The sequence below is a fragment of the Empidonax traillii genome, unplaced genomic scaffold, assembly GCF_003031625.1.
Source record: "Empidonax traillii isolate 1590-97213 ecotype Southwest subspecies unplaced genomic scaffold, ASM303162v1 scaffold358:size917415, whole genome shotgun sequence".
NCBI classification, from domain to species: domain Eukaryota; kingdom Metazoa; phylum Chordata; class Aves; order Passeriformes; family Tyrannidae; genus Empidonax; species Empidonax traillii.
This window is the reverse complement of record NW_020955551.1, coordinates 761,190-833,278: the sequence shown is the minus strand read 5'-3', so window position 1 is coordinate 833,278 and position 72,089 is coordinate 761,190.

The following is a 72,089-nucleotide window of genomic DNA, read 5'->3' as shown; positions in this document are numbered from 1 at the left end:
GGATCCATGGATTTCTGCATAAGGATTGGATTTAGCCATAAGCTTTATCTAATGCTCATTCAAATCGTTGGCAAGAATCCTCTTGACTGCACTAGAACAAAGAGCAGTTTCTAATTGAACATCGTTAGCCCAGCCGGCACAGGATGAACAAAGGATGAAATCCTCATTGCCTGGAAAATAATTGGCCAACTGCTCATTGTCTCCAAATGGTGCCAGGGTTTAATCTCAGGAATGACATACGGATCCTGTGGATGAAGCAGAGGAGGTAAGCAAAGCATCCAGCTTTGCCTGCTTGACCTGCTGATGGTTTTGAGGAAAGACCTTCACTGTGCCCTGAAGTGCAAAAGGGAAACAACCATGTGGCACAGTATTGAGGGAAGACTAAATGAATGTGTCCTGTTATTCTGTACATTTGATCTCCTGCAAAGCTTCCAGCTCCCAAGGCAATGGCATTAGCTGGTCCATAGGAGTGTACAGGAGTGGTGGTGGCTCCTGCAGCCACCTCAGCAGAAAGAAGAGACTTCTAAACTCAATATGTAGCACTGAAGCCTTGTGTTTTTTTGGAGCCAAAAGACATTTACAAATGGTTATTTACAATTTGGGGTCCTATAGTTATATTGCCCCCTCAACTGCTGTCATCTCAAAGACTAAAACTGTCAGGTCCTTAACCTTGAGCGTCACCCTGTCGTGGCTGGAGCCTGACACTGCTTGAACACCACCAGTCAATACAGAGACTGTCACAGAGTTCCCTGCCATCCCAACTGCAGGTTGTGGGATGGGGAAACCAGGACCCATCCCACTGGCAGCACAACACGACATCCAGTTTGTGACTTCCCACTCCTCAGTGGCAGCCAACGCTCGCTTCTCTCAGCGTGGCACTGCTTTCAAAGGTGCACAGATCCCTGGACAAACCTGGAATCAACCCTCGCACAAGCCACTTCATCTTTCTCCATTTCTCAGCACCAGCTGTAAAATGCAAACACTCATATTTGACTGATTTACTGATTTGGTGTGTGAGTCCCCCTGGCTCAACCTTTTGCTAATCCTTCACAGCCTGCACAGCACAATGTCGCTCTGATCGTGGCAGAAGTCTCCAGGCATTGCTGCACTCCAGACAAATGCCTTTTCTCTTTATTCTTCCTTCTTAATTTGTCCTTATTTAAGTAATCAGAAGCACACTTACATTTCCAGCATTCGTGCTGAGTTTTTCAACATCTGCTGCTATCCCTGCTAGATTTCCCCTGTACTGCCATGCATTACATCAGGAATGGTGAGGCACATCACGAAAATCCCTCTGAGCTTTTTGAGTTCCCCCATCCCAGTTTTACTTCTCAGTTCCTCGGTCATCAGGGAACACACACAGGTCAGGACCAATGCACTGTGACCTCAGAGCTTAAAAGGGACTTTAAAAATTCCACTTTGAAAAGAAACACAAGGATTAAGGCTCTATGTGTATGGCCTGTGTCCAACCCCAAACGTTCCCAAGCAAGAGACTTTTGGTTGAAGGCCTCCAGGTCTCAACGCACAGAAACAATGTGATGTGCAATTGGAAACTGTGAATTTCCAGACACTGGAACAAAGGTGAAATTACACTGCCTGAATGCAATTACAGAGCTGGGCATTGAAAAATATTTAGGAACCTGAACATTCAAAAAACAAGGGACTGATTGAGGCGCTTAGGCAGGTTAAAAGCCTTGCTCCCACTGCAATACATGAAGGTTTAAAGCACTGAGCTGGGGTCCTGATTGCCAGTGAGTACTTCTCCATATGGCCCATGGAAATCCAGGTGACAAAGATTTCCAGTAAGAGACTGATGACTCTGTGAGACACTCTGAAATAAGATTTAAGTAAAGTACTACTTAAGGAAATACTATTTATGAAATTATTATTTAAGATACTCAGCTGGTGACCCAGCTCATCAACATCTTGAAAGAAGAAATCTCCTGATACATAATTCTAATGTTTTTATTTTCTAGTTGCTAGTTTGGGCCAGTAAGTACTTCCACACCATAACCAAACCCATCTGGGCAATATAGTAAGCCCGGATCCAAAGGTGTTCTTCAATCCCTGCTCAATTTGACCACTTGGTGGTGCAGAATAATAAGATATATTTCTGTAAATGCCAGTGAAGAGCAAACCAGGGATCCTGAACCGTCTCCTTCAGCCCATCTCCAGACATGCACAGGACTGTGCATGAGTCCAAGGCAGCTTTTTGTGCGTGGCAGCTGCTGACACCACCAGCCAGTGCCCAGCCAAATCCTTCGCAGCAGCCACGCAGGTCTGTGACAAGGAAATGGATGGTGTGGGTATGGAAATAGGCAGAATTTTCTGGAATGCACCAAAGTGCTACATTTCCAAGGAAGGAAAGAAATTAACGTTGTTGCTAAAGGCTTGTGCTTTCATTTACCACTGTAAATACTGGAAATACTTGAGGGCAAGACTTAAGGTGAGCTGCTCCCCTTGAGCTGCAGAGAAAGAAGCCCAGAAGGGGAGAGGAGGATTTCCCTGCAGATGGCAGAGCCTCAGGAATAATCACAGTCCATGCACATTAGAGTAACTTTCACTCTCCTATGCTATTCAGCCCTAATTGCTGCTAAGATCAAGAGGCTGATAAATGGCTGAAAATTACCTTTGCTCCCTACTTCAAGTGAGCTCACCTAGATCTGCAGTGAGTGGTACTAATAGAGGCCCTCAGCCACTGCACTGTGATGTCAATCCTGTGCAGACCTACTGTTTGGAAAGGGTAAGTATAGCTCTTTTCAGCTTAACAGGAACTTTAATATTCCTGTTTAGAACAACTCTGATGCAGACATCTACGTATTTGAGATCTCTAATACAATGGTACTGAGCCTGAGATACAAAATGCAACATAAGCCGCTGCTCTCTTCTGGATGATTTCCTTATTTTCTTCTGAGATTAGAAAATAAAAGTGATGTTTATAACTGAAATAAGTAGAAGGTAGTAATTTTAATGCAACTATCCTATTTGAAAAGTGAACAAAATATGAACAGTTGATTTTTAAATATCTTCATATATCATAAATAAGTGTACCCTCATTACTTCGACATTATGGAGACATTTGGAAACCATTACATGGTGAATGATAAAGAGCACTTCAGAATACTGAGCAGATATGAAACTGTTTATATCTGGTTTTACTTATTTGTAGACTAGCCCTAAAATGGGGCAAAAAATGTTGTTATGTATGCATAACATCTTGATGTTGCTGATTCCTGCAGAGGACTGACTGAAACTTTCTCTTTAACATTTCGCTGGGAAGCCTTAAATGCACTGGGAAGCTGCTATAAAACACTTCTGTCCTGCCAAACCCTCCCAGGTTGGTGATGGGGTACACTTGCTGTCTTTGCTGAAGTTTCTGGGCCATAAGCCCATTGCTAGAAAGCAGAAACGAGTTTCCTGCAAGGGAAATGGCCCTTGTATTTAGAATACATTTATTGTATTTATTATTATCTGTCCCATGGCTGCGTGCGAGTAACAACTTTCTTCATGATAGTGAGATTGCTCTGCTGTGATAACAAATGTTCCTTATTTAATGGCAAGTGCCATGTAAGGACACGGAAATTGCCTTCCAAACGTGAGCTGAGCGATGCACAGGGAAATGACAAGCCTTTTAAAATGACAGGGGACGCTCAAGAAAACAGGTCACTAAGTCCAGCAAGACCTTGGGCTCTCCATGACCTGGTAGAAAACAAACATTACCCAGGATGGGTGTGCTGTACAAATCCCAGGAGGAGTGGAAGGACCCTGCGCCAGTGTTGACTTCACAGTGGAGCTGTTTGGAGAAGGGATGGGATGGCTGGGGTGAACTGATGGTAGCAGGCATGTAATGAAAGGTCCAGAGGTACATGGTCCATGGTTGTTCTGGATTTGCTCTGCTCTCCTGTTTCCCATTCTACCTCATGCTACCAGAGTTTGGGACGGACCTTGTGCTGTCAAAGATTTACTTCTGGCAGGGAGTGTGGAAAAACTAGCACTGAAGGCTGCCTCTTGCCTCTGATGTGACAGCAAGCTGCTCTTTGACACTCTCAGGTGATAAAGAATGATGTGTGTGGCACTGAGATAATGGTAAATTTTAGACGCAGACTAACACGGTACGTTGGTGTCAAAATTAATAATAGACCATGTAGGTTTTCCTTTGGGCTTTGACTGATCCCAGCACTCTCCAGAGCTGCTCTCTTAGGTCCAGTTTGTGAAGTGCTCCTCTGGGGAGGATGGAGATCACAAACCAGCAGAAGCTCTTGTATCCCCTCCACGTGTGTGGGAAGAACAAATCCTGTTTCATTCCTAGTTCTGGGCCATGTGTCCACCGGGCACTGGGTGTAAGAATCACTGCTTTGCAGCCCTTACCTCTGGGTGGTCAGTGGGCTCTGACCCTGGCAGGTCTTGAAATAATGGTGTAAAATTAACCCTGCCCAGCTGCAGGAGTGCTCCCTCTCCCTCTTGGTGAGCCCTAGGGACTCTCTGTTTTCACAGGTAGGGTGGAGGGTTTCTGTTGCTATGACAACAGGTTTTTTTCCTTTTAGTCTAATTGGATTGTTGTTTTTGTTTTTGTTTTAGTTTAGAAAAACTGAAACAATTAGGATAGAGACAGAAGTTAAACTTTCCTGCTATCCCACGAGGAAGCCCAGGCAGGATGCAGAGGCAGGTAGCATAGGAGGCAGGTGTGGGCAAAGGCAGGCAGCTGGTATCCCCAACCCCAAGGATTTACACATCTTTCCTTAAGACAACTGTACGCTTCATAAAACAAACCCAGACATACAAACTAACTCAAATAATTCACCTTGCTTTCTCACACTACCTTTTCAAGCCTGACTAAAAGGGCACACAGACTTGAACTCTTATGGAGGGCTGAGGTTTACTCCTTGCAGACCTAGTTTGCTTTTCAGCTGACAGGATTTTCTAGATTTTTTTTTTTTTTTTTTTTTAATAGGAATGTCAAAAAGCTGAGTCAGCCATCCCACAGCTATTAAGATCCTAAAACTTCTTCCTGCCTATGGATTGCTTACCCCTACTCTATGTAGTCAGATGAAGATGAGTTGTTTGTTCTGGCAGAGGGACAGACAGTCTGTTTTTCCCTACATGTATACAACTAATTTCGAGTCACTGGTGTTCTAGCTGGTGATAAAAGAGCTATCTTAAGCTTTTCACAGAACACAGTGACACTGTTAAATCAGCACAGCATTTTCATTAGCAGAAAGATGAGAGCTATACAGCTTAATGAGAAAAAGGGGCCAAACACCTTTAGTACTTGTAGGTTTAAACCTCCAGTTTCAAAGGAAATAGGTGTTTTTCTGTAACTTACACATTTTCACCTTACTACTGGCTCAAGGCTATTCAGTGTCAGCAATAGCCTGCACTGATGGAGTAAAGAAGAAAAATTGTTTTCATGCCTTATTGCTTATCTGGTTAGACCTGTTCCTGCAACTGCATAACAGGCAGCTGTGGGATCACAGCCTGTGGACTTGGGGACCTGAATGTGTAGGCTCTGATAACTTTCTCCAGGAGCTTTAAGGCTCACCCTTGGGTGCACATTCCTTTTCTAGAACCCTACTCCTTGAAAGCAGAGGCAGGTGCTGTGTCTGTTCTGTCCTTACAGATAGGGTGGACCGTGGGATAGAGGTTCTTCTGTGGCTTGCACATCCCCTTGCACATCCATGTCCCTTATCTTGGCTTTCCCTAAGGCAGCAGTCACAGAATCATTTAGGCTGAAAAAGGCCTCTGAGAGTCCAAGCTTTGACTGATCACCACCTTGTCAACTAGACCATGGCACTACGTACCACGTCCAGTCCTTCTTTTAACATCTCCAGGGGTGGTGTCCTTGGCCTTCTCCGGGAGCATTTTCTTAGTTTTGGGACAGAATTGAGCACAGAGCCCTTTCCTGAACTTCCCATTCTGGTTGTTAAGGGATATTTTGATCAGCAGTGACAATGTGTCCTTTGGCAGGACACTTCCAGTTGCTGCTGATCCTAAGGCTAAATGCCTTCGAAATGCCTAAAACTTCCTGGTAACTTCCAGACTAAGTTTATATAGCACACATTTGATGCCCATTTATTCAGGGGCCAAGATGGTCTTTCAACTCAAATAGATTTTCTCTCTGCTGAGTTTTAAATCTTTACCGTGCTTGTCAAGACCACTCTTCCAACACCTGAGACACCAAAGGAGGAGAAATATATTTACTAACTGACACTCCAGCGAAAGTGGTTGCAGCACTTTGGAATTCATCGTTTGCAGATGCTGTGACCCCACAGTGGTGTTTCTGGGATTGCTTTACAATGCCAAATGGCCTTAGGCTGCACGCTACATGGTGGCATCCTATCACAGTGCCATCCCAGAGGAACTGCTGTGCAGCTGACAAAATTCAGAAGAGATGCAGATAACAGAGTCCTTACATTAATTCAGACGTCCTTGCATGTGGGACTCCTTCCTATGCTTATTCTCCTGATACTGGGCTGTGTGAGTGAAAATTGCACACAGAGGAACTTGAGAGCTGCTTAAATTACAGCTGACCCTGCTCTAACCTACGGCTTCCTCTGAACCGAGGAATTCGGTCTGGCGTGTCCTCAGAGACAAAATCTCAGGGGATCTCAGCTTGATAGGTAGGCTGAGTTAAATGTGATTATCCATGCTGCTTGTGCCAAGCTGAGCTGCTCTCAACCAGCCACTCCTGTTCACATACCCAAACACTGCTCTGGGTGTTTTTCATGCAGTATGCGATAACTTAAAAATCACATGAGCTGGCAGGAAGGCAAGGGGTACTTAGAAAAAGGAATAGATGACCATGCTCTCTTTAAAAAACCCCAAACATAAATAAATGATGGCTTATGTTAAAGAAACCCAACTCTGTATTTCCAGAAAGTGCAGCTGAATATCTGTGTGCCAGGGGCTGTCTGTAATGAGCAGAGTACCTTCTGCATCGTGAGTGGGGTTTGACTAAGACCAGTGACTCCAGAGAGATGACAGAAGTAGTGCTAAGCTTAGTTTAACACAATCTGCAGAAGCAGCTCTGCACAGTTGCTATAACACTATGTTAAACTAGGCTAAACTCTGAACACTGCTATAGTCACTGCTTTTGGAACCACTCTGGAGTCAGTCTGTCGGAATGTTCCTCTCCTTTACAAAATGCATAATCTCATTTAAAATCATCTAGTTTCCTGAAAGCTACTCAGTGTGGGGAAAAAAGTCTGACAGCGTTCCCTCTTGCCTGCTGATGTAGTAAACTTACTGATTGCTTATCTGAATCACAATTTTGTATTTAATTTTGAAACCATATTGATGAACACCTTCTTGGTTTATGCTGTCTTCTCAAATATGGCCATTTATTTGTATTACTTCTTAAGAAAGCTCAGTTTTTGAATGTGTATTTTGAAACAAACATTATTATTTTTAAAAATCTTCAACCTGACTTACAGGGGAAACCTTTTTTTCCTCCCTAACACCCCCAAAAAATTCCCATTTTATCATTTCACCTGATAGGATACTGGTGAACTTGGGGGTTTGAAAATATCCTGGAAAGGATTCCTCACCTGTCTAAAACATCTGGCTGAGCCTGATGGTGACAATTTCCCTCTGAGGGTTTTACACTCAAGTGAAATATTCCAGGTGTGTTTGAAATTGCATTTCTTAAGGAATTTAGAAAAAGTGGTTTCCTTGCTTGGGGAGCTGATTTCTTCTGCCTGTACTAAGGAGTGAAAGCCAGTGGAGATTACTTTGACATAATCTCAATGTGTGTTCTGCTGAAGGAAAAGTGCTTGTCTTGGTGTCTTTGGCAGAAGTCCTGCACAGAAAATTGAAGTTCATCTTCCCAGATCCTCTCTGCAGCTCTGCTTGTCTGCTTGGATAAAGTCTTCTTCCACCCCCTGTACTGACTGTTTTGCTGCTATTTTAACAGCTTCAGACCTGTACCATAAGCATCCATCTCAAAGGATAAGCAAAGTGACCCTTTCAGTCTCTTGCCTAATTCACACTGACTGCTCTGCCATTAGTTACCTAATGATTTGTGAAATATTTTGTGATATACCTTGTGGTCTTCAGCTGAACAGTCCTTGTAAGTGTCCAATATTAGCAGTAATGGTGATACATAGCAAGTCACCACGGCATTTCCTCATGCATTTCTTTCAGTGGTTAAAAACTTCTGCTGTATGGTGAAACTTTAAGTTTTTGGCAGCATCAGTGCCAGCACACAAGCGGATCTTCCTCTTGCAGGCTTTCCTCCTGCCAGCAGTTCCCGTTCACACCAGCAATCTCATCAGCTGCACACAGGCTAAATTTTGCAGCATAACACAGTGTACCCTGAGATCTTGATTATTTTTTCCTTCTTTTTTTTATTTTTTTCCTTCCTTTTTTTTTTTCTTTTTTTTTTCCTCCGCCCCATCATCTATTTGGAGCACATTTGAGCTTCTGCTCATGGTTACAGAGAAACCAGAGAGTGAAAGATGCCTTTGCGCACGTAGCTTTTACCCCAGCACAGCCCTGGTTGCTGATCAGGGCTCACCCCTGTGCCCAAGAACCAGTGAATGTTCCTACATGCATTTGCCTAACCACAACCAGGGATGTAATTGGGATTATTCATGTCATGACAACCAGGAGGATTGGAGCTCTGCTGCACATGAGACCGTGTACACAAAGCCAACACAAAGCTCCCACTGATTTTGGAAAAGCCTGGATATAAGATGATATCCTGACTACTGAGAGCTGGAATGAAAGGGATGTAGAGAATCCATCAGAAAGCCACAAGCACTGCCTTGCAGCTTTCGAATATCTCTGTAAGCACCAAAATCGAGGAGCTTGGTGCAGGTGATTCTGGAGAGAAGCTGAGTTTGGAATAATGCTCCTTTAAAAGACAAGAGAGATGGATGTGTTTAAATTTTTATTTCTTAAATCATTAAAAGCTACTAATAGTCACAGTTTAAGACATACTGCATGCAGTTATTCTATACAACTCAACATTATATCTCAAGTGTAATACGGACCCTCTCTTGACAGCTGTGATATACAGACAAACATTAATAAATTTTTTATTGAGGTATATAATAAATGCAATTTCATTAGGGTTTTGACGATCATACCATAAGCAACACTGCTAGAGTACAACTTCTTGTTGAACTCTTACTCTGCAAACAGGAGTGTCAGGTGTCTAACCCATCTACCTGGAGAAACTGTGCATCTAGAATGTATTTAATGTTAACTTGGAAGATTCTGAAATACTTTCTGCGCTAGGGATAGGTTCTACGTGGGTGGCCCTTGGCATGTTTCTTGGACTTTAACAGATGCAGTTCCAGGTGTAATAAGTTACAGGTTTTAAGTCAATGTCAGAAAAAGATGGAAAGACAAAAATAGCAGAGGCTCAGCAGTCAGATTGGCAGGCAGGGTGGCCTTCTGAAGGGGGCAAGGGGAAGGCAGGAGAGACAGCTCCTACATCTAATTAATTCCACTGGTGGGATCTCCAGCAAGTGACTGGTTTCGCTGGTCAGCAGCACTGCTGCCAGTACATGGAGAAAAGCCACATAGACCTTGTTCTAGGATGCAAAGTTCAGTATTTATCACTACATACATGCTTTATATTTAGCTTAGGACATCAACAAAGAGATTAACACTACATTCTATTACAATGAAAACTTGCAAACTGGCTTTTTTTTTTTCCTCATTAAGAGTTTTGAATATCATATTAACATAACAAACTACTGTCTTTACCATTTCAGTACATTAATAACTACAGAGCTAATCCTTTTCCTAACCAGATCATTTGTTGAAGTTTACTCATCATCTTGAAACTATGGGATGAATACATATGTAAACACATTCAGCTATAAATTCCCATTTATGGAAAAAAACTGGTGCATTTTAGAAGTTCAAATGCTCTCTTTTCTCTGTGTGTTCAGCACTCATGAACTGTATGAAAGTGGCTTTCAGAAGGGGCTTTTAAAATACATTAAAACCTAAAAGTACCTCCGAGATTCTCTAAAAACTTGTGAATCAAATTAACTCTTTCTCCAAGGCACACAGAAGAGGGCCTGAAGCTCTGAATGGTAACATTTGCATTTGCAACTAATTAGATAAATAAGGACATTCCTGTTCTGGCACAGTAGAGCTTTACTCTGTATGAGCAGAGCTGCTCTGTGCTCTGGAGATGCAGTTTTGCTGAAGACCATCCTAAGGAAGTAGGAAGCACCTCAGAACTGTGCTTTCACAGTCCAGCATCTGAAAAAAAAAACCAAAAACACTCAGAAAACTGTATTGAGAGAAAGCATCACTCTGCAGGAACTACCACTCTAGGAAGAAGGGCTGTGTGTGTGTGTGTGTGTGTTTGTATAAAACCTGTGACAAATGAGCTCATAACTTACGGCATTACTGGAGGAAGCACAGGCCTTGGTGACTGGGAGCACATCTAAATACTGAGCTAATACAACGTAAGAATGAGCACAGGATGTTAAAAATTAGTTGCTCTTAATGAGGGAATGAATCACCCTTAGAAGCAACGAAAAGATAAAGCCAATAGCAAACACTGCAGCTCTCGGCCAAACATAATTTAGCTCTGAAGTTTAGACAATACTGATGGTAACCAGAACTTAATTCAACCAAATCAAAATGACCAAAGCATCAAATAATATCGTTTAATGATTTGATCAAAACAGTAATACTTTATGTAGATGACAACCGGTGACTCTGCAAGCTGTTTTAAAGATTATTGCTGCTGTAAACTGTAGTCAACAGTTGATAATAGTAGTATTGATTTTTTTTTTCATCCCCCTTTCCAAGTTATGGCTTCTACCACAGCTAAGCAATAGCACTATGAGGGGAAAAAATTAAAAAAAAAATAAATCAATGATTCCCTGGTAGTTAGCAACACATTTTCTGTAAGACTTTGAGCAGGATGTACTAGGATAGGCTTATAATAAATATAGAACTGTGGCAGATTTTCATAGAATTAGATATCAGCTCTTCGTTTTTCCATCTTGATTTTTTTTTTTTAACATGTCTCAAAGAGATCAACTGCTTCTCTTGATCTATAAATTCTATACTGAAAAATAATATAGCATGCCCTAAATAGCATGAGCAAACAGCAGAAGGCTACCTTTGACTCCTGGAGTTTGGTTTGATTTTGCTACGCTCTCTGCAGCCTATACACTAGAAATAATTCCTGCTGTATTCCTACTTTCCCCCAAAGTAGCCCTTTGCTGTGCTGGTGCAGCTCCAGTTCAGTGGCCTTTGTGCAGAGCAGTGCTCATTTAATGCCAGGGTTGCACCAAAGCTGTGAGGAGCTGCCCCTTTGGTTTTTAAATCTGACTCTGATGTGTTCCAGGTGATTTTGGTGAAAAGGCAAAGAAAAAAAAAAAAAAAGAAAAAAGAGGAAACAAAGGACTTGTACAAACAAAGGTTAAGTGGAAAACCCTAATTCCAGGAAGTTTTCCTTCAAATAGGAGCAGATGGTGGACCCATCTGGCCAGGCAGAAATGTGCCAGGCTGGGCATACTGAGAACAAGTCCATGCTCCAAGATCCACCTCCAGCCATGAGCATCTTGATACTAGGCTGGTTAATCCAGTAATTAATTAGGAGGGATGAGTTTCAAGAGTGAGGCTTGAAAGGAGAATTGGGAAGGGAAGAAGGTGGTGGACACACCGGTTGCAGCACAGTTGGGACAATTTCTGTATGTGCTTTGTGCCATGAGCAGAAGCATCTTTGGTCTTTTTACTCATATGCCTTTCATGGGATCTTCATATAAAAAAAAAAAAAAAGAAACAGAAAACACCTGAAAATATTCTGAAAAGCTCTTACTTTGGACAGAGAAAACTTCTAATCGGCAAAACTGCAAATAAAGTCACTACATCTGAAGATTAAAACTTGTGTTCTTGCCAGGTTTTGCCCTCATCTGTCAAATGACTAGGCTAAAGTAAACTTGAAATAGATTTTCATTTATTTTTCATCTTCACTGTAATCCAAAGACTGCCCTGTTAAAAGCCTTTCGTAAATCATTTGGTCAGTTTTTCTCAACAAAACAGTCTTTAAGTAATGCCGTATATCAGCCTCTTTTTTGACGTTTTCATTTTTTCATCTTGACATCTTCTCTTAAAAATAATACAGTGTTTGTCCTGTTATCTTTTTTCAGACTGGAGGGGGGTGAAAGAGGGGAAGAAGGCATCAACTCTCTCCCCATCACAGCAATTGGAGTATGCAAATCAAAGATGAACCCGTCAGCCTGTGGCTTTCCTTTCAATCTTACTGCCCAATGTTAAGAGGGCAAATGTGGCAAGAAACTCGGGTTGCTACATCAGAACTGGATGCTGGAAATCACACAGCCTTTTCCCTAAGGTGCACAGTCTCTATCAAATTCCTTCCTAAATGCAACAGGGATTTAACTCTAATCTGACTGACATGAAGAAGTGCCTCTGCTACAATCCACTGCATCATCCATGTTTGGGCTTTACAGGCCAAGAAAAAGTCAATGAGATGATTCTATAGATGAAACAAGTGAAAAAATACACTTCAATACTAAAGCAGATAAACTCATTTTTCTTGCTAGTCCTGTGAGTAAAAGCCAGCTGGTTCGTAGAGATGTGTGCAGTTCTTTCTTTAATTAGAGTAGCAACTTTTTCTTTTTCCTAGTTATCCACACACTTTCCTGAGATACAGCGTGGTTTAATAGTCAGTTATAATTGACTGTTAGAGAGGAATTAGGTGATTTATCAGAAGTAAAAATTCAGTGCTAAAGCAGTATCTCTGCAGAGAGATGTAAAGCTGCAGGGGTGGGTGCTGAGTGACTGCACAGATGCAGTTGCTGAGCCATTCTTCACCACAGCACTAAAGACAATGTCAGTGCAAGTGATGTGTCAACCAGCACTCAGCAGAGCCATGTATTCAGTTGCTGTAGACTAATACAATGCTTTTATCTTCAGTGAACACTGTCAATCAGTACAGCTGGTGATCCAGCCCCAATATACTTGTGGATGAACCTGATAAATCCTGTATAATTACACCGAACCTCAACTTTCTCCTTTTTCCTTGTTTCATCCGTGTGGCAGGCAGCTTATTAACTGTGGTATAGTTCTAGTCTTACATCTGTTTGAGTCTGCTGTGCTCTGTTCTGTGATCCCAAGGGCTGGTTTAAGAGTTCAGCTCTAATAGAGACAGATTCCTGAACCCTGTGGTAGCCAGGAATCAACCTCATGGTATTGTCCTGCAATTTGCATGTGCAGCGATATTAAGATTTTATTTAAGTTTTATCTGAGGACCTCATGGTGGCACGTTTGCTTGTAGCCAGCTTTGTGTTCTAAACGACTTCTCTTCCTGGTGCTGTTGTAGGGAATTAAGAGGGATGTGTTTTGAATGCACAAAAGCTTGCAAACATTTTTCCTCTATTTGAGAGTTTGTACCAAAGATGACACCTCGAAGAGGAAAAAACCCTCCCTGTTGGAACAAGCTGGTGGAAATATTTGGTTGGCTTGTGAGAGCAGGCACGAGGAAGCTCTGTCTCCCAGAGGACAAGAGTGAGGTAGTTTGGGTGCTCTGGTCCCTGAAGGAGGGAGCACCATTCCCTCCTTGACCTAGCCACTCTTTTTAAAGAAGTGATATGCAAAATTAGATAACGTCTGTATTGCAGAGAAAAAAGCTGGAGGACATAAGGGGCCAGGATTGCTTGGTAGATGTAGCGACAAGAGTAGCTGCATAGAAGATTACCTACCAAGGAAAATTTGGCAGAGTCCGGAGCGAGTCTCTTTGGTATCATAAGGAAACCCTTCTAACATAGCCATCATCACTGAACCAAAGAGATAGAAAATCTTCCACCAGACCTAGGTGGATGAAGGAAGAGGACCAAGTCCTCTTACACTGAAGGAGGACACTTGACTTCTCTTTGTGCAGTTGGATTTTTTTTTTTTTTTTTGCATGACCCATCAGAAATAAATGCAGTTATGGCATCTACGGGTAAGGACTGTCAGTGTGCAGAATAAACCATCTCATGATGTTTTCGTATTTAAACAGACAGGAAGGGAGGAAGTGTGGGTTCCCAAAAAAAGGTTTCACACAACGCCTTTTCTCTGTCAGTGAAGTGAAATATAACTGCCATGCTAAAAGGTTTTGCAGTAGCAATTTGCTTTGAATTGCAAGCATAAGATAAATGTGCTATACAGGTCTCAATTCCTGAGCTGTGAAGGTGGTAAAAAGGAGAATGTTCTCTGGTCCAGAACAAAAAGATATTTAGAAATATCTTGTTTCAAAGCTCCTGAAACATCTTAACACAAGGGAAGATACTCTGCACTCCCTGTCTTGTTTGCACAGTGTACTACCCACTACCTTTCCAGATGTAGCACCAAATTTTCTGCTGTCATTAGGACTGCTGACAGGTATCTCAACTCTAAAACAGGTCAGTGTTGCCAGACTTTTCTTTCTACAAAGAATTGTATGTCATCATGGCTTTTGTTTTATTTTTCAGTGTCCCTTTTCGTAATAGGATACCACCACACGAGTAGATAAATGTTTTTGCTATATAGCATCATCAGTGTCAAGGGGGATGAAGCCTTTGACCTCAGTGGAGGAACCTCAGCCCTTAAAATAGGAACCGTGTCACTGATATGATGATCTGGAAATAACTGATGGTTCAGAGTTGAGAATCAGAATCCTGAGAAAATGATGCTCATTTAAAAGGTAATAAAAAGTTGAAGCACATAGAAATATTTGAAATACTGCACGAGAAGGAATGATTTTTAAGAGTACTTCTGGTTTATATTATCCAGAGCATCCCAGTGGAATAGCTCTGTATTAATAATATCTCATCTATTATGTATATTGTAATATGCCTAACACAATTGCTGAAGTAATTTGGTGCTGCTAATTCTTTTCTTTCTTTTTATTCCCTTTTCTGACGAGGTAAAGAGATTAGGAGAGTAGTTAGAACAAAGTATACATTGCACTATAGACTTTCCACAGATTAGAATCATCAGTTATTACATTTCCTTGTTTTTCTATTTCAGCCTAAAAATCTATGCACTCCTTGAGCTCTTATTTTATTCTGCCTCCATTTTAATGCCCATTGACTGCACTGTATCATCTTATCATTGTATTACTTATTTTTGATTATTTAGTATTTCACTAGAATTCCATTCTAAAGTTACTTTAATACAGTCCTATTTTAAAGGTGCCAAATAAGGAAGTTGGGGAATGAATAATTAGCTGAATATTGAATTTTTAGCCTGAAAGTTCTGAATAATCAGGGTTAAAGAGTCCTGTCTGGCCCTATCTATAATACACTGACCAATACGAGATGTCTTTTGAGATGTCTTTTCTTCTGACAGATACTACATAAAGCTCGATCATTGTAAATTATTTTAAACCTTTTGTAAGTGCTTGAAAAGTCACTGGGAAAAATGCAGAGGATTTAGAAGTAAATCTGTGAGCCTTTAGCTGTTTCAGATTTCCCCCCCACTGTGCCTCCATAAGAGATTCCCTCTGTTAACTCATCACTAAAGCAATCGTGTACTACTTAACAGAGGTGCTATTTTCTACTTCATGTGTCTCCCTATGAATTGTGCAAGAGGCATTAGAGAATCCTGCCTTCCACTGAACACATAAAAAGGCATAGCAGAAAAAGCTTTGCAGATTTATTGCATTCTCTAACCATTGCCTTTCTGGGGGAAGGGAGAGAATTGGCAGCGGGTCCTGCTGTGGAGCAGAGTCTGCAAGGACAGAGGAAAATCTTTGCTCACCTCCAAAGACTTTGAATAGCTCTGTACAGCAGTCCTTATCATCATGTACATATTTTTCAGGCACTGCTTAGAGATAACATTGAAGAAATGTGCCACAAAGTCTGGTTCCTCTTTCTCTCCTCAGCCCTTACATCCACGATTTCCAGATCAAGGAAAGGACGGCAGGGACTGAAGTCCAGGGATGCTCCAGGAGGAGGCAGGACACGAGTACCTTTCCAGATAGCACTTCCCAATGCACCTCTCACCACCAGTCATAGGTTTCCTAAGGCATGGGAGCTATCCCCTTGGGAAGAGGTGTGACTTTCCACCTACGGTGGGCAAACTCATGTCCTCACTGGGGAGCCAATTTCCAGAGGAGTCCTGTGACACCAACAGCCATTCTGCAGCTGGGCAAGGAGTGGTCACAAAGAGGCAGATATGAACCCAAATCTTTTTTGTCACTTGCTTCTGGGTAGGTGGCATTAACCTCTTCTGCATTTTCTAGTGCTTGGTCCACGTACAGAATCTCTACGAACAACTGGTAAAGTCATATGTCTGTCATCCCCCAAACCCTGTGTGCCAGGAGGACCACACAAGTAGGGTTAGTACAGCAGCAAAATGCATCTTTCCAATAGTAAGGTTCTCTGTTATTTTCTCATGTGCAGACAGAAAGTCCCAAGCTCTCAACACAGATTTATTTTATCTTGCTTGGGGGGAAAGCCAAAATAAACAAAGAAACTTTAGGGGTATATAGGGTCTCATTGAGAAAGTTACTCATAAAATGTATTTCCATCTTCAATTGTCCTGGAGTCCAGAAAGACTCCCTCCAATTTCAAATAAAATTGAGTCTTAACAGTTGCTGAGCTGTGTATGTGATACACCAAGGGTTGTTTTTCCATATGCAGTTGTGGCTTTCTGGATATCTCAGTTGGGCCTGGCCCTCTGAAGAGCAGGTGTAATTGGGGGACTGCTCTGCTCAAATGCCATGCTCTGCTTCAAGATTGTTTTCATTTGGGGCAAATATTCAACCACTGACATTATTAGGCTGAGCAACATAAGGCCTAAGTACTAATCTGAGGTTTCTTAGTCAGTTCTTGACTTCTCAGACCTTCACTGTTTTGCCATCTGCTATAACTGAAAATTGCCTTCTGCAACCAAAGGGAAAATCTAATTTCTCAGCAAGCCATATGGGGTTATTAAGATCATTAAACCCTGGTATGCCATAATGCCTGGGCCAAAAGGACCACAGGGCACGTAAATATTGTGTGATTCATTTTATAGCTTCAGACTGCAAGTTAGGAATTATTTTGATGGCTATCTTATGATGAAAAGCGCTGGTCAAGTAGGTTACAGCAGATGTTGATTGGTGAGGTCAGTCCATGGCATGTTTGCTCAGAGCTGTGACGGATGAGATGTGGTTTTAATGGTGTTTGATAACAAAGGGTATATTTTTTGGATCAGCCTGACAAGTGATCAGGAACCAGCCAGTGTCTTTAGTTGTGCCAATGATGCTAAAGGCAGCCTTGAAAAATAAGAAACAGTAGAATACAATTTTCATTTTTCAGGAGGACTCAGACTTGGCTTCTCATGCAGGGTCTAAAGCTGATGATGTAAATTGTACTCTCCCTCCTTTCTTAAGAATGGGAAGGCTATTCCCCTGCAGATGCCTATTCTTGAACTCTATAAAACTGAGCTGCTGGAATTTTTCCTCTATTTTCTTTGTTTCTCTAGTTATGCTATTTTGTGAGATTTTTCCCTTGCAAACCCACTTCTATATATTTGATACTACCATGTGTGAGAATATTAAAGCTGATTTTTGGCTAATAAGGCTTCAGAAATGAATGCAGGAGCTGTGAAATTTACATGAAATTAAAGAAAGAATAGTTCAGTAAATGCAAATAAATGCAGAAATGAATATTTTAATTTGGATTCATGATTAACGCCAAAGGATTACCAGCAAACCATTACAATGTGATGACACAAAAACTCAATGGGAATAAAAATTCTATATGCACTAGTTAACTGATGGAAGGAAGCTATTTTTAGGAGGACAGCTCAGACTAATTTATTTGTTCTTTTAAAAAAAGTAGCTAGTGATTGTATTTCAAGTCTTGTCTATGATAATTCTGTCTCAGAATTTTTTTACTGGTATAGTATTGTATCAGTTTCTGCATTTTACAGTGGGACAACCATTGCTATGATCACTAGATTTATGCTCATTCTTTAAGTTATTAAATGAAAATAGGTATTGAAAATAGCATTACTGATTGCCACTTTTCTTTGTGAGTTAACTCTTGAGGAGTTAAGAGTAAATTGTTATAATTTTATACAAGAATTATATGTAAGAAAAAAAGGTGACATTTTTTTCCCTCCTTCAATTTTCCAGTGATCTCAATCTGAGTGCATTTATTTCTTCTGTACATCAGGGGTTTCTGTAGGTAATGGTTTCTGTTTTAAGACAATAAGAACCAAAGCATGTCTGAATAGGCTTTAGTTTCTGTAGCACTGGGGTCAAGACATCTTACTGTTTTGAAATCAAGATAAATTAAATGAGGTTTAAAAAAGTATTTCCTGTTCTAGTCATACTTTAACTGCTCAAATAGCTTTTGTATTTTGGTGTCCTTGGAAATCACAGTTAGAACAAGAGAGTGATACAATTTTCCGAAAAGCTGGGAGTCCAATCAGTCTTTATATATATTTTTTATTTTTCTTTGAGAAGCCATGACAAAGTGTGGTTGGTTTTTAATTTGCATGAGGAGTGTGTTTTTTGAAGTTTTTACTGTTTTCCTGGAACTAGTCTGAAGGTTGTGCACCCACAATGTGTGTAGGCTCCAGGTAGGCATAACTTTCCAGACCAAAAACGCTTGGTAAAGGGATGGGGATGAGTGGAGATGGGAGCTGAGGACCTTGTCATTAGGTCAGGATTCTCAGACATCCCATGGCTGTGTATGTGGCTGAGTGAACCTGCTGCCAGGATGGCATTGCATTTCCAGACCGACAAACCCCTTCCTGCTGTGTCCTGTGCCTTAGACATGAGCTTGTGCCTCCTCTTTTGCTGTAGCTACTCTTCTGCAGTTACATTCATTTGAGATGACTGTATGAAAAAAACATCACCCTGCACTAATTGCAGTGCCCATCTTAATACATCTCAAACAAGGGGAAAAATGAACGGAGGCCTCAATAATGAAGTGTTGCTGGCATGACATGCACGCGCTTAACAGAAACTATCATTGTGTCTGAATGCTAATTAAAGGCAGCACAAACCCAGCAAAATCCTAACTCATCTGAAACTAATGGGAATTTTATCTCCACCGTGTGCAAGTTTTGTTTCTGGTGTCTTTAAGCGCTGCTGGTGGTGCCGGTCTTTGATGTGGATCACAAGTGAGCCCATGAGGAATTATGCAATGGAAATAATTTGAAGCCATCCCTGACCTAATCTGGCTTGAAAAAGATCAAAAGCTCATAATGTACTTACTGTCATATAAGGCTGAGCATGTTTATATTTGCCTAACTTCAGTCTTGAGGGTGCCATGAACTACGGATGTGACTTCCCCATAATATCCTTTCCTTCTGCATTATCAGAGCAGTAAATGCATACATGGCTATTGTGGTAAATGTCTCAGATTATGAGAGTTAGTCCAATCCAAAATCAGTGCCATATGTAAGTTGTGTTTTATTGATTCCCCTTTTTCTTCTTGTTAGACTGATTCCTTCTACACAGGATGCTTCTACATAGTCTTTGCTTAATTTTTTATTTCAGCCTTAGTTGTGTATAGAATCAAAATTTATTTTTACCTCTGTGAATGATTCAAGGCAATATCAGGTTTTCCCAGTTTTTAAGTAGCTTTGCCTCAATATCTCTGGCAACAGCGCCAAACATCTTTTGGGGATGTCTTCAAGGGATGGTCTTTAGTGCAAAGCTGTACAAGAAACAAAACCAGTGTTTACTAATGTTATTATACACCATTTGTTACGTAGAAACACCTTTTGTCACTGATAAATGGAGAAAACTGAAGGAAAATATACCCTGGTTTTAACTAAAGTCAGCCCTGCAGAATTCAGTGCAAATATATGGGAAGATAATAAAAAATGTGGTGTCATCTTCCCAGAAAGGAAAGAATAAAAGGCAGAGAACGAGCTAAAAACTAAAAAGCACTGTTTGGGAAAGATACAGTTTCTTTCCTATTTTCAAAAATTAAGCCTAAACTTCAGCCTCCCTAAATCCGTGGCTGTCTTGGGGTCAAGGCTGGAGAAGTCTGAGAGCTACTTACTTCAGTAAGCCAGTGGTAAACTCTGCCTTAGGCTTCGCTGTGTCCCACAGGTAGGAAATGAAAGAGGGATACAAGGCAAGGAAAGCAGAAACTCTCCCCCTCATTTAATGGGAGGACTTGTTCTTCCAGAAAACTGCTGTGGAAAGTAAAAGGGATGAATTTAAGTATCATTCCCATCTCCTTGAGCTGTACAGAACTTAGAAGAAAGAGATATGTTTTTCTGTTTAAAATTACTCTTTTTTTCTGGTAGATAAATCAGTCACTGGCTGTGGTGAACAGCAGGTTTCTCATTAAATAATGTTCTAATTAATAATGTGCATCATTAGAATTAGAAAACCCACAACTTCTTAAAATTTCAGAGAGCTCTCAGCGCTGGCAGAGCTGTGACACTGGGTAGGACCTCCTTCAGTCCTCAAATCTTTGTTTTATTGATCTACAGGCAACCTGCTTTTGTAATGCCAGAAAGTAGTAAAAATTGACATTCAGTTCTTGAGAAAATTCAACTCTAAGCAAATAGATTAAGTCTAAGAGCCCTGTCTTTCAGGACAATAACCATACAGTGCTACTAATGAAAATGCGATTGAACGCCCTTTGCTTGGATAAGCTTCCCTAACAGGATTGTTTAGAGTGCAATGATTTTGTCTGACTAAGTGACTTCACTAAGAATCAGCTTAAAAAGTAGATTTCTAATGAAGATTAACAAAGGAATATTTTTCTAGGCTGTGTGCTTAAACTCGTGGAGCACACTGAGACCAACATTGAGGACCTGCTGGTGTGGATGAAGTGGATGAAGGCAGCCTCTGCTTTAAGTGGGGTATTACCAAGGGACTCTCACCTGAATCTGTTTTGCCAGTCATCACAGCTTTAAAATGGAAGGAGGGGCATCTGGCCTGTTTTTCCAGCTCCTCATCCCCGACGAGGTTAGTTATAATAATTATCTTCTATGCCTATGTAGTTACAATTCAGTGGTTGATCTTTAGGATGTGCAATATCAACTCAGCAGGTTGAGATCTCTTTAGATGATTAACTCTGTCAAGAAGAAAATCTCTTCTATGTATGCTTTTTCCTCCCTCTCTGTGGTCCTTAAACTCAAGAAAGGTTGTAGATTCACATCCACACTTAGCACCTACAGAGCTAACCCTGTCTTTCATATTTTTGTCCACTGGTTAGAGAGATCAGCTCAATTCTTTACAGGCAACAAGGGTCTTTCAAGGGAGTGTCCCCACAGTTCAGGTGTGATAAATGTTTTTTCTTTCCCCCTTCCTTCTCTGCTGAGCAAAGTTACACAGTGTATATAATAACACCCATACATTTAAGATTTTCTATCATCTTGTTATCAGTAGAAGTTATAAATCAGAGTATTCATCACTTTTAACTTTGCTCATGGTACTGTATATATCTGCTGAAGTGTCTCTGTGGATAAGATGGGCTATATGTAGCTAAAAGACCCAGAGAATTATGTTCACATCAGTGAACATAAAAGTATCATCGAGTTTTTCTGTAATAACACTTTTCAGCTGAATTGGCCATGCTGTGACCTCTGTTAAATTTATGGGAATGAGAGATTTGAGGCTACTCCCTGAACTTTCAAGTTCTTGAATGATTGTGAGAAGAAAAGAATCATTTAGGGATCCCTTCAGTATAAAGTGCTGCAATTCAGGATTTCCTCGAGTCTTAGTGCTGATATGAAGAGTTATGTCTAGACCTACATAACCCCTCAGTTATCTTTGACAAAAACCAAGACATGAGTCTCTCTAAACCACATCTGAACAGATAAGGATTCAGAAAATATGTTTAAATACAGTGAAGATTGGATTCTGGCAGGTCTTCTCTAAGACATCTCAGAGTAAGAGTTCAAAGAAATTAATAATAACTCAATCTTTTTTTCTCACAAAATTAGAGTCATATTTTAAAGGGATGTGTCTGTGTTTGGGGCCATCTAAGCTGTATACCTTTTCTGTCCCAGTCTCTCTCCTGGTTTTTGTGTAGCATTTCCACAGTGGATCAATGCAGACCAGTTTCACACAAACAACAGAAACATGCACAAAAAGTAAGATTCAATTTAATTTTGCAGAAATGGTTCCTTCTGTACTAAGCAGAAAAGTTATGGATGTACAAACTGGCCATAGTGTCTGGTATTACTGAGATGCACAGTTCAATCTGCTCACTGCTGTAAGGGCTTTTTTGGTAGCAATATAGACTCCACTGGTAAAAAAAAAAGTTGGGTGAACTTACCCCTATGCAGCCTGAAAAACCACATCATCATTTTCCAAGCTCTGATGGAGACGATGCCTTCTGTGTGTGTGTTTTACCACCCTTTTCCTGGCCTTTCTGATAAAAGAGCTTGGCTGTGCTGCAGGAGAAGGACTATTCCCTGGCATTTTCCTGTCTGACACTGAATATTGAGTCTGACTGAGTGTTCTTGGGGGGTAAGGCAAAGACAGTGCCAGAAAGCACCTGAAAAGGCTCATTTGGGGAAGTTCCCAGGGGAGGAATTAGGCAGGAAGGAGACAGTGAACTGGGACTGTCAGCACAGCTGGGGGTGTGGAGAAGAATTGTAGAAACACTCAAATCTGAGTTTCAAAGGGGAAGAGAAGAAGGGAAATTTCCTGGTGATCCAAAGGAACCTCTGTAGCTGTAACTTTGGGAAAGCCTGCTGTACTGAGAGCAAGGGAACAATAAAGGCTGTGCCATGTACAGACATAATGAGCAGGGAGGAGATTTGTTTGCAATTTCCACATTCCATCCAGAAAAACCGACCTTTCTTTATCTTTCTGCAGTCTGCTGTCCAGCAGCACGAACCCTGAAGATAAAAAGGGCTGTTGGTGGTTTGGAATGCTTTAAGTAAAAGGTGAAAACATCTCCATCACGCTCCTCTGAATACCTTTAGGTGTTGTCACAAGGACAGGCAAATTTAGGTGTGGGCTTGGAGAAGCAGCTCCATTGTGTACCATTGAGGGTTTCTTTTCCCAGAGTTATGTTACAGAATTTTATTTTAATTCCAGTCTGGGAAATTTGTACTTAAGACTTTCAGTCTGCAGCAATCTTGCCACAATCCTAAGGGTTATAGAGGCTATGAAACTGAAGCAACCAACTTAAACATTTGAAGCTTTACAGCCAATCTGGGGTTAAAAAGCTGAAATGTGCCATTTTATGCTCTTCTTTACCACAGCTAGCAAACCTAACAGCATCTTTTACTTTCAGACTTAGTGTACTTGAGAATATTCCGTGCAGTAGATGAGAATAGTTTTCCAGAAATAATTTAATTTCAAAAAGGGGGCCTTGTTACAGGTGGAGGTCACTGTGCAAGTTTTGTGTACATGTGTCTTTTAGAAGATTGCTGCAGACCATTTGGAAAACCATTCAGAGTTACCCAGTAAATAAATGAAATGCAAGAAATGAAAGCACTAGCTGAAATTTTTGTGTTAGTGGTGAACTGACACTAATTATGTTAAACTTTCACTAATAAAGGAGGTTTCTCTTGCAATGTGTAGGACTCTAAAAATATGTTGCCGAAACCACAGTTGTATAAAGGCTTGTGATTAAGAAGTTTGCCAAAGGTCAGAGAACAAGTCTGTGGCACTGTGACCTCAGCATAGATCATGTGGTATTAAGGCTTTAATTTTGTCAGTAAGCAAGGAAATGTTATGAGTAAAGATCTCACAGGCATTAGTTAATAAGAAAGAGAGAAAAAGATCTCAAACCTATTGTGACTTTGATAAAAACCAGTGGAAATGCTAATCATTAGGGTAGCTCCTAGTTATCATGTGTGTAATTTGAAAGAATAAAATAAGATCTCTAGTGGTCTGCACATTGACATGTTGGAATGGTTTTCACTGAGAACAAGGTGAAAGGTTCAAATGTCAGAAACTGGCAATGCTAACAGTTTACTGATCACTGCTATAGGTTTGGTGTATGCTAAATTTGGGAATATGGTTTGCTTTAAAGAAGGTGTCAATAGATATCTATCTATGTGTATGGATATAGATACATTTTGACAGCAAATTTAGCTTGGGGAAGCAAGTAAATTTGGTCAAATGGTGTGTGGCAATGAGATTTTTTTTTTTTTTAACTGCCAAGAGATCACTCAGGCTTTCCCCTGCCAGGTTGAAAGGGTTAAGAGCTAGTTTGAATACAGCAATAACCTGCCAGCCTTGCTGGAGATGATTGCTTTCTGGTTTTTTTTGTGTTAGCAGAGGAATGTTTAATCATCCCTCTCTGTTTTAAAGATAACGGTGCGGTTTTCCCTGGAGTGATTTTTAAAGTGGTTAATCAGAGGGACAAACCTGAAAAGGCAAAAAATACTTAATTAGTGCCTTTTCTTCTGACCAGCCAACAGTCCTGACCAGATGCCTTCACTTCAGAGCCATCCAAGTAATCAGCCTGGTAACGTCACTGCACCGAGCATCAGGCACCTGGCAAGTTGAGCACTGACTGCATCCCAGAAAATGTCTGCTAAGGAAGGCTACTTCTGAAAATTACTTTCAAAACCTGATAGCAAGCTTCTCACAGGGCTGGAAACAAACTGCTTTTTGTATATTGAACTGTAATCCAGCCCTTACAAGTATTAGGCACTATCAAAAATTCTGCAGGAAACCAGCATAACAAAGAGCCAGTTAAAGGCGGTTTTGTTTCAGTGAAGAGAGGGAAGAAAAAAAGTCAGTGTGGAGAATAAAAAGCGTGAGGGTTTTCTCTCCGTGATATGGTTTCATGCAGCATAGCTTTCCAGCTTCTATTCAAAGTCATACTGACATCCTGGTATGCTATTTCAGTCAGTAGATCAGGAATTGTATATAAACCCCCTGTCTTTATTGTTAATGAGATTTGTGTAAATAACTTGCTAGAAAACATATTGAAAACATATAATTCACTACTAAATATGAATGCAGATGGCAGGTAAGAGGAACTAAATTTACAAGCCTTCCTGCAGTGTGCTCTGCAATGGATAATTCAAATAATATATACGTATGATATTTTTGGCATATTAGCTGCTCTGTGCAGAGCTGGCACTGGATTTTGTAATAATAATGTGTGTGCAGGACACATTTGCTATCCTGAGCATGCTATTGGTTACACAGTACTGGCTGTGAGCCAGCTATACCTCAGATAAGCTAAGTTATGAGAAATTATCCCTATTTCTATTCAGAAAGCCACTGCTTTCCAGAAAAGCATGGATCTGGTGAGCATTGACTTTAGCAGATGAGTTCAACAGGCTTCTTGCCCTCACTGTGGTATCTGGTGGGGAAGGATTCAGCCTGCTCTCCCTGCATTGCCATTGGGTTTATCTTTAGTTCTGTCTATGTCTGGGCTTAAGCTCCTTCTTCAGCTACAACCAGCCTTTGTGCAGGAACCAGGGCTACATGGAAGGGATTTGGTGACTGGGTGAGGCAGAATGTTAGAGAAGTTGAAACTCAAATTTTATGCTCCCCAAAGGCTGACAGGTTTTGCATACCTGTCACTGTTTTGGCTTTTTTTGGAATCAAGAGCTCTCTGCAAAAATGAGATTTCAAGTGCCCACCAAATTCAGAGGATATAACATTTTAGTTTGTGCTCATTTCTAGGTGGATCCTGCTTTATAAAAATAAACTTGACGTGAATCTTTCCCTCCCACAGGAGCTAACGATGTTCCCTGCAGCACTCCCGAGCTTAAGTCATTCCTGTTTATTGGTCCAGCTTCAGGCAAAGGTTTTACCTCTCCCCCATGCAAACTTAGGGGTCTTTCTGATAAAGTAAATATTTTGCTTTACAAGCATTGAATCAGGAGCAAAGGTTTTAGGAAAATATCTGTTTGACTTCAGCTTAATCTGTGTGCTATGCTATAAATCTTTGCCTCTCATTACCAGCCCCTATTTTATGGATTGTTCCTCTTATATCAGTACTGCCAGGATGAGAGGAATAGTCACAGAAGAAAAAAAACCAAACCAAAACCCAACCCAAAGCTCTGATGAAACATATATAGTGGAATCATTACACTACAGCAGTTTCTGAGGAACTTTGCATTCTGTACAACACACCAAAATCTGCTTTACAGATTGCCTATGTAACACAAAATTTGTCTGTCCTCCTCTGTGAGTCCATCCAAGATCAAACCAAAGTGAGGATGGTGTAAATATTCCATGTGAGAAACAAGTAATCAGACAAAAGTCCAAACTGATAGCAGGACCTCCTCTTGATAGGGGTGTAGTTCAAAAAGCCCGTTGGACTCTGAAGCAGCAGCATCAGTCTGCTGATAGTGTTCACAGAAGGAGCTGGCCAAAATGAATGGGTTTTTTTTGGAGGGAACTGTCAGCTGGTGTGATGTGACTATATTGTAGCAAGATTCTGAGAGCTGTCCTGATTGCTTGGAAAAAGCAATATAATTTCAGGCCAACTAATTTAATCCCTTTGATGCCAGGAGATTTGCTGCTGCTAAGTCCAAACACAGAGATATCTCACCAGCACTTTTATTAAGGCAAACTATGTGAAAGGTTCACTCCATTTTGATGGACAGATTATTAGGGAAAGGCAATAATTTGCTGAAGCCTTATTTTCATGCCATTTCTGGGTATGATATTGAAGTTAGCTGCAAGGCCAGCTCTCAACACATCAGGTTGGTGTGGATTTGGTAAACTCCACTAAGAATCCTCTCAAAAGTATTGTCAGCACTAGAAACATAGCAGACAACCATGCCTCAGGAATAAACAGAAATAAAGCTCTTCCCTAAAGTAACCTAACCAGAATTCATTCCCCCCCCACTTTTTATTGTTTGGTTCACCTCTGTAAAGCTTTTCAGCATTTATATTCATTTTACACTGTCAAAAGCTGAACAGAAGTAAGATAACAAATGGTTCTGGTAGCAGCTGTCACCACCTACTGTCTGTGTATGCCTGTGTGAGTCTCTAAATGGAAATAAAGTACTTTAATAACACATTTTCTCTAAACTGTCCTCATGGATAAAGTTACTCTCATATCAGTCCATGAACACTTTCCAATTCGGTGCCCACTTCAGCCTGCATCTCTGTCTCTCCTCTGCAGTCTGTGTAGGTATGCAGCAGGATGATTTAAAGACATTTCAGATCAGAAATACTTTACAGCACACCTTCTCTGGCTGCTGCTTGCCTGTATTAGCTGCTTTTAGTGTTGGGCCCTTCTCCCAGCTTGCCTAATTTTGGGGCTGTATATTAAGCTGACTGTACACTGAATTTTTGCTCAGTTTTGGCTCTAGCCAGGAGGAGTCCAGAGCCACAAATTAAGCATGAACTGCTCTGCCCTCCCTGTTCCTGTACAGTCCCTTCCAGGGGCAGATGACAGCTGGGAGGATAAAACACCTCCCATTTCTTAGGGCCCTGAACAGAAAAGAAATCCCATTTCAAGATGAGCTCTAAGGTTCTGCTTTACAGTGAGAGAGGTGAGGCAGCATCACACCTTTGTGCTTATCTGTCCTTGGGTATCACAGTGCCTTCAACAAATGCAGGAGCTGTGGGTTCAGGTGCCTAAAGCTTTTTAGTTTGGAGAGAAGCCCTTTTGTGGGTCCAGCTAGCAGTGACATGACATGCCCTGAGCTGTGCAGGATCATAAACGTTGAGCAGAAGTCTGAGCCCATGCCTTTCAAGATGGGTTAATACCTCCTCCAAGGCTGTCCTAAATATTTTTTCCTCTTTTTTTCCTCTCTTTATTTATTTTTTTTTAATGTTACCTACTGAGAAATCTACTCTGTGGACCTTGGCTCCGTTTCTCAGTGATTGTGAAACGTGTGGTTTGCATCTTTTTAGGTCAAGGAGGCTTTTGGTTGTAAGTGACAAGTGTTGGGTGATTATTTTTAATCAAATATACTGCTTAACATTTACAAAGTATGGAGAAAATATTTGGTGCTTTGGAGCACCTGTCACCTCCAGGTAAATAATTTAAAAGCATGTGAGGAAGCCAATTAGAGTTAATTAGAAATTGACTGATCTGCTTTGGCACCAAAAATATTGGAAAATATGTCCTGTCCTTTCTGGAATACAGATTTTACTCTTGTGCAAACACATGAGTGAGGAAATATATTGTTTTATGGCCAACATGTAGTATTCCTATGAGAAATAAAGCACTTCATAAGCCATATATGTAGCAGCAGTTCAGGCAAGAAGAACAGGGGCACAAATCCTTACAGACAAATAACCATGCAGTTCCTCAGCTTTATTTCATGGTGATGGGCATGCTGGAAATGTCTAGAAGATTAATAGATTCAAATTCAGTGATCAGAAAATGGGAGCATGTCCAAATGGATCATTATAACAGATTCCCACTTTATCTATTGCACAAGCCAGATACGAGCCATCTGTAAGCTTCATATTCCTGGTCTAAAATCTTCTGCAACCATAAAAGACAATAAGTATCAGTGGGGGAAAAAAAAAATCAATTTCTTGGCTTTGCAGCCTAAAAATATAGTGATGGGACTACAGGGAAAGAAAAACTGCTGATTTTTTTTTTCAACTTTTTTTTAATTTTATTTTTAAGCAAGTTAAATGAGTAGGCTCTATTTAAGAAACTACTTTGTTATTAGAGGTTTAAAGAATATTTCTAGAGAGTAAAGTCAGCATTTCCCACTCAGGTTTTGGGGGGATCACTGACTATCATCTTTGATATTCTCTGTCTAAGACCTGGTATAGTCCCAGGAAGATTCTAGAGGACCTGTGCTCATGATAAGATAATTTCTGAATCTGATTTTTAGCTCCAGAAAGTTGATTCTCAAAAAAAAATATATAGCCTTTAACTTGGTTCTCCTTTGATGATTTTCTTGGTGTTAAACTGTGTCTAGTCCTTGCACAGCTCTTTTAGTGAGTCAGCACAGGGAAAACTCTATAATAATAAAGTCTCATTTTCTACCCTTTCCTGTCCAGTGGATAATCAGGAATTCCAATCTGTGTGTGCAAAAGGAAGGGATTACACATTGTTATATATTGATGGCTTCTTGGACCTCAGGACCACCTGCAGAAAGTGTCAGCACTGGGGCAGGAGGGGTGGGCAGAAATGTAGCTGTGCCCTGATCTTTCTGCGGCAACTGATCCAGGGGTCACAACAGGGAGCACATCTGAGGATCCCAATCCTACAGCACTCCCAGGATTGCCCTTGCAGCACTGATGCCTAGAAAGCCCTCTGTGCTTTTCTGATGTGCCCTACCAGTGGATAGCCTGCTTAAGATAAACTCCTATTTATGCAGGTATTTATACAGGAAATACTCATTGTTTGCTTCTTGTATCAGGAAAAGGACGGAAGGCTTGGCTGGACCACGCGGCCTCGCTCTATATGGGTGTGTAACGACATCCACAAAGCACTGGTGCCACAGCCACTCTCAAAACAAGCTTTTTGCAGATATTGTTGCCTGGAAGAGGGCGCGTTGTCTTGACAAAGCCTTCCCTGCCAGCAGTGAATCACGAGGCAATGAGCCGCGGGAAAGGTTAATCTGAGGACTCAAGGCGCGCAAAAGAGATGGCGCTAATGTTTATCTCCCTGCCATAGGAACAGTGCCTGTAACGGCCATCTGTGGAAAATGGAGATATTCCAGCGCGTGGAAGGCGCCACAGCAGCGCTCTGGTGAATTAATCACGCGCTGCTTGAGGCCTTCGCCTCGCACGTGGGGATGCGCTTGGCGTCTCTTGGATCCTCTGCACCCAGAGCCGTGTGCCGAGATACCGTGGACTCCTTCCTGTGCACAGCAGCCAGGAACCTTCCCCATTTATTTTTAAATCACGGAGGAGGATTATTTTCGGAACAACGGGGCCTGAATTGTAAATTTGGGCAGGTTTTTAAACAGGCTGATGTTTCTGAAGGTTTTTTTTTTTTTTTTATGCTGTCTGATTTTAGGAGATTAGTGTGAGACAAGATCTTTTGATCCTCATAAAGGTTTAATGTTATTTTGTAGCTAAGCTGTTAATAATTGACTAGAGGTCTTATAGATATACGTATATGATATGGTTTCCACTGAGGTTTTGTGATTTCTCATACCCTTCATATCCCAGTCCAGATGTTCAAGTTCTATTTCCCTCCGTTGCAACAGATGGATGCCAAAAATTTAGTGAATTTTGTAGTGTTTCCCAGTGTAGTCTATATATAATATTCTGTATTATAGAAGAGTGAAGACTATGGCCCAGTTTCTGCAGCTATTTTCCTCACTAGCAGCAGAAAGTACTTAATTCTTAAGCCCTAATGGTGAGAGTTCTCCAAGGGAGCATTATTTTTTCCTCTCCCAGGCCAACTATAATGAAGCTAAGTCCCTCCTGATTAATTTAATGGTAGCTAAATAGTGCAGAAATAGTGAGAAGTCACCAATTCTTCTCCTGATAACTCTGCCTTCCTGATGTCAGCGATAATCAGCAGCATGCTGTCCAACATATAACATCTCTAAATTAAGCAACCATTTCTATTTTTCTTTCCAATAAATTTCCCTTGTCTTCTTCCCCCCAATCCAATAATTTCAGTGCTAGACATTCAGAATTGCCTGTTATTTGCATGTCTGTAAAACATGATCTAAAGAGTATGGCATGAGTATATAGATGGATCTAGAAAAGACATTTTGGCTTGAAGAAGAGCCAAGAAATGTATGATATTTGCAATATGTAAGGTAGCACTAACTTTAGGGATATTATTCACATTTAATGCTATGCACACACTTTCCTCGATCAGGATCTCTACCTCAAAATGTTACAAGGTCAGACTAAAGCCTTAATTTCCTTAAATCTGAAAAATGTCTGGAAACGTTTTGCACCAGAAACCATAACTTTGAATTTCCTGACCTTTGAGCTTATTACATACCATGCGTCTCTTCACCCCTGCAAAATGCAGAGGAGTTGCTGTTTATTTCTTCAAAAACAACAGGCAAAACAATCCAGCAGCTTTAAGTTTGCTGGTTTTCTCTGCACTGTCTCCAATTTGTCTATATCTGAACAAAGCAGCAAATTGGAGATAATGCAAGTAAAACAACAAAAATGCAGATGTTTAGAAAACATGGCCTGGGAGGAAACACTAAGAGGACTGAATTTATTTATTTCAGAGAAGACTGAAAAAGGATCTGCTAAGAGGCTTCAGAGAGAATAAGGTGACTAGTTGCCCTTCATGTCAGGCAAGGATACAAAAGCATTATGGGCTATTTTGCAGCATGGAAGATGTGGAAGAACTTTCTAAATCAGCTTGCTGATGTAGATAAATCTGTCTCACTGGAGATTTTTAGAAACGGAGTACAGAAGTGTCTTTCAGGGGTGCTCTGTGTTTTGCTTCTCAGGACAGCTGCATTAAGAGACTGCTGACAAGCCCCAGCCCTACAATTCTGTGATTTCTCAGTCACTCTGCCCACAATCCCAGACAGAAACTTTATAATCTCCACTTATTCTTTCACCTCCTTTTCATTTCCTCTTAGGAGGAGACAAGTCCTTCTTTCTTCTCAAGTGGCAAGTGTTTTTGTTCCCATCACAGCTCATTTCTCAATGTAAGGGGAAAAAAAAGCACCTGAAAAGGGTGACACTCTCTGATCTTACTCATTTACTGCTATTATATTTATTGCTTTAAAATAAAGCAATTGTAGAAAAAACTAGGAATCAGATATTTGCTTGTCAACTGAAACCGTCTAACGTTTTAGAAATTCTTTTGAATTAAGGTTGGCAGTTCATTGCTGAAACAAGTGTAGTTGGACCCTTCTTCAGGATGTCAAGTGCAGAGCTGAAGTGATTGGGGTCAGACTGGAGATAAAAGATTATAGTCCAGAGAGTCCATCTTGCAAGTTCTCTATTCTCTTCACCAACTATGTTCCTGTAATGTAGAAAATGGCTCTCTTTTTTTTATTTTTTTTTTATTTTATTTTATTTGAGAAGCAGATGCTGGCCTTTAAAATCCTTACAGCTACTAAGGGTTTTTTTGCATCATGTGTTGTAGAAAAAGTCAAGGCCTCATCTGCACAGTAAATGTTAGCAGCCAGGTTAATTGTGAGGATATAGGACATCATTCAAGGTTTGTAAGACAGCTGAGCCCTTGGAGTTATCGTTTTCACAATGCTCTAATGCTGTCTCTTTGAGAGCAGCCTTTGGCTGCAGAGTACTACTATTTAACAGGTTTAACATTGCTAAAAATTGAGACACTGATGCCATTATTAAATTTCATTCTGCACACAAGCAAACAGTTTATCGTAGTCTGTTCCCAGCAATTGTAATCCAATTTTTGTTATCTTACATTGTTTAAAAGAGAGAGAGAGAGAGAAAGATACTGTACATCAATCTGATAAAAATGTTTAAATAACTGGTGCTTTTTTGTGATTATGTTGGTTTTATAGCAGCATTATGGAAACGCAACAGGGTAACTAAAATCTGATTACGCCTAAGTCCTTGCCCATTATGTGATTATTATGAACCATGACTTCTACTGGCACATTATGAATTACATGGTCATAATACAAGGGATTTCCAATATAATTAACTGAGATTAGCAGCACTGGAGAAATCTGGGAATAATGATACAACTTTGAACAATCAGTTTTACTGTAAGTGCTACTGGCTCTGGCTTCCAGGAAACAGGAGGCTGGTGGATGGAGCAGTGACCCACCTGCTGGGCTTTCCTACACCTCCTTTCTCTTCCCTCCCCTCTGTGAAATTAATTGCAACCTTGCCAGAGTGTTAGATACTCACTCTTTTACTCTTTTCTTCTTATATTATACTGATAAAACATGAGGTTGGCTAAGATTGCGAAGAAAGTCAAAGGTCTGTAGATCCCTCCTTCAGGGGGCTCAGCCTGAAACTGGAAAGGATTCTGCTATTGAAAACTCAGAAATAACTACTTATTGAAGAACAAGACCATTTAAGACAGCTCTAGTTCAAATACATAAAGGCAGAATGTCATGAAAATCACAGATTAGTTTCAAAGATCATAGCCAAGGTCATATTATTTCTTTAGTATCTCAGGCAGCCAAGAAGTCTTTCTTTCCACAAAATCCCAGCTTTTGGACTCTTGGCTGCTGAAGAGAAGGCCATCTGAGACCCAGGGGAGCTGCTCACTATGGGACCTTTCCTTTCTCATGCAGAATGAAAACGATTTAGAAGCAGTTTCTTTAGAGGAAAAATGGAAATGGAGTGCACGATGGAAATGCTGTACGGGGAAAAGAGAGACTAAAATGGACCTTTTGTTTAACCAAAGGACGTTTGACCCACTAGTGCTTGGGCATCTGGGGCAGAGAAGGAACTCCTCTGATAATTGAAATGTCATTTGTCCCTGATAGAGCTGGGATTAAAAAGTGGAGCATTTTTTTTCACTCTGTGGCCTTTCAATTTGCCGCATATGCAAATACAGTTGAAGCCTTAGAGAAAAATACAAAATCACCTGAGATTTTTTGGCTTAGTCCAGTGCCCTTCTATTACTTATGTACAGCTCTTAATTTTCAGGTTTCACAAGAATTTGCATCTCAGGATTTTTATTCCACCTTGCACATCACTCTGATCTTATTGCACCCAGTTACCACAACAACTGCCTTGCGCTGACCCTGATGTGCAGATTGTGCTTCTTTAACCCCATCACTGTGGAGAACTTGGCTGCTGCTGCTGTGTACTCCTGCTGCCTGTGGCAAGTCCTGCCTTCCCAGAGGTTCACGGGGAACTGTTTTCCAACGTGGTACAAAGTGCTGTCCTTAGGTGGTTTTCCAGGATGTTGATGCGCTCGCTGTTTGTGTGATACCAACCCTCCCAAACTCAAGGGAGATGTCGAGTCGTCAAGTGTAGAGCAAATCTCTTTCTACTTCCATTAGTTTTGACAGACATATGAAGCAGAGGTTTTGGGAATATCCACTTGTGAGCCTCTAATGGTGTTTCTTCTTTTGTCCTGCCTTGTTTTTCATTGCTTTCCCATTTCCATTTGTGGTTTCCTCTGTCTGCACCATTTCTTTGTCGTCTTTCTGTTTCTCTGCCTCCTTCCATGACTGAAAGAAAAGGAGCGAGAGGTGAGGGGATAATTGTGTGATTTAAGGTAATTTCAACAGACTTTTTTCAGCAATCACAGCTCCTGCTGAGTTCAATGGGGATGGAAAACCACTGGCCCTTCCCAGATAGTGCTCCACACTTGTCAGAATGGAGCTCAAAGGAATCATATTTATAGCAAGCTATTTTGAATGGCAGCAGTAAAGCAGCTGGAGAAGGCTAATGTACTTGCATCTGGCAGCAATTTTACCTGTTTGTAAGACATTCAATCCCTTTTTAAAACAAACCATAGCATAGCCTAAAGATTGGAAGCTCCATTTTTCATTTCTGGCTTCAGCACTAGGTAATTTAGGAAATTATGATTTATCTTCACTGTGCAGCAGAGCAGAGAGACTCCAGCCAGTCCCAGCCCCAGCTGAGGGGATGAGCCTGATGATCTTGGTGCCATGTCATGCCAACAAAACTCTCACATATGGGACCTGTGCTGGAGCTCCATGTGGCCCTGCAGCATATGGCTATAGAATGTTCTGGAGGGGAAATACAGGACTTTGACAGCCTCTTGAGTGGATTGCTCCCTGAGGGCCCTATAGAACTCCGAAAAATAAGTTTTAAGGTTCTTCACCAGATTTTTGCGGGAATTTTCCCCCTGAGCAACCATAGAGTACTTAAGAGCCTGCAAGGAGAATTATCAGGCTCTTCTCCTTGCCAGAAAACTAACAAAGGCAAAGCCCTGTATCTGATGGGGGCTTGATACCATTCACCATTGTGAATGGGAAATTGGCTGGACCAAACTGCTTTCATGAGACTGTCTTAAGAATTTAAAATTAATTTACCCTGAAATAAAAAGAAGAGAGGAAAAAATAAAATGCAGACCAGTAATTCTTTGGTCAGTTACAGACATTTCTCTGGTGGATCAAAGAAGTGAAGTTTGCTGTATCAAGTGGATTTACACTGTTCCTACTGTATTTTTAGGTATTCAAGCTGATTACATGACTTTGGGTCATGCAAAGGAGGTACATTATAACTCAGGCAGGCTCACTTTAATCACTGCCTCAGTAAAAAAACACACTTCCAGGGAAAAGCTTTTAGAAAATCATTATCTTTGTCGGTTGACTATTTCCCTGAGACTTTGGTTAAAATGTCTGATTTTTATTTTGGAAGCATTTACTGTAAAATGCTTCTAATGAATCACTTTGCAGGGGAATATATATAGACAAGTTAGTGCTATAGTTAGAACAAAACTACTCTTAATTTGTGAGTTCTCTGGAATGATCTTCCTGATCTTTGATACGCAAATTCAGCTTTCTGCAAATTTGAGGGTTAATCTTTGCTAAGAAGTGTCTGACCCTGGCACTACCAGCTACTACAGCCAAGTATTTTGTTTGGTCTATCAGTAAGTGATTCACATCTCTTTAAATGGAGAAACTTGTGAGGGAAAAAAAAAATCCAAACATGTAAAACGAACATAAGATTATTTGTCTTTTAAAATCTGCTCTTATCTGCTGATTTCCCCATCTAAGAAACCTTCCACGGGAGAGTGGCCTGCCTACTGGATAATGTAAACTTCCTTATGTGCATAATTTTATGAACCCTATTGCTTTTGCTTTTTGTTCTGTATCCAGTTTGATTCTGCTTTCAACACCTTCTCCTATTATCTCACATCAGATTAGAGAAGAACCTGCTGATAAATCACACAGGCATTTCAGCCAGCACCTAGTTGTTAAATTCTTTGCCAGTTCTTTGATGAGCCCTCTCTTCTTCAGAATTTAAACTTTGATTTCAACCAAAAAAAGCTTCTGCCTTCGAAGCTGTGAAGTAAAACCTTTCTACACACCAAAGGCTGCAGTGCTACCTTCCTGAATCTACATATAGCGAGGCAGAACCATTCAGCATTGATTGGAGTGGAGTGGCAGGATAGAGGAATTTCTTTCAGTAGTTCCCAGAGGGAATTCAGCTGCCTTGAAACTGGAACCATTGCACTGCTGTTGCGTGCTCTTTGGGGTGTGAATTCTGTGGGACTGCACTGCAGAAAAAGATCTGTTTCCCAATTTCAGTAAAATCTATCGGTAGACAGCACAAGTCTCTGTCTCTGACGATTGCATCTGCCTCCTGCAGTTGCAGGAGGGATTTGTCAGTGTTGGCCTGCTGGATCATAGCCTGGCATGGTTTGCAGATTTGAGGAGGTGTGGTGTGTGTGATACATCAGCTGAGAAGCAGAACTTCGGTACGTTTCTTACTCTGGAGCAGGTTCCTTACAATGACCATTTTGCAGCAGTCCAAGGAGATCCATGATCTAGGTTTGAAGGCACCTTGTTAGGACTCAGAGACAAATTAAAAATCAGATCTGGAGAGGGCATTAAATCTCCCTCCCTCCTCTCTGGTCAGAACCGGCAGAGATTGCTGTTGTCACTGTTTTGGTTTGCTTTCACTTGCCCTGCAGCACAAGGTGGCCTGGGACCTCATCTGCTGTCCCAGAAGCTCCAGCCATTAGTGGCCCATCTGTACTTTGTGCTCTCTGCTGTAAATGTTCCGTGCTGCACTGTTTCTCAAGGATAACATCACAGCATTTTTCATCCAGATCATGATTTTATCTGCAACACACGAGCATTTTGTGCAAAGATCCCCCACCTGTCTGTCAGCCAGCTCCCTTGCCTCCCAGCAGCCCTGTAGCTGTGTTAGCCTCTTACCCCACCATGGCTAATTCACCCTGCTAGAAGACACACATAATGACAACTGCCATATTGCCGTGCTGCTTAGCCAAGGGTGGGACTTTTCCAGAAAGTTATAGGAACTGCACTCTTTCATCCATAATAGTCCTTTTTCTCCCAGAAGGCCATTTGAAATCGCAGGGCAATCATCTGCTACAGTTCATTTCAGTGCAACTGTTGGAACGGGCAAAACTGCGCCCGGGACTGTGGAGCAAGTGGAAGAAAATTACACCACTGGCATTTGTGTTATCCCACTCCTTCAATGTCCTCTAGTACAGACAGGGAAATATAGTGCTACAGCAAAACACATCCAAAGCCCCACAACAGGTAGGTCATTAGCTGCCCTCCTCTATAATAATTTCACTTATATTGAATTCCAGATATCCTGATCCATCTCTAAAGGTGAGGATGCTCCGGTTTTATCGCTTAAAAATGAAGCAAGATTTATCTGTATTAGATTTACAGACAGACTTTCTGAATGAGCATGTGCACTGACAACAGCTATGCTGAGATCTGAACTGGAGATTTTTCCAGTCCATCTTTCAGCAGGATGACTTTTTAAGCACTTCCTTTACTGCTGAATACCACAAAGGCTCAGGCAATCTATTGATGACGAAGGTCAGCACCTCCTTAGCAGCCCATACAGTGAGTCTCTCACAATCACGTTTCAGACTTTTTAAGATTCTAGCCATTTCTTTAGGCAATGAAGCAACCTAGTTCTTTTATCTTGCTATTTTTATTGTTTGAAAGCCTGAGTCACATCTGATCTTTTTTATTTTTAGTTTTCTTTTTTTTTGGGGGGGGGCGGGAATCCAACCCTTAATGTATCTTTTTTTGTTCGGTACTCTTGTTTCTTTGTGATAGACGTAAGTAATGGCTCATTCACTGCAAATTCAGGACTCCTTACATTTTTCTTGCTGTGATAAGGGCACACTTGCCATTATTACAGCTGCATTGTCCACATTGCTGCAGTAAAGGTTTTGTCAGCACTTCCACTCTAAACACTATTTTTACTCACCGTATTTAACCTGTTTAATCTTTAAAAAATCCCAATAAATTGGGATTTAAAGAAAGCCAATAAATTTGGCTCTGGGCTGAAATTTGGCAAGGTTAATCGTGGGCTTTTCATAGTAGGGATTTAACCATATTATGCTAATTGCTATCGGAGGCTGAAGCTCATGTATCCATTGTTTATGTGGTGCTGAGTAGGACAAAGCACTAATCTCCTTAGGCTACAGATATAAGAGAAATATTGAACTGTACTAATAATTACTGTTCCCAGCTATCAGATAGTTTACTAGGCAACCATGCAAAGACAGTAGGCTTAGGGTTAAGCTTAGTCTTACTGTTCAAAGTAATACAACCCCAAACTCCTTCTATAACTCACAATAGTTTGTGGTAGCTAACTTGAGTTGAGGGTAAATGTGACTAAAACGGAATGTAAGAAACAAATTCTGGTTAAAATACCTATTGTGTCTTTAAGGATAACACGCAAAATTAAATGGGAAATACAATTTGAATAACCACAAGAAGTTTTCACTGGGTGTGTTAGTAATGTAGTTGCCATAGCCTTCTTGAACAATGCTCAGATGCAGACGACATGAAGATTACTGTGATGTGTCCAGGAATCCAGGATACTCTTATGAAATACTCGGGTATTGTTTAGGCAAAAAAAAGGAAAATAGATAAATCCCTCTTCCTCCAACCTTGAATAGCCTTGAATAGTAAAGAGATTTACTTCCTCTCTCCCTTCTGAATCTTTCCCCTTTTTCCCCCTCTATGTTTTATCTGTCTTACCATTCTTGCTTTCTTGAAGAAAGGATACAGCCAGCCCTGGTCCTGCAGAGCTGGCCCGAGTGATTTAAGAGGCTGCTTCTTCCAGATGGTCAATACTTCCCTTCTCTCCTACTGCTGCAGCTCCCAGTGCATTTCTGAGCTAATTAAAACAGCATAGGGTAAACAGATCCACTAAAATACCTGGGATCTGAGCTAATCCATTTCATTTGGTGCAGGCTGGAAGTATATATATATCCCATGAACTAGGAGTACCCAGTATGTCAGACATGGGAGAGGGGATAAAGGAAGGGGGACAGACCGTGAAACTTCTGCTCTTTCTGTCTTCTCCAGGGAAAGCCCATCACATGCATTTATTTGGTCTGTTGGCTGAGACAAGACTGCATGTTTGGGCACACGGCTGCCAATCTATAATAATCATTAAGACAAATTTTATAAGTTTTAAGGAAGTTGAAACCAGGACAAGCAGTATCTCCAAAAGTTACAGTATTTATTGAAACAAGTGAGCCAATCTCACAAGATGGCTAAATAAATCTCTTAATATTTTCCATTTCTTTGGGGCCTCTTCCCCTCCATGTGTTCCTAAAAGTGTTATTTTAAAACTTAACTTTTGCTGTGATACTCAGTAATATAAACTGCCAGCAATTTAACACAAAATTAGGCACCTCAATTATCTATTTATTGCTGTGGAGATGCTCAAGGATCTTACTAACAAGTTGTTTGAATAAAATTAGAGCCTTAAAAGGACAGTGGGCTAACAACTACAATTATAACTGAAACCCAAGAGGCATCAGTCTCCCCAGCAGCACATCTCAGGACAGTGAGGCAAAGCAAATACAGAGACAAAGCATCAGTGATCACAACCTGGAAGAAGGAAAAGAAAGATTCAGTGAGGGCTCAGGATACATGGTCAGTACCTAGTGTGACTAGGGACAAATAAAGAGGGAAAAATCAGAGATGTTTTCTGCATATGTTTTTCAGGCACTGTGTAACTGTCTTCCTTAAAAGTGTGGGAGCAAAATACCAAGAGACAAAAGGGCCAGCAGGGAGAGCATTCCAGCTCTGCGTGATGATGTCACCCCATTAGCACAAAGCCCCGCATTGTCAATTAGGGAAAAAAGGTCAGCGCTGTGTCTGACGGGATGTGAAGCCTGGCCAGCCTTCCATGACTGGATTCAGCAGCTCTGCATGGTGGGAGCAGAGCGGTTCATTTTCACAGCTAAAGGGCCACTGAGAGGGAAGAGGGAGAGAAAACGGAAATTTTAAAGCAGTAAAGGTTTTTACTGAAAAGTGGAGTTGTGAGAACAAATAATTTCTCTGTGTGAGGAACAAGGATATATGTGTGTCTGTGCCTAAGGTATAAACAGAGCAGTGAGCTTAGGGTAATCCCTAAATGAAAAGGAATACAAAGATTGGTCCTACCTCTGAGACGCTGTGCTGAAAAAGCTTGAGGTTTTTTATATATAATTTTTTTTTGGTACTGCAATATTTCCTAATTCTGCTGGGAAGACAAGAAAGCAATTTTTGAAGAGATTACAAAGCAAACGTCCAAGTGTCCCACTTGCTCTCATTCTGAAGGAGATGAAGAACTATTGATTTTCTGAAAAGATTGCTTTGAAATGGTGGGAGCTGAGTACTTGTAAAGAACGAGTGCAGAGGGGCAAAGTTTGGTTTAGGAGGGTTGCTGCAGACTGTGCTGTGGGCTTGATTAGATCTGCCCACATGCTATTAAAAGGTCTGCATCTCAGAACTGCTCTGGGCAATCCTGCCTCCAGGATGAGGCAGGAATTCAGTGAGAGCTCACAGTACAGAGAGAGCTCTCTTTCACTTCACAAAATAATCACATTCCTGTGGGACCAAGCCCTAGGAAAGCCCAAACCTAAAGGAGACGTTTTCAGACCTGTAGTGACTTCCATTACCTATTGTGCAGTAACAAAACCTGTCGGCCTCAGATCCACGGCAAAGGAGGGTCCTGACTCCTGGCACAGCAGGCACTTGGATCAAACACAGCCAGAGAGGTGTGGCTGGGGATGGAGATCCTTTCCTTGCTTTAGCTCTACCAGACAAACAGGTTACCCTGATCAAACCCAACCTGAATTGCTGGTCACCATGCCAGGCTGGGTGTCCCCTTGCTGTCCCCTCAGTTCTACTCATTAACTCTCATTAATTAAAAAGAGATGTGTTAGATGAGAGCCACCATTTTAGCTGTTGCTGTTCACCAAATGCAAAGCTCCACCTCTAACTCTTGTGATGTTTTTTATGGTAAAAAGTTTCCTGCAACTCCCAAGCTCCTAACTGGGACCACCCCACCTGAACAAAGACAACCTTGGTAGAGATCCTCCCTTTTGGTTACACTTTGGAGCTAGAATGAAGCTGAGGCACACAGAAACTTGTCAAGTCAATAAACATGAAATATGTACAAGGGCAGGTAGTGATAGGACATGGGGGAATGACTTCAAGCTGGGATTAGGTTTAATTTAGATATTAGGAAAAATTTTTTTACTGTCAGTGTGGTGAGGCACTGGAACAAGTTCCCCAGAGGAGTCATGGATGCCCCATCCCTGGAAGTGTTCAAGGGCAGGTTGGATGGAGTTCTGAGCAACATGATCTAGTGGAAGGTGTCCCTGCCAGGGAGGTTGGAATTAGATGATCTTTAAGGTCCCTTCCAACCTAGGCCATTCTATGACAAATTAGTGCTAGAGCTTAAGTCAATAATTTTATTGAACACTTAATAAGAAATCTACTATCTTTCTTTGTGTACATAATTCTTTTTTCTAGTAATAAAAAAATGCACAACAACTACCCAAAGAAAAGTCCAGTACAAGAAACAACAGGGAGAAAAGCAAGGCATGAGAGTGGGAAGAAAAGGAAGTCTGCAAATAGGGCAATGAGAAACTAAGGAAAGGTTTAAAAAGGCCATCATATCAAGGTGGAAAGGGAATTTTAGTGAACTGAGGGTCTCTTTTGCTTGTGAATGTCCTTTGTATTGCTCCCTGTAGGAGGAATCTCTCTACGTAGAGGTCATTAACTGGCATTCTTTTTTCTTGTCTTACGTTGTTGCAACTTTTATTTCCTTAGCGCTGCTGTTCTTTATGACTGTTGTATCTGATTTCCAATGTAAGAGTAATAAATGAAAGAGGAAGTGTAAAAACCAGCAGAGTACAATGCAGGGTGAAGGAACAAGGGAGCAGAGAGCGGGTGCTGGCAAGTCCCTACTGCTCTTCTAAGAAAGATGCTCATGCAGCAGGGGTCCATGGAGAGGACAGCCTAAATGAGCAATGGGAAATGTTATAGAGTTAGTCCAGGTCTTCCAGTGGTATAAATCGACACCTATCTGTCCCAAAGATTTTAGCGAGCCCAGAAAAATGGATGCTGATGAACCTTTTGTCTGCAGAAGAGTCCCTATGATCAGAAATTCATCTTTGCAAAGAGGACCATGCAAACAATGTGCACCCTCTATCCCTCAGCAAACAAAACTAAGTTCTCTTTTGCCAAGTTAACTACTGACTTCTATGACCTCTGCAGCACAATTTGTCTTGAAGCTTCTACTCAAGTGACCCTTAAAAGCAGTAGTGAAATTCTTCTGCTTGGGTTATGGAGGCTAATAAAGAGTCTGATAACTGGTGGGAGGGCACTGAAGCATTCATGCATATGAAATCCTCTGCACATCTATAACCTGAGAATTCTCAGATGCCATGGAAGGAAACACAGAACTAGTGGTGCTTAATTCTCCTGAACTTTCAGAGCTGTTTCTAAACTCAGGTTATCTCTGCAGTGTACAATGGTTAAACAGGATGGTTATACAAAACTTAAAATTAAACAAGGTGGAGATGCTTGTTTCCAAACCAACAAGGCTTTTAGTTACCTTCAACAAGCTGTCTTAACAATTAATGCTCACCAAAGGTAAGGGCTCACCTGAAACCTGTTACTGGCTTTATTGAGAGTATTAAATCTACAGCAGGGAAAACTGCAGGGTGCACAGGAGTAAAAGGAGGGAGAAACTTCTCTGGTGGCAATAAAACCTGTTGAAATAGCCAAAGCATCATCATCAGGGACTAATCTGGCTTGGAGCCTGCTTGATTAAAAATGAGAGACAATAATTTTCTTATGGCTCCGTAATTCAATTGAATAACTTGGTTTGTTATCTAATGCTACTTTGTCATACAGAATGATCTGTATGTTGAAAGCCCTGTTCAGGCATAAACTAATTAATTTTCATGGCAGGACCAGTCCTGTGAAGTGCTGTGGTCCTACAATGTAAGAGGAATTGAGGAAGTGCAATAACTCACAGGGTGAGGCTGAATTTCGCATTAGGTATGTAATTAAATCTGATGAGTCCCCCTGGGATGCAGGGATGGTAAGCAGAGATATTAAACGAGTTAGCCATAGCTGTGCATCCCTCCCTCTTTGGCTCCTGATTAAGAGCACAGTGGTGGCAGCTCTTGCTGACCCATCCTCTAGACTCCCTCTTCATACCACCACATCTGCCTTCTGTTTATGGCACAGCTCTCAGGGCTTTGGGCTTAGAGACAGTCTTTGTGCAGTCATGTTAGACAGAATGAATCAAAATTTAGGGGTCAGTATACAGGATAAAGCATTTGGACAGTTTACCTGTCCACCTCTTTATTTTCACTAGCTGCTTCAGTAGATACTCAAGTTATGCTTATTCCATTTCTCACAGTGTGAAATAATGAGCTTTAAACTTTCTTAGGCAAAAAAAGCCTGTGAGGAAGGAAAAAGAGAAAGGTGGAAAGATAAAATACTTGTGTGACACCAGGTGAAGCACATGTCAGTAATTTGGGGATTATACGAATTAAAGAGATATTTTAATACTTCCCTAAGTCATCATTACAAACCCAGAAAATTTAGAGTTAGGGTTTCTGGAGGTTTTTTTAACCTGTGTATAACGACTATGCATTTCACCCTAATTGCTTTGTAATTTGACATGCAACGGTTTAATATGGCAGCTGAAGCAAATCCACTAACAACTGGGAGCTAAAGCACACACAGAAAAGAGCTCCTGACAGGCAGAGCTTCATTTCAGCATCTCTGTACAGGCAATAGAGCTGTAACATTAAAGTTAGCAGGAAAGAAAAGGTTCTGAAAAAGGACTGGCTAAAATAGCTCAGATTAACATTCAAGGCAGTCCTTTGACAGCTTTTAGTTTCTTAGTATGGCTTCTGCTTTTAATTTCTTCTTTTAGCTTGGTGTCTTCATTTTCCAGTGCAGAAATTGTCTTTTGTGCAATTATTTAAATCCCTAAAAATGTTCATTACCTCTGCTGCATTATTTTTGTCAATATGAATTTTAACCTTGAAGTGCTAGAAGAACAGCAGGGAAATTTTTCTTCCCTTGATGAGCAGAAACGTAAACGGCACAAGTTCTATAGGTACAAATTTCTCATTTTGTGGGATTTGTGATCAAACCATGGTCTCCATCACTGCTGTACGCAATGACACAAATCTGTAAGGGCAGGGGCAGCCAAGGGAAATCCTGTGGTGGTTGTGAGCCACTGACAAAAAACCTCGCCCAAAACTCAGGTCCAGCCATTGATTCTAACATGTTTTTGCTCAATTTATTAAATGTGTGCTTGGTTCCTGCCTTTATTTCCTATAAACCACACTGGGACTGAAGCCAGTGCTGTCACAGACTGATGCTGATTCTGTAGCCTATGCTTTCGTAACCTTTTAAGTTACACTACTCTAATGTTTCATTTTATGACCTTCCTGAGAAAATTCTGCAAAGCTCCAGTGGATGCAAGATACTCCAGCCTGAATACTAACTTGTACTAAGGTGACCAAAAGTCTTACACCCATTGAAAGAGAACTGTATCAGTACCTTTTATCCAGCTGATTTTGCCAGGAGAAGCTTGAAGGGTTTGGTGTGGCTACACATGGAATGCAAGGACAGAGTTAGGAACTTTGCCATGAGCAGAAGTCTTCTAAGATGCTCTCTTAGCTCTGAAATCTAAAATTAAAGAGGAGCAGGGGTTCACAGTTGCTTTAGTGTGCTGAGTACAGGTCACTTTTGGTCAGTAATTCAATATACCAAATTAACAGACATTAGGACATTCGGATTTGGGAGGTGAATGATGGTGCTTTGCTTCTTTGGATCACCTGTTGTTGTAAATCTCCATGGGAACTATTTTTTTCTGAAGGCCTTACAAGGTGACTATGAAAGACTGAGTGATGTGATTTATTCCTGTTGGGTTTAAGTTATGTGTAAGGCTTAGTCTCAAAATTATTTAAATTATTTTTTGTTTTTATTTAATATCAACCTGTCCAGGAAAGAGCCAGCAAGGTGTCAACTGTCCTCCCCAGACCTGAAGGTTAGGAAATGGGATGAGGATGGTGTCAAATAGCTTTGGGATTACCAAAATCTAGGTTTACCCAAGGCCTAGGGTTTTGAGGTGAGAGCCCAAAGAAATAAATGCCTTTTTAAATACCAGAAACGCAAAGATGCTCCTGTACACCTGCACACCTCACCAGGAAGTATCTCCCCTCCTTTTCAGTGCTGTGCTTTCTTCTTGACTGTTACTTAGTGACCAACCCTGAACTGTTCAGGTTGAAAAAGAAGACAAAATGAAACACAGTTTCCTGCTGTCAGAGTGAATCTGGTTTGCAGAAGACAGTAAATTCCAGGTTTTTCATTTGTGAGGCAAAGAAAAGCCAATAAAGTTTTAACCCTCAGTTATTCCCAGCAAAGCATAATTTCAGAGGATGCTGGAATTAAGCAAATAAATAAGAGAAAAAACAAACCCACAACAGAAAGCTAAAGGCAAGGACTTTAAGCAAGGCTTGCTTTGCATCCTGGCTTCTGTGAATTCTTGCTGCAGCTGCAGGAGCAGCTGCATTATTTTCAACATCAATCTGAGCCATGCCATGTAACAGCCTCGTTACAGAAGGAATAAAGAGCTAACAGAATCCTAAAATCTTCAGACTCTTTGTAAAATTTACATTCAGAAATACCATATTTAAGCCATTTTTCAATGTTTGAATTTAAATGGGCACAATTAGAGTTGATTTTTGTTTTGTTTTCCAACCGGTAGTTATGGCATTGAGCAAGTGTTGCTCGCGGTCAGGGCCCTGCGAACGCACATGTGCAGCATCTGAATTCCATGGGAATGAGGAGTCTCACAGAGTTGCATAACATTAAACATGCAAACAAGGAGTCACAGAGCGAGGGCTTGCATTTGCAAGGAAGAAATATGGAATTCAGCAAAAACATTTTGCACTGAATTTTCCGCATATTCTTTCAAAACAGCAATGATAGGCAGAATTTCCTCATTGTTGGCCTCACTTGGCACTTCAATTGGTTGGTAAAAGCCCTAATGACTTTGTTAGGGCAAAGATGCAAAACACTTTAAAAGACTAATTTTTACATGTGTCTGGAGATTGCCCATAAAAGTTTGTCAGTGGTCACATTTGAACACTATTACCACAACATTTCTCTGTTTCCTAAATAATTTTGCAAGCTTAGGTATGGATATCCTGGCAATACTACCACTTTGCACAGATAAAACTAATGACCTTTTAAGGACTAGGCATCATAAAGGGCACATATCTAATCAAATACTCAACTTATTGATTCTAATGTAATGTGAAACAATTTTATGATTCCTGCAAACAATGCAAGCACCAAATGGGTGGTATGGCCACGCTGAAGTACGAAAGGTCTCCTCTCATTTAGCAGGTTGCTTACAACTCAGCTTCTAGAAGGCATGCAATTAGATGACAATCTCAATGATATTTTAAAATAATTTCTCTAGTCCTTCTGTCTTCAGGAAAAAGCTTGGAAATATAACTCATGTATCATGCAGAGGCTCAGAAAATAACAGGAAAGAAGTCAAAGGATGTATTTGTAAAAAAGAAATACCCTTTTAATCTAGTTAGATAGTCCTGGTTGCCTGCCCGAGGATGTTTAATGTTTCAGGTTAGCAGTATTGGATGACAGAGGGAGGTTTTTACTGGTTCAGTAGTGTAACAAGAACATTTTTTTTTTTTTTTTCATTCTAATTATATTTTTCATGCATTTTTCTGGTGAGTGTGGGTAGATCATGTGATTTCTGTGCCTCATGGAGGTAATAAGACTTCCCTTTTTTTCAGTGCTGCATGGATCAAGTTACTAATATTTGCAAAACACGAAGGATTTAGAATGATGAACGCCCTATAAATAAATAAATGTATCTCCATTCATTAGCCAGGAAAGCTCTGTTTTGTTTCAAGAATTGATTTCTGGAAACGCTTTAACCATGTATTTTATCAGCAAACAAGATGACGTTAAGTGGCAATATGTTAAAATTATTTGCCTTTCATTCTTTTAACTTTACTGGAAAAAAGTTACATTTTCTTTTCAGATTGTATTTCCCCAAGTATAAAACAGATGCATTTGGATAAATAGATTTGAAACATATTATTAAATTAAATGAAGAAAAGGAAACATAATGAAATAAAATCCAAATATCTGAAAAAAAAAATTCTTTTCACAGGCCTTGAGTGGAAATCTAATGTTCCTTCTCTACTTTATTCTGGTGTAAGGATGACAGGTATTCTATCATCTCTCAAAGTACCATCTGAGATGCCTCTTGTGATCTGAACAAGAATGGGTGTCCATTCAGGGAGAATCCAGTTAAACGTATTAAATCTATTTCTTCATGGAGCACATTGCTTGTGCTTCATACACTTATTACTACTATTACAATGAAACTAAATAGTGCCATCTGAGATCAAGTTCCTATTAAAGTGCTACATATTCTTTGTAGCAGATGTTTTTAAGTAGACCAAGCAGAGGAAAGAAGTCTTTACCTTTGAGGTAAAATGGGGATAAGGAAATGAGGCACAGGGGAATGAACCCTCCTCAGGGACAGACAGGAGAGCCACGGCGGAGCAGCTTCTCCCTTCCAGGGTTCCTGCAGTTCCCTTCCCTGAGTCCCGTTTAAAAACGGTCCTGAGCCAGCTCAGCACAGCTGCACTCACCTCAGGGGCTCTCAGGGGATGTCTCCACTGGGGAAACATTTGGGAGGTGAACCACTGGCTCAGTCCAAGCCCTTGAGCTTCTTGGAAGAACAGGAGAAAGAGCACACTCCGATTGCATGTCTGTCCCTGAGGCAGTCGGTCCTAAATGCTTTCCAGGCTGCCCCAGCTCAGTAACTCCAGCTCAGCTCTCACACCTTGGGAATACTTTCAGCTCAGTATTTGGAAAATAGTAAAAAATGAACCTGCTGGAAGATGCCTTATTTGTATATAAAACCAGAAGGGAATATCTATATCCCCACAACCCTTCTGGTACCACTTACATTTCAAACAAGCGAGTGTAAGCAGAGGTTTCTTCCTGGACCAGTGGAGAAAGTGTATTCGTGCTCATTAGGACTTGAGCTCCGCTAATGTATATGACTAAAAAGAAAAATAATTCTAAAATAGGTTTAGAAAAGAGTTTTAAGGTCCTTATTCATTCGTCAAAAGACTAAACTCCTGAACACACTCGAATCAGAACAACTTGATAACCTTACTTTCTACAGAAATTCTGCAAATGCTTTTAAAATATGCAGTAAAATATGAAGTCTCTTCTGCCTCTAACTCAGACAAGTAAACCTGGTAACTGCAGGCCACAAAACAGAGCTGAGGGAGGAAAACACGCTGGAGTTATGTCCACAACCTGGAACACTGCAAGGGTTCAACAAGCAATCCAGAATAGAGTAGAAAATGGCATAAATATCCCAGACAGCAGTCCCATCCCAGTGCCAAGCATTGCTCTTAGGCACTGAAGACTAAAGAATCCCACAACCAGAAGGAAACAAATGAATAAGAAACACAATCAGAAATTGTGTTGAAATCAGCACAATTAATGAAGTAACTAAGATGCAAAATCTCAAAACAGAACAAAAGTGCCATATTGTTTAAAAATGTTGCATTGTAGATAAATGAATAAATTTACTTTCAAGACAGGTGCTTTTTTTCCCTTTTTTTTTTTTTTTTTTTTTGTCCCCAAGTAGCTTCAGCCCTGTTGCTTCCTCTGCAAATGTACTTCTCCAGGTGCAACTTAGATATGACATCTAAATTTCCCTGCTGTAGCTGTACATTTGAGGTGAAAGCTAGAGGGATGAATCACTGCATCCTCTCCATGCTTGCTGATCTGCCTGCTCCAAAGGCAGAGCAAAACACTGTGGGGAAAAGCACAGCAGGGCTAAAGCAACAAAAGGGGGAAAGAAGCCTAATGGAAATGCCCCAGGATTCAGTAAGAGGGGAGAAGCATTGGAGATCTGAGGAGGGAAGAGAGAAATAAGGGAAGATGATAGGAATGTGAAATGTGTGGCTGGATGATGAGTAGAGCTAATGAAAGTGAGCTTCCTGAGCCTGTGTAGCTGGGCTCTCTGGTGTCTAATAGCATGTGAGCTCTGATCGAACCTTTCCCTGCAGCTGGAGTGTTCCCAGTGCCTCTCCCTTGTGTGATTTCCTAGTGTGGTTGTTGATGGTGCAGTAAGTCGGAGATAGGATCCAGGGAGATGCAGATAAACAGTAATTAAAGCTTTTTCCTCAAAATAAATAAATAAAGAAAGAAAGAAAGAAAGAAAAGCTGCAGTCACAATGAAATGGGACTGGAAGGAAGACATAAAATAGAAACAAAATTGGAATACAAAAGGAGAAGGCCCTTCTCCCCCTAAATCTTGAAAACTGGTTTTTTATTTAAACTTAAATGACTAACAGGAGAGGAAAAAAAGCTTCAGGATGGAGAGACTGGAGAGTGGTTGAGACAAGAGTCTAAAACAGATCCCTATTGCTGGACAAGACCCCTAAGTGGAATGACTGAGACGTAAAGAAATTGCTTTCAGCTGATGGAAAGAAACAAGGGATTTTGGGCAGGTGGGAGAGAGGTTTTTGGAAGAAACCCATTGTGGTCCTTGGAAAATGCTGAGGCTGGGCTGTAAATTGGGGTGGGGTGAGGTGAAGCAAATGAGAAGCTGCTCCCTCAGCGGTCCCCACTCTCTCAAGTGTGATGACAACAAGGAGGAGGTGTAGGTTTCCTCTGGGATGGCCAGAAGACCTTTTTGGGCACTGGCTCCATAAAGGGTAACAAATATGAAGCTCATTGTAAACGTGGTTGAGGTTACTACTGTTAAATTCCTGTCTGGCAATTGAGATCTGATCAACTTCTAAAAAACATTTTAACTTTCTGTATCTTAGTACAAGGGAAACAAAAAGAGAAGCAAAAACTACAAAAGGGGAAGTAATCAGCAGGTTTATTATAGACACTGTCATGTTTCTCATGTCCCCTGATTTATGCTTAAAAAAGGAAACGTACGAGTACAGATGGATTGCTCATAACATGTATTCAAAGTTGCTAGTCCAAACAGCATAATTTTTAAGGCTAAGCATTCCCTATACAGCAATGTTAGAGCTGAATGCTTTTTATGGATGCGCTTAGTTCGTAGAGTTGTGTGATTATGCACATGGGATCTGATTCACAGGATTTCTTCTTTCTTCCTTGACAAAGCATAGATGTAAGAAATAGCCTAAAAAGGTTTGTGCTGGTTAAAAATACTCATGAAAAGTAAAACTTCAGGTTTAGAAAAGCCACAGAAGGAGAAAAAAATGGAGTTTCTGGATCTTTTGAGATTTCTACAGTGCAAAGAGTTGTAGTGTTTAAGGCTCATAAAATAGATTAAGAATCCAGTGACATTCAAGAGTGGATTTTTTTTCTCTGCTCCCTATTTGGCTATATATCAATAGGTTTTCTAGGCAGAAGAAGAGTCTTGCTGACTACATCAAAGATACCTCACTAGGAAAAGACCTTAAAAAATAGGCCTACTTGAAAAATATTCGTCAGGTATTTTTTAGTGGAGACTTTGCTTCTTCTCTAAAAATATGTATCCCTGCAAGAAATCTCTTTTTTTTTTTTTTTCATGAAAAATAAACAAGAAAAGAAACTAGTTGTGTTTGATTAAAATTCGATTTGTCTGAGCAACAGGCTGCAGTTGTGTCTGTAAGACACAGACCCAGCAGGAAGCACAAATTAAAATACAAGGACGCAAGGTGTTGAGACCACACCTCTCCAGACATTGAAACAAAATCCTCAGTTCAAAATTTTTTTTTTCGCTTTTCATCTCCAAAATTATTTGTCTTGAGTACATCCATAACAAAATTGCAGGTAGCCAAAGGTAGGCAGGAGAGGGCTTTGGAGAGAGGCTGGGACAGTGAGGCAGTGGGTGGGCAGCCTTTTGGTGGGAGCAGTCACTGCCCTTGGCGAGGTGACTCTATCACGTGGCTGCTACATCCCTCTGAGAGAAAATAAACGTTGGCATCGCAGGCTCATACAGATCTTTTCTGGGCAAAAGCTGGGCTGCTACATTAGTTGTTGAATGTATGTCTTTTATAGCTCTAGGATGACTACACAGCTCTTCCCCCCCTTGGAAGAGGTGCAGCACAACACCCACGTGTTCAAAGGCCAATGGGCACATGGCTACTGTTCATTTTGGGAGGTTCTGGAAAGAAATTGTAAAGGACCCCAGGACAGGTCAGTGATTTGGAAACTGGAGAAAAGATGTACTGGACAGGGAAGGTCACAGATGTTTCCTACCAATCTGCTTGTTTGCTTCGCTTTTGCAACTCCGATTTCCCATTCCTAACTGGCTCCACTTTTGCCAGGTGATTTCCGTGCAGGCACTTTGTCAGCTGCAGATCATACAGCAACAGCAGCTTATGTTTGGACTGGGAACTATCTGAAAAGCTCCTGTTAGACCCTTGGGGAGGCAGTTACCTCTGGTAGCTGTGCCCTTCATAAAGCAAAAGCTCTTGCACTATTGGTAGATTTGCATGTTCCCATATCCAATAACTCTGAGTAAGTGGCATATTTAGAGCATCTATCATAGCATTAAGAACAGGTTTCTGCCACGCTGTGGTGATGGAGTACACTTTGTGACACCCTGGAATTGAATTCCCCTGTTCTGAGCACACCCTCTGGCTTTGGATACCCCCACTCTTACTTCCTGCAAAACACATTGATTTTGGAGGCCTATTTGTTTTAATGCCTTTAACTGCCTGTGTCATTCCTGAGAAAGGATGAAACCGTGATATGTTGGCACATTAGTCTAAAAATCAGGATAATGCAGGACTGAGGTGAAAGCAAGGAGTATCACAAACACTTTGGTCAATGCTGAGGAAGGAGAAGCCCAAGGAAAAACATCAACTTCTGTCCCTGCAACTGTGTAAAAAATAATAATAACAAAAGAACAACAGAAAGCTGAAGGAATTTAGTCCTCGATGCATCCAGGCTCTTGCTCCTTCCCTCCCTGCAATTTTTAAACAAATTACTTTTAATATCACCTAGACATTAATGTTTTAGACTGGGCACTCTTCATGCTCCATAACTGCTTTTCATGTATGTTTTAACTGGTCCAGGCCCAACTCCACTGAGGTCAATTAGAAGATTGCAAATAAATCCTTCCTTCCAGTCCTTGCATTAGTACTCAGCCTGTAAGAGGGCTGACACTGGTCTGTGTTTTTGTCTTAAAATAATCCAAAAGACAATTTTCCTGGGGAAGAACTATCACTATATAATTTGTGGGTGGTACTTACAGGGATGTTACCCAGGTAAAAACACTTATCTTTAATTTAGAGCCCAATTTTCAGACATGCCGAACACAATTCTACCTGAAGTTAAATATAGGCTTGAAGTGGTCAATACTTCTGAAAACCAAACCCATAATTTCTAATATATGCCATTTTGTCTCAGGCTTGTATTCCAGAATTAGGTTTAAAGTAGTTTGGAAGTGCATTTCAATGTGTTCTTTCTGCAAATATTGCAGCAAAATAAATTGGTATATTACGATATAGTATGTTCTGTTTCGTTTATGTCTTAACTTCATGCCTGTGAGTATCTGGCTTTAATGAAATTCATTTTTAAATGGACCTCAAACTTTAAATAACTACAAACATCTTTTTTTCCCAGCAAGAATAGAGTAGGTCTTTAGTTTGATATTCCATAAAAGGATGGAGGATGAGCTGTAAAATACTTTGGAAAATATTGATTTTTTTGTTTGCTCATGTTATGAGTGGTGAACTGGATAAAGACTACTATTGTTTGGTGCAGAAAACCAAGTTCAAAATTCTGTTGTACCTCTGAACTTGCACTATGGTCTAGGGCAAAGAGTTTCCTGAATAAGGCCCTAAGCCTTTGTGCAATACATGCCTAAGGCTCTGAGCCCCAGAGGTCTAGTGGTAAGCACAACTACTTTGAGAATACTCCTTTAATGCTCTATAAATGCAATTTTTATAAGTACTTTTTGGCACGCTCTAACTGCAGAGTTTCACATTTTTCCAGGATGTTTTAAGAAATCAGAAATGATTTCTGGTATTTGAAACCAAGCTTGAAATCGTGCTGAAAACTCAGTTCTTGCAGAGACTTCTCAGCTGAATTAATTACAATACAATCAAGCTGTGGCATGTGGGACAAGAAACATCTGGTGCTAACCTTGGCTGATCTCACTGTAGATTGCATTCACTAGTCTAAATAGTTTTCTGAACTTACTGATACAGTAATTTTGCCCTTTTCCAGTTTATGTACTTGTGATGGCTTTGGCCATCTTGATAAAGCAAATCCCACACTGAGGTCAAGGTTTCTGGAACCATTAACTTTCAGTGAGAAATTACTCGCCGACTCATTATATGTTTATTGTCTGAGGCTCCCTGTAATAGGAAATCTGTTTTGTACATTAGCATTGTACATCATTAGCTTTGTATATTCCAACTGAAACTATTAGAAACACATCTTCCCCCACGAAGAGAACTTGAGACAATTCAACAAAAGAAATAAGAAATCAAGCTGTGTTATTCTTTTCATTGTCTTCTTGTTATATTATCTGTGTATGCATATATGCACTGAGGAAATGCGATGGCTAAATAGCTCCAAGATAATTCTAGCTTTTTAAAAAATGATAGACAATCATCACTCTGTGACGCTGAACCAGCCAAACAGCACCAGGAAAAAATCCCCCTATGCCTAATACATACCTATATTGCCTCTTTTATTGTCAGCTGCTTCGTGCATTAGCAAAATGTCACCTCTGCAGTCTGGAGATGTTCTCTGTCCACCCTGATGAGGAGCAAAGACTGAGAAAAGATTCAGGGCAAACAAAAGCCAAGCTGCTTTAGATGTTGATGTCTTCTGAGTGACGAGGTACTTCTGGTGTTTGAAATTTTATAAACATGTAGTTCTGAGATGATCTGAAAACGGAAAATGAAGACAAGTTAACCATGCACATAAACCTACTAAGTCCCACTGAACTTTATAATAAAATAAAAAATCCTGACGCTTGCTGGAAGAAATATTGCCAGTTGATACAACCTCTCAGACAGCAAGGAGCAGCTTCGTCACACTGCTCTTTTCTTGTGAAACTGCACCTTTGTGTCTACTTCTCCCAAAGCACGAAACCATCCTGGCTTGGGTGGGTTCCAGTGCAGCACTGACAGGCACTTCACAAAGGCAGATTTCTGTGAAATGGACATACCTCTGGTCTCTCTGCTTCCCCAGGCATGGCAGGTTTACAACTCAGTGAAGTTATTCCCCGGCAGGAGGGGCCCAGTTGTGGCCTCCTCGTGATGGTTTCCTCCCAGTGCTCTGCTGAACAAGTCAGTGCTGAATTGTTTCACCACGTGTGGTTTTACAGCTCGCCTGCTACTTGTCTCTTTCTTCCCTGGCACAAAAAACAGCAGCTGGGGTTCTGCAGAGGCGCCAATTCGGATGGAAATGGTTCCACAAGACTATAACAAATATTACTGCCTGTTTGCAATAGGTGGGACGTGTAACATCCTTTGTGCTTTCTAGAGGCAATTGGAGGGGGAGTGATTTTGATTTGTATAGAAAATCTATACAGATATTGTCTTCTCTGCCAAAGAATTCTTTTTTTTTTTTTTCTTAGATCTTCAGGTTTTAAATTTCTGTATACCCAGATTTATGACACACTGCCACTGTACTTATAGCAAACTATAAGGGTTTTTGCCTAGTTGCAGGTAGGTAGAGGGTTTTAACAGTGAGTAGAATCTGATCACTGTAGCACTGTTTAAATCAGGAAACAAAGTCTATAAAACCCCCTTGACCTTCATGGTATCCACCAATACAGTGAACTTGCTTTACATGAGGTTTTGGAGACACCCAGGGCACATTAATTTTAAATTATACAGTCAATCCAGGAGAAAACTTGTTTTCCCTGAATATTAGGTACATCCAGACATGTATTAAACATCTCTTGAGCCTTTAAATAAATATTTCTTTTCTACTTAATAAATGTGGGCCTGATCCTCTTACTTTCACTGGTGTAATTTCCCTGACTGCCACAGAACTACTGCTGCATCATGTCTATGAAAATGATAAAGCCAGTGCTTCTGCTGATCACAGTATGTAGCCTAGAGACAGGAGGGAGACTCTACTTAAAACTCTCATGCCAGCTGCATTAAATCTTGGTGCAAAAATGAAAGTTAACATTTTAAGAAATGTGTATTATAAATAGTTTATGAAAAACATTTTTTTTTCCTTTCTGTTTAGGCTGCTGCTATTCAAGATTTCATATGATTTGTGAGATTCAACATAAAATTCCCAAATATGGCGTTAATATTTCCCTGGGGATCTTATGTATTTATGTATATGCAGCCTGTTTTCTTTAGCTGTATTTGAAAGCTGTTTCACAGTACAATGAGGTCCTAATTTTTACAGCCAATCAAAGCTGTGCCTTCCATGTAATCAACTCTTTGCTTGTATAGCAGAACAAAGTGATGTCCTATGAAAAATTAACTTGTATTTATTTTTAAATATAGTACTCAGAATATAAGGCATATAAATCACAAAAAAGAGAATCTAATTAAATTATCAGTTCCTACAGCAAGTTCTGCATCTTTTACAAATAGGTCTGTAATTGTATTAAACATATCAGTGCTTAGGAATTCCCCAAGCTAAAGCTTTTGATGTTTCCTGCTAAATTCTTAGCAGAAATTACAAAAATCCAAATACTAACAGGGCATCTGTTGGTTAAACAACAGTATTTTTAAGTGATAAATTCTGTATCTCCAAGTCATGCTCTTATTTGACTATCAAGTATTCACAAACATGGCAGAGTTTTCTGCTCTCACTGGGCTCATGTCTGGCACAAAGCTGTGCAGCAACAGGGAACAATCTAATCAAAAACCCATCCAGATTTTTATGTGTGCTTGAGAGCCTTCATTTTCCCCCCCAGGCCAGTGAGACTCAAGAAGGTGTATTTGGTAACTGAAGAGCTTGTTCTCCAGCCTCATTAATCACGGCTGGGTGTATCTCCCACTACACCTCATCCAGCAAAGGAGATACAGACTATCCCCTGACCTGCTGCTCTGAGCACTAGGGCTTGCTTTCTGGAATCCACCCATCGTCTTGGAAAACTTAATGGCTTCAAACAAAGCTATCCATCTGGTACTATCCCAGCATTGATTTTTTAAGTTTAAATGGAGAGGGAAAACATCTGAAGTAACTGTTCTCATCTTTCCCTCTTGGCATACCTCAGAGCTAAGTACAACATTTTTCCCATCTTTAGGTCTGTGTTTCAGCTTTGGAATTTGCTTCCCTTTGTGATGTTGAGCCAATGTCAGGAGAGGACCAGCTGCAGGACAGAAGAAGAAATTCTTTATTCATTTCAAATCCTTGAAGTTATTCCCTTCGTACACATTAAAACTTCTGAGGAGAAAGTGCTTTCCAGTCGTAGATATAACCTGAGTATAAAAGCCGGTGAGTAATTGCAGCAAATACTTCTCAGACAGACCTGCAACTGTGGGCCACGTCTGTACAATAAACTGTGCTGACTCAGAGTCCATGGACACACTTAAAAAAGGTGTCATTTATAAAAATTTACAAAACACAGCATATAAATGTACTTGTTGACAAAAACCACCTAAAGATTTCGAGAGTCCTTCCCTCTTTCCATTTATTTTAGTATAGCAAAAACTAAGCTGCTGCTAAGGAATTACCTTCCTCGATATGGCCTTTGTGTGTGTCAAGGAACCACAGGTCCCTGCACACACAGGTTATGAGCAACTCACAAACACTGTGGGAAGCCAAGTGATACAGGTGAGAACCCAAAGCCCAAGTTGATTAAGGTTATGTTCAAGTTCTTATAAATGATAGTGGCATACTCACGTTTAGCCAAGACACAGAAACCAGTGGTTGTTCTGCACGTAATGGCAATCCGACTGCTCACGATCACTCATGATCATTTGAACACACCATCAAAGAGCCTTGTCTTGCTGCAAATGTGGCTTGGGTTGTAATCCAAGGGTTGCCCTGAACAATGTTTTGTGTGCTGGCAAAACTTTGAGTACGATTATGTTGCTACCGTTAATTTGACTTGCCTGGTTTCTCAGAGGGTGTGAACTAAAGCTGAACTTACTATTACTCATCAGTGGCTAACCCAAGCACTTTACAACAAACAGCTCAGCTCCGTTTGAGTACATTTCAGGGATTTCCTTGGTGTATTCAGAAAGGACAGGCAAATTATTTCAAAATTAAATGTCTAGAATGGCCCAGTTTATTGCAGCTTAAATAACTGTGGAACACATCTTTGAGAAATCCCAGATCCATAGAAAAACACATTACCTGCAAGGGTGCAATAATGCTGAAGGGCTGGCTATTTTTCCTAACCTTGGCTAATTCAAGAGGAGTACAGTGAGTGCAGCTCACTTGCCTTCTCTCTGTAATATAACAGAGCCTCATCTGCCCGTGGTCACACACAAAGTCTGTGATGGGGCATGAAAGTAAATTTGAAGCTTAGTCCCTCTGTAGCATCCTAACCATTGAAAAAGAGGAGCTAGCAAAAAAAAAAAAAAAAAAAAAAAAAAAAAAAAAAAAAAAAAAAAAAAAAAAAAAAAAAAAAAAAAAAAAAAAAAAAAAAAAAAAAAAGAGTAGAGAAAGCAAGTAGAGAATAAAGGAACTTCCTCCCTAGTTATCCTCTCACTTTTTATGTCTTTTATGTTTTGAAGGCCTTGCAAAAATTTTTTCCTTGTAGCAGAGTTATCTTCAACACAAAATAATCTGATATCCCACTTATCTGCAATTTTAGGAGCCTTCGTGTACCACATTCATATCTAGCAATTGTTAGAATGATGATTTTTATCAGTTGCCAATATTCGCTCATTCAATACGCAACAGAAAGTAATCTTAGCTCAAAGAGTTTTTAAAAATATTTTCCATAGAAGTTAATGCCTGAAATACATGAAATAAAGTTCAGGATAATTAATATAGTAAAAGTCTCAGTCACCAAAAGGAAATTGCAGAATGTGGGTGTCATGCTGCTACCTGTTGCCTAGCAATGTTGCATACGTGTGGCACAAGATTGATAGATATCACCCACTCAGATCGCTGGATTCAGACCTTCACCGCCGAGTTGTCAGCCGGAAAAATTGCCAAGAAGCAGAGAGAGAAATAACAGATGGGAGGAAAAGCATCACGGAGTAACTTTGCCTCAGTGTCCAGCAGCACAGAGCCCAAAGGATCCGGGCTGTCAAATTTCTATCGAGTCTCTTCTTCTTCTTCTTCTTCTTCAAAAAATATATCTGTAAATATATACATGTATATTAATTTTTGTGTAAGAAAACTTGGTTCCTAGCTAGGTGTATCTGGGTTGTGCAAGCTGAGGCAATGATATCCTGAAATTAAAATGGCAATTCAGTTTCATAATTTTTAGTGACTCACGCTGTAGTACCTTTAAGTAGGATGAACAGCAAATTCTCTGATATTATAGATAATTATAATGTTATTATAGCATTCCTGATAGCAAATGCTAAAGTTAAGATTAAGATGCAACACAGCATTTTAAGCAACCCATACCTTCTCAAAATACACTTTTTGCTAAAATTTTCCATGATCCACTTGGCTTCAAAGTCAGCTTTTTCTGAGAAATCTTTCTATGGAATTAGTTCTGCCATTTTTGAACCGAGTCAGGAGGCTCCATATGTTCTATTTTAAATTCTGGACTTGCATAATTCCAACAAACGACTAAAGATAGAAGCTTCAGACCTGACAGGTTTTATAATACTCATTAGAGGAAGAAAATAATCTTGGTTTGAAGAAAATTAATCAAGTGTTTAAAAATAATGGCATTCAAAACAATTTCCTTCACATGCACAAGCAGAGTCTGAAGATGGCTTTTCAGACCAAAATGGCTTTAACTGCTATTATATAAGAAGTCCTGCTCTTAACTGTTTAAAGTTGCTACACTTGAGGAAAGCCTTTTTTGTTTAACCTCATCCATAAATAAACATTCATTAAAATAATACAAAGCATCAGAAAAAAAATCCAATTATAAAAAGACCAAATAATCAATCCAATAGAGCATGAACTGAACAGCCATCTGTTGAACAGTCCCGTTTGCTAAGAATTCAACATCCATCTTAGTCGTGGAAAACAGAGGAGCTAACAACACAAAAGCCAAAGAAAGCATGGTAAATAATAATGACACAAGGAGAATAAATGGGAGTTACAGTTGATCCTAATGCCTGTGAAAGGTGCAGATTGCTTTTTTGGGGAACACAACAGCCAACCATTGATGGATGCTGAAGAGAATGAGGGTACCAGCCCAGACTAGCAAAATTCACTGGATGGGATGGAGAGGGATGTGATGGCACACAGCACTTAGGGCTACTGTCTTCAGCCAGCTCCTGTGCAGCCTGGGTTTGGGCTTGTTGCCTCCCTATGACTGTACAAATGTCTGCTCTGCAGTTCATTTTAGGGTGAAAACACTTCCCCAGCGACCCACTCGGAAAAGGGCTTTTTTGTGTTCACAGCGAGGATCTTCATTGCATTCTGGGTTTGCTGGCATTTCGTGGTGTTCAAAGCACTTAGATAAGATTTTCAGAAGTATCAAGTGACTTTAAAACTACAAGTATCAGTAAGCTGCCTCCCATCCAGCTCCTGAAACACCCACACAGCAGTTGCTGCTCACCACAGCCAACTCCCACACTGAGTTTGCGACTTGGGGTCGCTTACACAGAGCCTAAGACCCAAGCAAGGCAGGTGCATGAAAAGCTAATTAGAGCTGATTAACAGAAATGGTTAAAAGGAGAGGTGCTTAGGGGGCCCCACCTTTCCCTCAAGCTTGGGCACCTGAGTCAGCTGGGGTGGTGGACTGTCAGCTCTCATGAGGATTCGAAGCCCAGCCCTGCTGATGCAGGTAGGTAGCTATGCTACGTTTTTGAGAGAAATTCATAGTTATCTCTTTATTTCCATTTAAAATAGAATGAGAGGAAGAATGTGTCTGTTTATCCCCTTTTATGTAACCTTCTAGAGGTAGAATGGCTGAAAAATGGGTAGTTTCTTTTGCTCACACGTGTTCTGAGTGGTTCTAAATTGTACCTTTGACCATGTGATTTTGGCTACAAAGGAAAATGAGGAGGGTCTGTCCTCTATGGTGAGATGCACAAGCTTTGTGGCAGAGAGTGAAAACTCATGGGCTCGCGGAGAGAGCACACAGGAGAGTTAGGAAGCTGAAATGGACGAGGAGTTGTTGTATTCCCTACCCTATTTTTAGCTAATGCTGTTATAATGCAAAATGTTTTCTACAGTCTTGAGAGTGGTTTTAGGAACAGCAAAACACAGAATTACAAAATTATGAGGAAGGGGGATTGGGGCTCTAATGAGAGGATTTTGCTGACTTTTCTGCACTGTTTCTTGACCTCAACATAATATTTGTCTTTATTTTTTTTAGTAATTATTATACATCTTCTTGGCAGCTGATGGTATGAAATTATGGCTTGCTTTTTTTTTTTTCGTGTTGTAAAGGAGAAAGTATTTCTTTACATTTATAGCTAAGGGAGCAAGGCAGGAAGCCTGGTCTTCTCTCCCACATCAACGTGGGTATCCTGAGAAAGACGCGAGCTGGGTGGCTCTGGAAGAGCGTGTGCCATTACTCTTAATCTTTCTGTAGGTCTGGTGGCATTACTAGGCAGAATTCCAGCTTGGAGTTGATATTTCCCCTCAAATGTTGTGATAACATTTAGTTTGAAAAGAGCTGAGGTAAGGTAATGAACCAGCTCAATCTTGCTTGTTTAAAGATCCACACCTTCCGTGCTTGAGGAGCTCAACGTTTCAGCTCCCTTCTGACTCTAAGGAAGCCTTTTCTCAACTAAGAGGGTGGAAAGGTGCCAAGAGCAGCCCTATTATTTGGCAGGCAGGAGGTAACCTTACAGTAAACAGCTGTCAGCTTCGCAGTCTAGCTGAATTTTAATGGCTCAAAGACTAAAGAGAGTTACGATTTTGTCTGACCCCTTGGGGTCTGGGCTGAATTACTCCAGGCTACACTGAAGATATCACATCAGGGTCACATGGCTTGTCTATATAAATTCCTCAAATGTGCCATTAAAATGTCAGTTCTTAACTTAGCTAGAACTATAAACCACTTCAGCACAGCTGAAATCTCTGATCTGGTATAAAACAATCAAAACAGAATAAAAGGGATATTGTGTGGCTGGAGGCATTGCCACTTTTAACCACGTGCAGGTGGATGTCATTACTCCAAATCATTTTGGGTTGGTCTTGCTCTGAGAGCAATACAGTGAGGCTTAGCCCAGGTAAAAATGGTGTTAGTTACTAGAAAACTTAGAGAATTTGGCTTTCAAACTTAAATACAATGTGTCAATGCCAATCCCTTTCCTCCTTCCTGAACGTTCATTAAAATATAAAAAGGATTCTCAGGCACACAAAATATGGACAACTACTGTAAAAGTCTCTCAATTTTAAGAGAAATACTGATTGTGAGTATTAGCACTCTCAGAATATTGGAAGAATTGGAAAGCAGAAAGGACCATAACTCTTACATCAGGCCAGTGACAAGTGCAAACATGAATCACAGCTTTAAAAAGGGGGAAAAAATCCCCAAACCCAGCTTTTGGAGCAGACTGTGTTGAAGCAATGATTTATGACCATTTCTTATGCATAAAGAGAGAACATTTAAATCTGTTCTGTAATTCTGCACTTAGGCAAGCACCTTCAGTTGCTGCTGTGCACTAGGCACACACACTTACCTATCTGTCAGTGACAGCAGACAATTAAAGCAGTAATTTAATTGGGGATTCTGGAGCAAAGAGTGCTGGGAAGAATATTGATACCTTAATAAAGGCTCAAGCTGTGGTAATGGGTCCTAGTGGTAATGTGCAGTATGATGAACTAGGGTTTTGATTTGAGGAAAGTTATACAGAGATGCAGAACTACAACTCAGTGAAAAATCATAAATTACAGGTGACTGGCTACATGTGGTTTCAGAATCAGGCATATCTGCCTGCTCCTGGAATGCCTTATGAATATGCTCCTGCATGATATTGATGCTTTTCTTACACATTTGAGTAAGGCTCTGCATTTTCGAACAGTGCATCTGGATACCAAAGCACCGCCTTTTACAGAAGGCGAGGGGGCATATACTCTCCCCTACTTATGTTTTAGGCTCTAATCTTTACATTATTCTGTTACTCCTACTCTATAGGAGTCAGAAATCCTGCAGCACTTCTCAAAAAAATTATACTGCAGCGCTGATGAGTGCATCTTCAAAATGGACGGTGTTTGGAAGATAAACTTGTGCCCTGCAGAGAAGATAAAATGTAGATTTATTGAGGCAAACAACAACAAAAAGCTGTGTATTGGATTTTGAGTCCTTTTTATATTTTAGGGTCTATAAAATCAGGCTCCTTGCCCCTTATATTGCAAGTCAAGCAGGAACAACTGCTGAAAGTTTTCTTGATCACCCATTTTTATGTCCCCTGTAATCAAGCATATGCTAAATTTCAGAGTGATTTGAAGAGAAATACCATATTTCTTTACTAAAAACAAAGCAGAATTATAAAACTGCTCCTAATGCCTTATCAATAACAGTTTTCTTTTGATATCGAGGAAGTTCATTTTCTTGATATTTCACCAAAGAAATGGAGGCACTTTCAGTACTTCCAAGTTTATTTCCAAAGACCTCTTCACTTAGGACTGGATTTATTGCCTCTGCAAAAATGCAGGTACAACAGGCTTTATGTAGGAGAAAAAAAGGCAAAACAGGAGGATTGGGTTAGAGGTGCCCATGGAAGGAATACAGAAGAACTCCTCCATATCCATTGCTCAGTCCCCTGGCTAAGAGCAGGAGCTGTTATGGTTGCATTCCCATATATTAAAGTATACCACTCCTGCTTTCAAGAAATTACTTACACCTCATGTGTCCTTGTTTCTTTCCCAGCTGGATCCAAATTCCTTACTACGCTGCCCTGTGTGGGGCTGTGATGAATCTCACTGTTGTCTGGAGTTTGTTCTGTTAAGCTGGATGTGAATAAATAAATTGGAGTCAATGCATGACACTGAAGAGTCAAGCATTAGTTGGAAGTTCAAATATTGAGAGCTTAGGTTACTTATTGCCATGGCAATCACTATTAAAATATTTTTAGCTTATATTAAAGGTAAAAAAAAAAAGGAGAAAAAGCAGAAAGCTTTTTGAAATGTGAAGTACAAAGACTTTAATTTTAAAAAACATTCCTTAACCCTTCAGTGAGGGGCCCTTTTATAAGGGAGCCCTGGGTCTGACAGTCTTGGATGATTAAACTTTATATTAAGTGTCTTCTCAGGAAAAACAACAACAAAAAAAACCATAAGAGCAGCAAGGCAGGAGCTGCTGCTGGTCATAGTCTGATCCTGTTTTTATGAAACAACTGATCATGGCCTGAGCATCATGCAATATCTCTGCCTTGGATAACTCTGTTGGCCTCTTGCTGCCTCCTCCTATCTCCAAAATACAGAATTTAACAATAGGTATTTTAACTCACTGCAGTGCTGTGGTTTAATTAATAGCTCTTTTTAGAGGAATTCAACAATATTTGTCAATAGTTTTGCTAGTAGGCTTCTCACTTTGTCATTCAAAGTTCATAAAAGAAAGATGACCCTCTGAGAGTATCATGTAATAATATAAATATAAAAGTAGTAATAATAAAAAAAAATAAATTCCTGCACTCCTTGTTACAATGTCTGTGAAAGGTACTGTCTAAGAGGCATGATAAAAGAGAACTGTCTTATTATGGATGTCATAGGGGATAGTGAATAGATACAGGTAATTACTATTTCAAATGTCTAATGACCTTTTCACTAAAGCACAATGAACTTCTATCATGCTCTGTTGCTTTCGGTAGAATGTGTGATTTTCTTGCATACAGATGCACAAAAAAGTCCTTGATTTTCTAGTAGAATAATATAATTCAAGAACTTGTGTCGTAGTTACTATTTTTTTCCCAGATGTTGGCATGCGAAGTTTGAGAAATAAATGGTTTAAGTTTGTATTACTGAGGCTGTGGCCAGAATTTGGAATGTGTGGTGTTTCTGTGAGAATTGATGGATGCCAACACAACTGCAAAGCGCAGGCATTGATGACAGAAGCAGATCAACAGGGACATTTGCACCCATACAATTCTCTGTTCTTATGTGGAGACACATGAAAAAAGTGACAGGTGCAGCATCTGCCAGATTGAATTGTTTGTAGTGTGGCAGGCAGGAATACACCTCGGTTTTCCCAACAATAAAAAGTGTTTAAATAAAAAGTAGCGTTCCAAAGAAGATCAAAAATACTTAATTACCATTCAAACAATAGGCTGCAATGCTGAAATGTTTCATTATAAAATGAACAATGGAACTTCTGTGTTATTTTGCGTTTAGGGACAACCTGGAAAATCTAGAGTTCTGAGGCAGAAAAATCAAACATATTGAGGGCTTTTGTGCTTTAATTCTAGGGGAAATGACAGTGCCTATTGTTGCCGTCTGTTGTTGTGAAAAACTGATTCTGAGGATTTGGAGGCACCAGTCCCTGCCAAATAATATTAGGGCACTTTTTAATACAGAAGTATCAGAACTGTTCAGGTGATTCTGACTAGACCATTTCTCATTGCATTCAGGTCTGGGCTAAGTAAAAAAAAAATAAAGGTGGAGTCAAAATATCCTGTCAGAGAAGAACGATTTTCTTTGCTACTTACATTAATCACAATACATGTAGGCTAAACAGCTTGACCATGACTCAGGTGTGTGGGAGAATTTTGTAGAATCATGTAAGATTAGTGTATGGTTCCTGCATTCTGGCTAGTGCTATCTTTATGCTGGAATACACAGTAAAACTATAATGATTTTCAGTAAAAAAGGTCTGACTGGCATAGTTCAGTCTTAGAAAAGAGTGGGGGGAAAAAAAATCCAAAGGATTTCTCACCTACTCGGAGTTTGCTCATTAGCCTTTGATTCTTGCATTGTGCAGTAACAACCCAAAAAAGCTCAACATAAGCCATTTTTTAGCAAATGTAGAAGTACGTAATTTCCTGTTTTAAATAAATGAAACCAAATTGGAACTATTTTCAGTATGGATTTTAAGACTGGGAAGGCAAAAGGTGTCTTGGCTGAATGGTTCCACTTTAACCTTCTGTGCTGGTGAACTCCCTATAAAGACTAGATAAGGTGGTGATTTCTGGACAAAAGAATGAATGGAGTTAATAATCTGAACAGTGAGGTCAAGAGTAATTTGCAGTCATAGCTGGTGTGAAAGCCCTGTTGTTTCTTTAACTAAGGTATTGACTGATGTTGGACTGCTATAAATTGTCCTGCAAGAAATCTGTATGTACACAAACTTGAAAATTAAGTCCAGTCTGTTGTGATTGAGATAAAAAAAATACTTTACTTTCAGAAATTCACTGGCCTGTAAAATAACTAAAACATTTTCCAGGAATGAGAAAGACAGTGGGGTTTGATGCACATTTTAAAAAAAGAATATTGAAGTTATACTTGCATTTAATTGAGCCATTAATCCCAGAAAATTGGTTCCTACATGTAACCTGAAACCATATCACATTCTCCTACTTGTTTTCTGACATCACCAATTGAAAGTATATCACAGAAAATAAATCTGCTTTCTTGTTCAAAATATGGGCAATTTCAAGAGAAAACACTGAGTTGAAGAGAAACCTGAAGGAAAAAAAAAAAAACAAAAACAAAAAAAACCAACCCGGTAACTGAAACAGATAAATAAAATGCCTGTCTCTAGCTAATAAACTGGGAACCTGAGTACTGTGTTTGACAAAAATAGAGGAACTATAATTTGGCTCACAAACCTCTCAAGAAATAGTAAAAACTGGTATGTGTTTTCTCAATGAGAAGCTGGGCATGCTGTTGACCTCATCATTCTAAGATGTTTCTTCTTCTGTGGATATTCAAAGCACACGGCACTTCATCTGAAATCCCTTGTTCTGATTGCTGAAGTGTTGCAGAGCTATTTTCTTGTACAACTGAAGCTATGCAGAAAGCAAAGCACAGATCCCAAGCATGAAGTCATAAAGGGTCTCGGGGAACATTCAGACAATGAAATGTGCACTGCAAATACTGAGTGGGGCAATGAAAAGTCCTCCATTGTCCTTCTGCTGATAATCCCCAGGCCTTTATGAACCACCTGTCATTTAGGCCATGGTTTGTTTATTGATTAGTAGGACATTCACCAGACCAGGCTGTTGGGGTAGCAATTTCCATGAATGGTCGCACGCAAAGAAATTAAGAGTTCTGGGGTTTTTAATTGTAAGGTAATTCCTTATAGAAATTACAGTACTACAGGCTTTTCTCATAAAGCCTGGTAGAGAGGACTTAGACATTGACAAGCCAGTCATCCCAATAATTGAATTTTAGGGCTGAGATTTGGAGATTTAGGTGCCCTAGGCAGAGTTTTGTCTTGCAAACTTTAAGGATGTTGCCAGTTGGCCGTGTTGTGCAGTGGCACCCTGGGGTTGGTCAGGCTGAGGAAGAAAAGTTCGTTGTGATGTTGGAAACAAAATTGGTTCTTTCATTGCATTATAATGAATTACATAATTTTGCTTGGCACATGGCTTACCTTGGATCCACCCAGTTGCTCGTGATTTTGGCCAAATCTCAGTTCCTTTCTTTGTCTCCTATGACTTTGATTCTCCTTTATAGTTTCTCACTGGCAAAGGATGTGCTTCTTTCCTGCTCATTTAATGCTAGATATGGAAAGGTATTCAAGCACCTAAGTTTGAAGAGAGATCGAGTATGTTTACAATTCTGACACCTAGCTTTTCTATTATAAACTGGGAAAATTTGCTTACTTTTGGTAAAAATATTTCATGTCTGCCTTTCAAATGGAGACACTCCTGCTTTGATTTTTTTTTTTTAATGGTTAGTTGAGGTCATTTAAACCATATTAAAATATATGTGCATTTACTTATTTTGCGTGCTGTGAACTGCCCTGGGGTTTCAGGACCGAATCTTTATCTGACAGACATCTGGGAAATTTTCTGAATATTTCAAAGAAGCCATGTCAACTTATATTAGCAGAAGATCTGGTATTTAATTTCTTTCATAATGAAACATCAGATGAGAATCCAAAGGTTCATAAGTGCCATCCCCAGGTAGGGGTGGGGCATCCAAAGACATTTGAATCATCCTTTCCTGTCTATGTCTCTTTATGCAGAAGTATTTCACTAAACATTTCTCTAAATGTGCATGGAAAATTTGAACAGCAGATAGAATCTATAGTGGAAAGACAGTTGTGTATTTTCATGCAGAATTGATGACTAGTTATGGGAGGCAGAATTACCAACTCTAGAGAACACAGATGTTAACTGGCATAATGCCCTCTTGATGCAAATAAATACATTAGATGCTATAAAAGATTTTAAAACAGGAGAGCTCATCTTGGCAGGAGATATATTTGCTGGATTTGCGCTATTCATTTTGTTTTATAGAATTGCTGTGGAATTGGAATAGACTATTTGAGGAGCTTCTAAATGCACCAGTGGAACGAGACTTTAAATTCGTTTTATTTCTGGTGTTTTTTAAAGGGAAAAAAACCCCACACTTAATTTGTGTGTAGACACTTCACCTCCCTTAGTACCCAAAGGGTCTGAGCTACACGCCTGGTAAACTAAGCAATGACATTATCACAAAGTGATGAAAGGCTGGACAACTGTTCAAACATGCAGGGTTGTTATGTATCTGGAGCACTACAGAGGGGAACACTCCATTCAGAAGCTGGGCTATTTGCATTCTTCCCCCATCATTAATATTCTTCATGACCAAAATCTCACTGTTATTCCCACCAAGTTTATACCACCTGTCACTCAAACTCTTACTTTTGTTCCTACGTGGTTATTTGAATTTCTTCCAAGCAAAACCTGGCAGAATATAATGTGACCTGTCTCCTTCTACAGTTCTGCTGCTTGTCAAGAAAATATGGGAGTTTTTTTTGTGAGTCCATCTTTACCTCCTTTTGCAATCAGAGGAACACGGGCATCTATTTAGGGCAGCAGATTTTAAGGTCAAAACCCCGTTGACATATGCAGGGAAGCATTGCCAGGGTAGTTTAAGGCAATGCCATGTCTACTATTTGCAGTGGATTTCTTTAATACATCCTTTTCATTAAGGCAGTGGAAGGAACCCACACCTCGACTGCCCACTTTGATACCAGTATTAGTGCAAGCCCAGTAGGGAGGACTTGGAGAGTGCTGGGGGAGATGGACACTGGCCTGATTTGTTATAGCATTTCCTGTCTTTGAGTCTTGCCCTTACTTTGTGATGTTCAATAATACCAACAGAGCAAAGTGAGCCTCAGGTTTTTCCCTCTCTCCTGGGTGGCTGTCACATTCCACAGCAGCTGCTAGGGCTGCCGCTGTTATATCTTGCAGCATTTTTTTTTTCCAAGTCGTGTCCCTTTTAACTTCCTGATCTCATTTTTCAAGCATTTTGAAGCATTTTGCCACCTCCCTTTGTCCCTCCTGTTTTCTCTGATGTCGATGGTTGGTGTTTCTTTTTTTTTTTTTTCCCATGCTGTTTTATGAAGCCTTTGTCTCCTTAGGCTTGTCTCTCTCCAATACATGCAACTGTGAGCTTCCTTTACTACTCTCTGCGTTTTTGCATCACATCAATCCCACAGTCTGACAGATGCAAATCTGTCTAAAATAACCTGTGCGTGATGCATGTAACTTGAAAAAAAAACAACACTTATTTTAGTGTTAGGTGGGTGATACCTGCAAATAACCTCGTTTATCTGGACACATTTATTTTAATGCTTATTGTACAAATACCAGTATCTCAGCATACTCTGCAATACCCTCTGCCCTTTGCTCTTCTATTATGCATAATTAAATATAGTCCTACATTACTCCAATCTTTTATGTTGCTGAGTTCATACATGGCTACATGCTTGGACAAGGATACAAGCGTGGCATAAAGATGACAGAAAATATTACAGTGAGGTTTAAGTGGCGCTTTTGGGCTAGAGAATGTTAATTTAGACAAGGTATCTGACATTAACAGCTGCACAACGTGGATTGGTGCAGTATTTTTTTCCACACTTGTTTTGAATTTTCTAAGTAACTTAAATAACCAAGGCTCAAATAACAGAATTGCATGATAAGAAATACAAGTATATCCCTCTTACTGATTTTTTTTTTCCCCCAGGCCTTCCCAGTCTAGACAACTCAATTCATGTATTCAAGTGAATTAACCTATAACTTACTGGGTTGCTGGAGTGTTTCTGTGGACCATTATCAGTGACAGGACACTGAAATGGCTATATTTGATCGCATTGGCAGAGTCTTGGCTATTGTAGAAGCCAATATACACTGTAAGGAGACAGAACAAGTCCTGCACTAAGCTGCCATGTAACTAGAGTAGTTTCTCCTGCTTTCATAACTTTCTTTTAACTTTTGAAACCTGAGATGACTTGTACCTTTGTTTCCAGGACATTTAGTGACTAGAGAAGAGGATATAGCCTCAGGCTGTGCCAGGAGAGGTTTAGGTTGGGCATCAGGAAGAATTTCCTAATGGAAAGGGTTGGCAAGGATTGGAATGCAGTGTTCAAGGAGTCTCCATCCCTGAAGGTGCCCAAGAAATGACTGGATGTGGCACTTAATGCCAAGGTTTAGTTGATAAGTGATAGGTGATCAGTCAGGGGCTGGATTTGATGGTCTTGGAAGTCTTTTCCAACCTCAATGATTCTATGACTCTAAATTAAATCAATTCCTCCTGACCTGAATGTCTCTGATTTCAAATACCCTTTTACCTTTCTGTGAGTCCAAGGCCACAGCTGAGTTCCAAGAGCTTCAGCAAGGACAGGACTGCTGAGCTGCAGCAGAACACTGAGCCCTCCTGAGAAATCCCCCTCCTGAGCTCACCAGCTGGCTCTTTGTAATGAGGGTGATTGGGCTTCTCAGCACTATTTATGCTAAGCCAACCTCCACCAATTGTGAAACTGTTTGCACTTGATCACTGGTAATTTTTCATGTTTAAAATAAAACAGTTCTCGTTGCCCCCCCACTTTGCAATCACAAACCCATTTTTGGTCAAAGTGCTTTTAGAGGAACTTGAGTGCCTTAGTTTTAAATACTGATGAAAAAAATGCACAGACTTTGTCATTAAAGCTCTGTCCAAGAGCTGCTCATGTTGTTGATACAGAAAGGACTGATTGGATGCAAAAAAACCTCTATACTCTGTGGAACTAGGGAATAAGATTTCCTACCCTCTTTGACCTCGGTTAACAGGTATTAGTCTAAAAAATATGTTAGAAAATTCAGTGCCAGCTAAGCAGTAGGTAAGTTTGGTTCATTTCAGAGCCATGATCTTATTAAAGAGACACGGTATATATTGAGCAGATTTTTCAAACCAGAGTGTGAAAACTCTGGATATTAAGGTGCTCAATTGTGAATTACACTTGGCTCTGCTGCTGATGTCTTCAGTGTTGTTTTTTTTTTCCTCCCTTTATTGTCATCCAGAGCCCTGTGTTGCCTTTCACCTCTATTCTATAACGGATTTTACATATAATGTGGAGAGTGTCTAGGAAGAAAAGATACTATTGATATGCAAAATTGAATTACAGTGTATCTACAGTGACTGGGATGCAGTGATTTAGCATAGCTGTTGAATGTGGATATTTCTTGAGGAGCACAATTTACCCCTACTATATGGAACCTATATGAACAGAATGAACTTTACCTTAACAGGAAAAATATTAATATAAATGTAGATAGTTGAAAACAGCGTAATGGTGGCTACAATAGGTGCCCCCATAAATTTGCCCCCCTCTGTATTTGTGGGATTTCTGGACATGATGCGTAGTTTCTCAAGTGAAGTAAGAAAATACCCTGCTTTTTGTAAACTTAACCACAACTTAGCATCTTCTAAGACTCTAAATTACTCTGTGCACTGCTAATGAAAGCTCTTTAAGTGAAACTGCACAGAGCATTGTATCTATAATGAAGTATCAGAAATTATAAATAAAAGTAAAAGGAACTGCAAGCTAATGTTCCTTTTTTTTTTTCTCCCTTTCTTTTAACTTCTGAATTTTGCACTTGAAATTAAATTGAGTCTGCTCCCATAAGGCAAAATACAAAGATTGTATGCACAAGGATCATTAATGAACTGTGCTGGTGTGTCCTTTTGTGGGTCTGTATTTTACACTGAGTTCTTGTATCACTTTTCATGATCATCACATTTCTCAAAGTACAGAAAAAACGAAAGCAAGATTTCTAGCTTTTTTTTTTTTTTTTAGTTTGTTTGTTTGGGTTTTGGTTGGTTGGTTTTTTGAGAGATGCAACCAAATACCCTTTCTCATTTTCAAGGGAGTGGCATATATGTAGAAACATGAAGTTATGCTCTGATTTTGTGTTAATAACTCAGGCACAGGAGCTGGGCCAAGGCATTCAGCACCATGGTCCTCATGATCCTTTGTATGGCTGAGGAGGGTGTGACTGATGTGCATTGCAGAAATCACTCACAACTACATTAGCAGGGGCAGGCTGTCTCTGGATTTTTCAATAGTGATGAGTATTTACCAATCTCAAAAAATTGGAATTTAGTCTGGCTTTGATAATTGACTTAATTGGAGGTTGCAACCTGTTTTCTACAGGAAAGTGAATCTCATTTTACTCAAAAGAGAAAGAAATTTTTTCTTCTCCTGCTGTTTTTGATGGGGTGCTTGACTACTGTATAACCCTTATGGGAAAATATTTTGCTTAACTTCTATTTTTATCTCCTGTTTGTTTATTTTTAATTACTACTTCAGTACCCTGGGATTTACCATCGATCTTCATCTGCCTACACAATTATCCTTAGCTTGCTGAAGGGTTTGTTTATTTTTTAAGTTATATGAGCTATATGTGCTCTTTTAAGTGTTGATGGGGGGTTTTTTGTTTGTTTGTTTTGGTTATGTGTGTGTGTGTGTGTCTGGGTATGTGTCTATCTACTTGTAACAGAAGGATTCTGATTTACTTTGAACAAAGGTGTATTAATATTCCTGGTGTTACGAGGGTGTAAAGCAAAGGGAAGATGTCTGAATGCTATTGCTGTCTTGGGGTGATTATCTTTCTAACAGCCTCTTGGGGGAATGTGCACCATGGAGTGAGGTTTTTCTGCCCCAAGGTTACCTAGGGAACACTGTAACATAAAATGTGGGAGGGTAATGCCTTCGACAGTGTTTTAAATGCACTGAAGTTCTTCGCAAAGCAACTCCCACTAGCTTGAGGAGTATCTCAAATTTATGAAAAATGAATCTGCAACTTCACTGGAAGAGACAGTTTTTACTTCTCACCATACTGGAGGGTCTACTTGCTGTGCAGGTTTTGCATTATCATTTAAAAATGAATTCCCCCATTTTGTTTTTAGTTAATGAAGTCTTATCTTCAATCAACAGATCAGTGTAATTCAGC